Consider the following 60,948-nt stretch of genomic DNA (forward strand, 5'->3'; position numbering starts at 1 on the left):
AGGCTATTTGGCTATTTACTAATGTAAATAAGTGGTTATGTTGCATACATGAATCCTTCCAGAATTATTCAGAGATGGTTGCTGAGAAACCCCACTCCATCAATGCCAATGGACAGAGGTGCAGAAATCAGTTCTTATTTGTGATCACAAGCTTGAAATGAAAATAACACAAGCTGCAACATGCAAACAGGCCTGTCCAAATCACGGTATTACATTAGAGTGCTCTTCCCACAAACAGAGAGAAGTGACAGTCAGTTATCACCCTGCAGTGTCAACCCATGAAGCGTCCAAGGTGTGGCTCTTCCTGAACGAACATGAACAAAGGAGAGACCATATATAGTGGCAGCATCCTCCTTGCTACCAAACATCTTTCCGTTCCAAAGCACATGATTTCCCCCCCAACATCCCCAATCTGCAGGCTCATTCATCACCATATTATTCAAGTTTCATGCTGTTATAACTCTGTTAACACCAGGCCCATAGAAACTCTGATTGCCTGCTGATACTGAAAGAAAGCACACTTCTTTCCAGTAACATAAAACCAAGTTTTGTTCTGTAGTTTCTTTCAAAACAATCTGTTCCACTGCATTCAAGTTCATGACAGCTCTGTAAATTACGGGCCACTTGGCAGCACAGATCAAGAAAAAATAAATACAAAACATTATTAAAAGTCAAAACTTGTAGCTATTTTTAAGGCCTTCCTTCTATATTTTTTTATTCCTGCACTTGTGACAGATCTGTGTTTGTTGCACACTTCTGCAACCACCTTAACAGGAAAAAAAAAAAAAAAAAAAAAAAAAAGGTCAATTCCTTTATTAGAATATTTGTTTAACATTTTAATCCAGGATATTCTCCTACCACACTCAAAAATACACAGATACTTATCACTTTAAAATCTGTGACAGAGGAGCTTACATTTAGCCATTTTAGCTGAAAGCAACAAGCAAATAAGCTAAAAACAGCTGAATCCAGTAGAATGTAAATAAGAGATCCTTGCCAAATCTTTCCTGGTTACCAAATGCTCTACCAAGTTTAAAGATCCCATTGCGATACCTTTGTACTTTATTTATAAGGCTTTGAATAAGCCACTCCCTTTCCATATTTGTTTGAGTTTATGCCTGTATTCCCATGATTATTGCAGAACAAATCCAGGTGAAAGGTTGTTCTTGTCTCACACCAACACTCATCTGAGTTTTTCCCCTTTCTCGACGACATTTTCTTAAACCATCAACTGAAATCTTAGAACAAACCAGAAGAATTCAACCAAAATATTTGAAGTTCTATTGGAGTTTTGTTTTCTTGAGAAACAAGGCACCTTTCACAAAGCAATTTAACTGCACACTGGGTTTCAAAGATCTTATTCTAAGGAGCTTTTGTGAAGTTTCTAAAGGAAGAAAAGCTAAGCTTTTTCTGCTTTCCTCATTTCTCCAGTGGACTGAGAACTCTTTGAATCATACCCAACTATTTGGATATCTAGTTTCATCAGTGATATCTATGCAGTACTGGATGCACTCCCACAGTCCTGCCTGAACATATTCCAGGCTAAATTGTGCAGGACTTAGGAGGGGTTCTCTGAACGTTGTCTCTCCTCTGCACCTTCACTGGGAAAGCAGAACAGCGTTCCCAGGGCATTACACAACTTTGCCGCAGGTAAAGCATGAGATACTGAGTGGGAATGCTAATTAGAAAAAATTCGAAACTGAGTGACCTTCCCTCAGCACTAACATGCCACATAGTGCTAGCTTTGTCCTGACATGTGAGGCGCTTCTCTTCTGTATCTAGTCCAGGAATCGCTTTAGATTTCATGAATCTACATGCAATATGAGTCACATGTAAACAGTTGCCCAACCCTTAAAAAATTCCATTACACTTACTCTTCCTGCCAGTTAAAGTGAAAGTTTTAGGCCGAGCAGGTGGCTCACAATTCACTACCTATTTTCCTCTGGCTCAAGAGGCTGGGATGAAATAGAGGGTGACAGTACCTGTGCATGCAAACATCACCAACACCAACCACATTTTCACACACCCCTACCTTGCACTATTATCCTTTGGGAGGCTGTTTTTGGGCCCCTGACACACTCCAGACTCTGGCTGGCACAGGCCATTAGTCAGTCTCTCTTGTTGAATCTCTCGCTGATACCTTCCAGGTGCTACCTTGCACTCACAGCACAGGGCTGACCACACAGCTACAGAGCTGAGGAGCTTCCCTGGGCAGATTACACTCCTGCAGCACATACCAACTTTACAGCAGTGTGGCTTAAAAAAAAACCCTAATAATAGGAAATCCCTATAGTCATCGAGTCTGCTAATTCTTTTATTTTTCTTTCTTCAAGTCTGGTGATATTTCCTGTTCAGCTCAGAGCTCCACTGAAATGGAATGAAACTATTTGATAGGCATTGCTCTTTTACTACCAAAAAAAAAAAAAAAAATTTAGTTGTCAAGGAGCATCATGGAGATCTACAGATCTAGCCTTGTAGGCTCATGGACATAAATGTTAGTGTTTTGTTTGCAGAACAAAAGGGAATCATTCATTGTTTGCAAGTTTTTGGTACTGAATGGCAAAAGCTACTTATGTTCGCTCACCCTTTACTACATGAGGAGCTGGCACAAAGGGTAACCATGGGTTTCTCCCCAGAACTTGAGAGGAGGTTGGCTGATATATACCAAAGACTTGAAAGTAAAGTTGACTTCAGCAAAATTAAGATTAATTTTAAATTAAAAGATAAGTGACTCTAGAAAAATAGGCTTACAGGTTTTGAAAAATACTTCTTTGCTTTCCACTTTGTTCCTTCCTGAGATGCTTGGTGGTTTCTGCTCCTCCATAATATAAAACAAAATAAGAAGTCTTTATCTCCAACCTCACTTCAGTGACTCATACCAAAAACATACCCTTTTACTTCCCTGAACTTCTGAGGAATTTAGAAGTGCAATCCTCAAAGCCCCAAGGGAAGTTTGGCATTTCATAATAGCCCAGGAGCCCCACCTGATGTGTGAAGAATGCTTTGAAACATGCCTGTGATTAATTAATTAACATATTGGCATCTAACTAGCTTTTTAAAACTCCCCCTAATGTTTTGGTTTAGAGCTGCCTGTGCCTGTCATAGAGACCGAGGTGGATTTATACCCTGACCTTGTAAAGAATAATGCATTTTACATCTGAGTAAACATAACAATGCAACATATATACAGTAACTTGTACGAAGGATTAATTACAATGATTCGCAGTGCTCGAAGAGTAGTCAGTTTACAAAGGGAGGAAGCAATTACTTTTAAAGACGGTTCTTTTGCTTCAACATTTCTGAGCAGTTGCATCATTCTTATTCCTGACAACAAAGCCAAAATCAGGATGTTGGAAAACAGTTCTTCATATGGGAGTCACAGCTCTGCCCTTAGGTCTGCTCACCCAAGTGAAAAAAAGGCTCACTTGCCCCTCTTCCTAGGTAGGGGGATGCCTGGGAGGTGAGGCAAGGCTGGAGCCCTCCATGCCCACCGTGCCCTGGGTAGGAGGCTGCTGGCACCAGGGTGAAGTCCTGGTCACAGAGCAAGGAGCATGGAGGTGATGGACAACTAGCCCAGCAGCCAAACACTCTATGCTTCCTTGTGGTTTATGTGAGTTGGGCTGTCCCGAGATTCAGGTCCTGTGCACTGTTTGGTATCAGCTGGGGAATTGAACTGTGTTATTTAATCTGTAGAAAAATATGTTTGCTCAAAAATGATGAGTTAAATTAAATCGCTACTGAAGTGTTAACGAAATTACTTGGTTAACCAGGGTATTTTGGAATATTTCTGGTTGTTTAGGTAAGCATAAAACCCACTCAACCATAATAACAAAGTACAACCAAAATACTCAAGCAAACACAAATCCTCTTTCTCCCCTTCCAGCTACTAGAATAAATAACTTGTTTGTTGAATATGAGAGAATCTGAGGCAAGTGCTAAATCAAAGGAAGGAGTTTTGCAGTTGGAGGTTCATGGCCATCCTAACATCCCGTGGGAGTGAATTTTACTGCACAGCTGTAACCCATGCTTCTGGCCTTCCCCGTGTCAGCGAGCAGCTGTGTTATTGCAGGGGGCTGACAGGAGCAAAGTTGCTGCTGGCACAGTTGCTAGCACGTAGCCCAGGTGGGGTTTTTGGGGTTGTTCTCCATTGTCTTGGAAGGACAAAGTCAGTATGGGCCTGTCACCCCTGGTTTCTTGAGCAGGAGCCCGTGCAGAGTTCGGAGCAGTTGTCCTTTTCCTTCTTTTATAATTTGCCTTGTAGTCTTTGCTTTGGTTTGACTACAGACATCAAACCTCCTGAAAGACCAGGAAGCACTGCAAAGTTATATATTGAATTTGGAGGTGGTATGTGAATGTCCCATGGGTCAGTGAAAAGCTCAGTTGTATCTAGTTTCCTAGTATAAGACATGGAAGTAAGGAGTAAGCAGCAATTAATTTCTCTTTGGAAATAGTGCTAAGCCTAGTTCCAGCAGTTGCCTTCATCTAAGAAGGCTGCTTTTCTAACGATGAGTGAGATGCCAGATAAAGATCAAAACTGGATCAGAGTTCACAAATGAAACCATTAGATTAAAAAAAAAAAATGGTGGAAAACAACCAAGTGGGATCTGGTTTAGAAAAAATTCATAGGGAAAGTAAAAGCTCTAAACCATTTGAGAAGGAGCAGCCCTAGTAGAAAAGACCAAGTTGATGCTGAATGTCAAAATGTTTATAAGCCTAAAAATTTATAATTCAGTGCTGTTGGTACAGAATGAGGATATGCTGATCTGTCTTGTATGACTCTATATACACATCTGGATACCTCAATACCAGAGTGACAGCCACAAATTGGAACGAATTCAGCAAAGAGCAACAGTGCAGATAAAAGAACTAGAGACTAATGTATGTTGAGAGTAAAGAGGTTAACACATAGCCTGAGGGTAGAAGAAAAATATGGTAACTCTTATAAAGTATTTGAAAAGTGTGAACAGCAAGGAATTAAACTGTTTAGATTGCTACAGGAAAATGGAAGTAAGAACAGTAACTTATCCTACCCACTGTACTACTGAAGAAATATAAACATCGTGTACTGGGTAGTCTCATTTGAAGATGGAAACTAAGAACTGCATTTCTTTCAAATCTGTTGTTCCTATGTCTAAGTTTTCCACTTTTTGTACAGACTAATGCAACTTCTTCTGTAGAGTAACATCACCACAATACATTGGATTGCCATCCCAAAAGCTTTTGCACTCTCTCTAAAAACATACATATGTGGTAGCCAAGAGACAAGAGTAGAAATTGTTTACTGCTGATTGAGCATTTGTTATTTCCACTTTTTCCACATTTCCAAACCATGTATTCTAGGAGTGACTGTGCTGTGTTTGAGCAACAAGAACATTACAACCACAAACAATGCCATAGGTGCATAGGCTCATAGTGCCATAGGCTCAGGCATGTTCTTCAAAGATGAGTCCTGACCCCGCGTTTCATCAAGAGCATGCCAACAAGTGCCACTGGTGGCACTCTATGCCACTGCAGGTGGCCATGTTTTGCTCACGATGACATGCCCGTTGCTACGCTGGAAGGAACATTTGTAACCAGAGCTCCATTGCTGTGACTGGACCATAATTCACTGGCTAATCAAAAATAGCTGATGACTGCATTTGTTGTTCAAGGGAAGGAAACGGCCTTTGAAGGGCATTTCCACCCATCAGACTTCATTACATAACACTATAATATGTCTTTCTGAGCATCTGCGGATTTCACATCCTGCGCCTTTTGTGCTTTACCACAAATTTTGCTCATCCCAAAGGAGTGATGGGTGAGACAACAGGTAGAAATTCCAGAACCTGCTTTTCTCTTCCTCCCCTAAAATTTTCATAGTCGATGGTACAGTCTGAATCAACAAGACACATCTGACTCAAACTCTCTGGTATGATCACATTTTTATTAGACGTTCTTCACAACTTCCATTCTTGCTACATCATAAAAACACTACCTTTTCAACAAGAATTATCTAAGTAGAGAAACGTTATGTTCAACATTTAGGGCTCTAAAGTGGTTCTGAAAAGGCTAGAGAAACAATGAGAAGAAAAATAATAATCACAATTATATGAAATCTATAATGCTCAAACTATGCTAATCACAAGTTTTATATACTGATTACAACTTTGTACAGAACTCTAGTCATAAAGTATCATTGAAACACAAATTCACACTGTATGTTACCAATTTCCTTCTTGAAAAAGAATTAATCATGTAAAAAAAAAAAAAAAAAAAAGGATTTAAAGGATTTTGATCTTTGTCAAGTTTTGGGGTAATAAAGGCAGTGAGAAACTCCAGGCTCCATTGTTCTTGTTCCATGCAGCTTCCCTCGACAAAAGGTAACCTAATAACACTGCACTGCCTGTTAAAGTTTATATCCTGCATAAATTTGGCTTCATGACTGAATTTTGTAGTTCTTAGTTGAGAAAAATTACTTTAGAAGCCAAGAGGAATGTTGACAAACCAGGACTGCACACTGAAGTCCTGTACTTATAAGCTGCACAGTTGTTTGTTTGCATATGAAAACAGTGATATTCCAAAATCTAAATTAAGAGCACCAATTTAGAGAAAAAAATGTGTCCCAACAGAGTCAATGACTGAAGGACCTGCTTATTATTTTTAACATTTCATATTCTTCTATAAATTCAGCTGTGGTTGACAACACAGAAAAGTGGCTGCGTTTCTCAGCTGATTGGGGGTTTAAGCGATGTAAATTGGTGGTCTCTGCAGGACAGCTGGCCACAACCAGGCACTGTCACTGCAGCTGGCAGAAACTTGTGCACTTGTGCAGGAGCAGGGAGGCCAACTACAAAGCAGCTCTGTTCTCCGCCATGCCCAGGCTCAGCCTCTCCCCTGGCAGGAACCTCACAAGTGCCATCCTGAACTCAAGGCAAGACTGGTGTCAAGCCCTTTTTCCAGACACCTGAATTATCAATCCGATGTTTTCCATCATGTCATCAGCCATCAAAAAGGGAAGCAGGAGACTGAAAAGCAAGTGCTATATGGAACAAAACTCCAGGCTTTAACAGGTGGGGTATGAGCCTTCCTGCATGCATCCTCCTCCTCAGCATCCCATCCCCCTGTTGTTACAGTGGTACCCAACACTTTGCAACAGAGAGTTATCTGTCAATAATTAAAAAGCCAGATTTGCATGTTGCCAGCTCTGATAGGGCTTACCAATTGAATTGTCCTGAGTTACAAGCAGAAGTATTAACCACTTAAAGGGGTATTAACCCCATAGCAAGGAAACACAACCATGCTGTTCCTCTACACACATTAAGGTAGGTAATACACATTGTTGACTGGATCCTCTTCTGTCCAATAATCTGACCTTTGTAAAAGAGAAAGGGCTTATTAGGAATTAATGTACTGCACATAGAAATGTCTGGTTGCATTCCTCTTTCTCAGACATGTGTTTGGCGCCTGGGGTATTAACTTTCAGACTTTGTTTCTTTTTACAGCATATTCGTCTGCAGTACTGTTGCCTACAAATGGGGTGCAGTAGAAAAACAATCTGTGTTGTCTTTGCACTTTCCTAATGCTCTCAGATGAAAAGGTAGGTCATTCATAGAATCGTGAGTGATATTAATGATTTCTTATATGAGACACCATAACCTAGTAAGAGTTTATTTTCAACTTTGGTAAGAACTATAACCCATATTAGATTTCTATTTATAAATAGCAGAATTTTTTAACACCCCGGTAGCAACAGAATCAACAACATTGTCATGAAGTGTCTCTAGAATATGAGAAAATAATAAATGCTTAGACACAAAACTAAAGGCAAATCATTGTTATCTAATAAACAGACAATTGCTTCCAAAACATATTACATCCTTATCTGGTTCAGAGTTACATTATGCACTATTTTGATTAAGTGGTTTTATTTTATTTTATTTTTGTATAGATGAAAACAACACTTGTTTTGCAGACATAAGAATGAAAAATACATTCTGCAGGATGTTACTCACAAATCATTCAAACAATAGTTCTGACCAGAATACAAAAAAAAAAAAAAAAAAAAGTCTGACCAATGAATTGCACAATTTATGTTATAAAAGTTGTCTGCACTATAAAATATAAAATAGCATTTGCTAAATTTCTTCAAAACCAATGTATATATCAATTAAGATATGAACATAACATTAAGTCAAATCTAGTTTTTTTTTTAATGTAGCTGACAATAATTTTTGATTATATACCCTTCCTCATATCCCAATGCTTTTTTGGTAGTTCTGCTCTTGTATCCTTATTTTGCAAGAATAACTGTACAGCTTTTCATTCTGACATTAGCAGGTTACAGTACTCAAGGCAGACATCAGAAATTATGTAACTAGGTATGTCCCTATTCATTCTTCACTTTTTTAAAAGAATAGCTAAAAACAAGCACTAATCCCTCTATAAAATGTATATTATATTAGTGTGTATAATGCATATTATATCTGTTCAACATTAAGCAAAAGATAATAATAATAATTTCAATAGCAGGATGTAACTGCTTATACATTACTAAACAAAGGAAATTGGAAAGGACATTTATGTGACTTCACTCTAGAAAAGAGTAATTGGCAAGAGAATACTTGGGACAGAAGTCATTGCACCATCTTTTAACATGATACCAACTGTGTGTTCATGTACGCACAGCTACTCAGTGCAGGAAAGTTGAGAATATACGCTCCTGTGCATGAATATATGTGGACAATGATGTTAACATTAGTCACTTAAATGGGAATAAAGAGGAAATGGATGGGAAAAAAAAAAAAATTGTTAGCAGCATTTTCCTCATGAATTCACCAGCACTACAGCTTTTAAGATTTTGAGAACAGAATTCCTTCTTCTGTACTCATGGGCACAAAAAGGTTCATACAGACTATAATAAATGCATACTTTTGTTCAGTGAAGCATTAACTGTATTTATCTCCCTGAAATTGATGTTACTGGAAATGATTTGTATTTGAGAAAACACTTATTTTCCCTTACATGAAGAACAAACTATTTTTATTGTTGTCATTTTTGCTCATTACTTAAAGTTACTTCCAGGACTTCTACTTTAATACCCCCTGTGGGGATGGAATTTCATGATGACTTATCAAAAAAGAAAATCTTACCTTGACATCTTCATAGATCAGTATGGTGCTATAGCATATCTGTTGACATTGACCAACTGGTTGCTATGACTCAAAGAAGAGCAGCACTTGCTATTTTGCTAATTGAAAGGTATACTGATAGGGTATTGTGCAGTTAAGTTAAGGATATCTTTATTTTATTTTTAATTATGAATTCTATTCAGTTCAAACAGCTGTACAGAAAAAGGTGCTGCTATTGTACAAGTAACAGTGCATGGTTACAGAAAAGTCTTTCTGAATTTGTAAAAAAAAAAAAAAAAAAATTCTATGTACAATACATTTGGAGACTGAAATAGGCAAATTCAGAGACAAGCTCTCATGCTCTTGCTCTTTTCTTCTTTGTACTCCAGTGAGAAATGAGCCCCTTCTCTAACTGCCTTACCTAATTTTAGCCCCTATTCCTTCGCATACAAAGAAGGGGGAGCTCCCATGTGGGCTTATGCAACATGTGAATTGTCTCTGCCATCACCACCACCACTCTCACTCCTGATCCCACTGAGCACAGAACCAGCACACCACCTAAGAGACACAATAACTTTCCACATGCTGGGGAGCTTCCTCCGAGAAATCACCAACACTGCTTTACTATACTTCATTGCACACATCGAGATGGGTCCCATCCAAAAAGTTTCCTCTGAAAACCACCACATAGGATCTCAGTGAGTGAGAGGACCAGCACCCACACAGCTCCAGCCTCTGTTTTGACACCTCTGAAGACACTCGACCAGAAGTCAAGGTGACTTGCTCTGGCTGGAACAGCTCTATAACTTCACGTTACTATTAACCATTACCTCTCCCCTTCTGAAAAAAAAAAATAATTCTCTCCCCATTCCTTTTTTTGTTTTTACCCACAACAACAGGTGAACAAAGCCCCAAACCAAGAAAATCTGACATGCTTTCATTAATATCACTTCAGTACAGTATTTTGCCAACTTAGCTCATAGTTACATTGTAAATACTTCTCCAGAAACTTGTCTTGCCTCACTAGATAAGGATGAGTAGAAATTTCACAACAAACACATGGCTGAATCTTGCATTAGCTGTGGAGATAAATCTCAATGTCAGCATTCTATAATACATTTCTAAACTGAATTATCTCTATTGCAGTTCCTTTCCAATCATCAATATTTTAAACTAGGTCTCCTCGAGTAAGGATGTGAAAGCTGACTTACTTCCTCTTTAAATGAAAAGCAGACAGCCCTTGCAGTTTGCAGAAGAGATAGCTCACCCATTATTTTATAAAACTACTCCATGGAGAGCAATAAGATTTGGAGGTGCTTACAGGAAAAGAAAAGTCAGTAAAAGAAAGATTATCCTCACTAGCTCCATGAACCATCAATATCTTCCTCTGTTTTCCCTAAAAAGGGTTTGTTTTGTTCTCAGGAGGAGAGTAGAAAGGATATGAACAGTGATCACAACTCTTCCAAAAGGTTTGAATAACGAAAAAGAAAAGGGCTTTGGTGGCCAATAATGATAGTGAGATGCAGTAGAACAGATGTCACGTCTTGGCTCTATCAAAGACTTTTTAAGTGACCTTGGCTTAGCTAAGTCAAAATCTCTCTGTGTCCCAAGTCCCAAGGTAAGCAGGGATAATAGTAATACCATCTTTCTGAACCTGTAGAGGCAGCTCCTTACTGCAGCATCTATCTCCAAGTCAGCCTATGTCAGGCACCTAGGACATTATTGACCTCACATCCATGTTGAAAATGACATATGATGTAGGCACTTATGATGGTGCAATAGTTGCTCAACAATTTTCTGCACAATGTAACAACATCTAATATGGATTCGTTTGAACTGTGGACTTAGTCCCAAATAATATAGTATCAGAGTATAAATAGTCTACCCGTGTTTGTGTAGCCACCCACCTCACATGAGGAACTGGTTGTGTAAGAGATAAATACTAATGTGGCTAAGGTGGCTAAAAACTAGTTTCTCATCAGATTTTAGGCCTCTAAGTTGGATGTAAGCAAATGTTAAACACCTAAGCACAAACAGAAAGTCTTGAAATGCCATCTTTCCTACCGAATCCTGTGTGCACCTATGTCTTTGTCAGCAGAGTTGTTTGGTGTATGGTCCTGTCCGCATGCAGCTCAAGGTCACTGTCTGAGCACATCAGCAACTGCTCGGTGACCCATGTCCTCTGATACTACAGTGCCACAGTGCATGCTTCCTAGCCCTGTGTGGCACATGAACACACTCAATACATCCACAGGAGGAAGCACCGGAGGAAGTACCACAGCAGCTGCTATTTCACTTAGAGGAGGAAGAGAAAAATCCTGTTACACAATGGCTTAGCAATTACAGATAAGGACAAGCTACACCCACTTCCCAAAGTGCAGACCCACCTCTGCCATCTCGCAGAGACTGCCTGAAGAAGGAGGCTTGGGGCCACACTGCTGTAAGGGTTTTCTTGGAGCAGCCACAGCATATATGGCATAAGTGCTAATCCCATCATTTAATAAGTGCAAGAGATTGTGTGACTCTCTGGTCAAGGGGTCACATACTGGCCTGGAAGGCAGGAAACCCAAATTCTCAGTCCTTTTGGTACAGTAGCACATAAGCAGCTTTGTTTAAATTACTATCCATGGTAGAAGAGCAGGTAAAGAAAATCTCGAGTACTCACATATGCTCACACACAGGTACATATATAAATGTATCATAAGAAAAATGAATCACTGCACATTATTTTTTAGAGGAATAACAAAGGCACCTAACTCTAAGGAAAACTCCTGACTGAAAGATGGCTCCACCTACACTCCAGAGTTAGCTCCAAAGCTGGTAAAGAAACGGGTCTGAGAACATACTTTATAGTACAGAAAAACAGGAGAAGAGCAAGGACACGTGGTCAGAGGTCTGCAACAACTTCTGTGTAAGGAAATGATCACATAGTTCATGACTTTTGCAGTCCGGGAAACAGACTACTCAGGAGGGATGCGGCAGAGCACATAAAATAATAAGTGTCATGGAAAAGGTAGTGTGGCAGCAACCTTTTACTGTAACTTCCCATTCAAGTTTGAAGGACATTAAATGAAGTTCCAAATGAGAATTCAAACTGAACTAGAAGACGTAGTTCTCATGAAACTGGTGGGATTAATTGCAAGGAACATCAAAGATGCCAAAAGTAAATATGGGCTTAAGAGGCAATCAGATCACCTCCTCCTATGACCTTCCCTAGGCATCCATTTAAGATTACTGGGACTTTGGGAGTATGATTATGTTTTATTTCAGGAAAACATACAAACACAGTCTCCCACAGCATGTTCCATGGGTCAGAGAGACTGCAGGGGTCAGCGTACCAGAAGTGTCAGGGATGAGGCTGACACTCAGAATCACGACTGCTTCTAATTGGAGCTAATGCTCAGAGCCAGCTTCACATTGCTTAGGAAGGCAGTAAAATATCTGAAAATCTGACCCTGTTAGTCTGTTAAAACAATAAAATAAGGTTCCTCTTCACCTGACTTCTGTCTGGATTGCACAGGATGTGTCTATGTGGTATTCTGCATCCTACCCTTAATGCAAACGTCTTGAGAGGAGAATCACTTAACCAAACAGAAAGAGTCTGATGAAAACTTAATTAAAGTAGGTGGAAGTAAGTCCATTGTACATGCTACCTTGTGAATACACAAATCTTATGGATTTTGAATTTTTGTGAACCTAAGGGATTTTTAAACTCTCCAAAGGTTTGCAAAATGAATTTGGTCTCTTTTTAGTCTGCCATTTAAACTCATAGTTTGTTTTATTTCATATAAGGATAATTCAATTTTTAAAAACCCACAAAAAATGTTTTTCTAGCTACAGACAATCATGTGCAATGTATTAAGGACAGAATAGCCTCCAAGTCCAAGGTTTGGCATAGGCTCAGTTCTAAAGAGACATACTTAGAAAAATTAGGATTTTTTTTTTCTCTGCTGCTTTCCCAGGGTGTCTCTTTCTTTTTATCACATATGCAGCTCTCTGCTTCTTTTCTCACCCTATTTTTCACCAAATATACTTCTGTCTTTCTTTCTTTTCTGTAACTACCTTTAGATAGATAAGTAAGATGTGCTCCCAGTAATGCTGGAGTCAAAAATTTTAATGAATAATGTTTCAGCAGGTTTAAAATCTGTCAGAATGCCTTAGCCCAATTCTAATAAGAACAGGATGTCCGTGGATTATTTCCAGCACTCTCTCTTGTGAGTTTATCGCTTCTGATTCAGAAGCACTGCATTTTGAATAGTTAGGCCAAATATTCAAAAAGCACTACCTCAAATTAAAATTTGATTTTGTTTAGGTGTCTTCATGCTCCCTTTTTCATTCATTCATCATGAAGATGCTAATATGTGAAATGATGACAGAATTGATCAAAATAAGAAGTAAATTTTAAATAAAGATATAAAAAAATCATTTGTTGGGAAGGACCCAGAGATCAAAAAGAATTCCTAGAAATTATCAGAAAATGTTTTTGAATAAATTTGAGATAGCTGTAAACATTTAATGGGGACTTCTTTACAAAAAAGAGTCTAATATACACAGATAAGTATCAATACAATACTCAGCATGAATATTGAACATTCTCTTTTCAGAGACAGGGCTGAATTAATGGTTCATTCGGCCACTCCATAGCAACAGTTCTGTCTTTGCAGTCATCACCACTGGCTCTAGGAGGAAAACTAAAATGAAATACAGCTTCTGTTACTGTGGTATGTCATTATGTGTGACACACACTTCAGATCTCACCTTTCCTCCAACAAAAAATATCTTAAAGTCAAGGAGGTTTAGTTGATATTATTCACCACTGGAGCAACACCATAGTATTTATGTAAAGGATGGAGCAAAACTCATCAGTTTATAAGAAACATCCTTCCTCAGACACAGATAATTCCAAGTTCAAGGACATCTTCCAAGCAGCCCCTGCTTTTGGCTACTTGAGAGTCATAGTCAATAATGAAAAAGGAATGTTAAAAAGAAATCAGCCTACTGTATCTCATCTGTAAAATTACACTGTCTCTTGCAGAGAAGAGTTACTTTTTAAAAAAGACTTCAAAAAATAACCCCCAGAATAAACTAGGCAATCTCCTTAGTCTGGCTCCAGAAGAAGAACCATAACAGATACAAACCAGTTTGAAAAAATAAAAATAAAAGCTAATTCTTGACAGGTAAAAGGTTCAAAGAAAGAAAACTTCAGCATTTATAAAGCAAGACTACTTCTAAAGAATCCTATATAATATGCTACCAGAGGCATATGTTTTACAAGGCATATTTTAAACGTAAAAAGTAAACAGGAGGTGCATTCTCATGTCAGTAAATGCTGTTCCTGATCCTGCTTTGCACAGAGAATGAAGCTTATTGATTCTTTTTTGTGTTGCAAAATATATAGTAACTATAGTGATTCAAACTTCTGTATTTTGAAAGACTATAACCTCTTCTCCCCTAAATCAAAATCCTTTCCATCTGTCCCAGTGCGTAGATCCACTCTTATGTGAACAGCAGAAAGTCAGAAGGATTCCAGAGCTGCCCACTTCGCATTAGTTTAAATATCCAGGTAAAAAAATGGAAGTGTGCATTAATTCTGAGCATATTTTATTTTGCACATGTATGCATTTAGAAGCATTTATTGCAGCAGAGCTACTGCCAGAAGCCAAGTAAGTAGATTTTGGACCTGAATTCTTTTCGTTGCATTTTTAAAGGAAATACCCAAAAACATATCAGTCTGTTCTCAGCTTACAGTCTCTGAAAGTACAGCGATAAACTCCCTATTACTGACAGCAGTGTTAGCATAAGAATTGCCTGTTATTATGTTGCCTGGAAGTCCTTGGCACACATCAGGATTTGGGCTGTCTAGATGCTGCAAACAGAACTCGGTGAAGAAGGTCAAAATGAACTGTTATTATTAAGAGTTAGCTGTAACCAGAACCACTGCTCAATGGAAAATTTTGGAGAATCTTGGACCCACATGCAGACTAGATGCTCTGGCCACTTCTGTGATAATTGCTTAGTCTGCATTCTTGAAACCCTTAGTTGCTAACTCTGACTGGTTTTAAACTAGAACCCCTTTTCCTGTCAAAATCCCAAGGCACAGAATCAACAGAAACAATGGAGAAGAGGATGTTATTCCACTTCTTAAAATGTTATCTGAACACAGAATAAGGACAGAGGCTACACTGAAATGTAAGGAAATTGCAGTTTTACATATTGCAGGCCAGAAGCTGCCTACATCTGAAAGGTCCCTTCTTGTTCACTAGAAGCAAAGAGGAGGCTGTAAGTGCAAACCAATGGTAAATCTTATGAATGAAACAGAAAGAACTAAAACAAAAACAGTATTGAGTAGTTAGACTATGACATTTAAATAGTTAATGACCATCTTGCATTGGTGTACTTGCATAATCGTGAAATACTTTATTATTGAGAAATAAAAACAGATTATTTCCTTTACGAAGATGACAGCCAGAATATTTCTTTATGAATTTCAGAGGAGGTTCCTTTCATTTACAAAATGCCAGGACTCAGTCAGTAAACAATACAGCTTTGTTAATTAGTTACCCAACCTCACATGTGAAGTAATAATCCTTGTGATACGTGGCTCTTGCTCCATGAACTCTCTCACAAATAAATGTCTTTTGGTGATAAAGAAGCTGTATCTCCCACTCCTCTTGGCTGAATCGTGTTAGTTTTGCAGCACTTCTGTGCTACAATAAATCTACAGAAAAGATTTGAGGTAGTGGCATAGATTTCACAAAATATATTACAGAAAGCTTACATTGTAAATTCCTCTGTACCCACAGTTATAAAGGACATGTAGCAGCTTGCTGCCTTGCTATAGAAGAACCCGCAAAACATATGCAAAATAATGAAAGAAAATAAATATTTTAAGGACCTGAACTTGCAAGCTGTCAAGTCACCACCCAATGATTTCCATGGGAATGTTTGTGCTTAAAGTTAAGAACATGCTCAAGAGCTTTAATGATACAAAGCCAGAGAACTCAACTTCTTGCAGCATTTGTATTTCTTCTCATTTGAAACTCTAAAGATAGTCCTGACAACTTCCTCAGCTGTTTTAACCAGTTGATGTATTATAGATAAAAGCGAGTTAGAACTTGCTTTCCTTTTCACTTAAAACTTTTCTTTTTCTTTTTCTTTTTTTTTTTTTTTTTTTTTTTTACTGTGTAAAGAAAAACCTGCCTCTGCCTAACCTGGACTCATTGACACATTGTTCTATTTCATAATTACATTGAGTATTTTGAGCATGTGATACGCTTTATCTGAATGCATTTCACCTGCCTGATCTTTTAATCAAAGAGGAAATAGATCTATTTGCGGTAAAAACATGACATGATTACTGAATTTGCCTTACTTTCTAGAATTTACAAGAACTTTTTGTACCCAGATTTTACAACTGTACTGTGAGTCATCTTCCTAGTATAAATAGAGATGTCATCATTTTTATGACACCGTGTTTTCTTTTTCTTTCCCCAATTTCCGTTCTGGCTTTAACAGAACAGTTTAACCTTACTCTTTCACGATTGCTTCCCGTGTTAAATTCCTGCTGCTGAGAACTCTGTTGATCTCTTTACCTCTTGCATTTCTGTTTACTACATATTGCATAGTCATTATTAAAACCAGTAATATTTTCTTGGAAACGTTTTTAAGGTCACTGAAGTGTTTTGGATTGCTGCCTGCTAGTAATCTGCCTACAAAGTACATTGTGAATCAGTGCTTAGCCGGTTGAACTGATTGGTGCTTGTATTATTATTGTTCTCAAATGACTGGGATTCTGTTACGGCAGGAGCTTTACAAATATAGGAAGAAACAGTACAAAAGGACTCGCTGTTGTTCAGATGCTACAGGTTTTAAAACCCTTTAACCAAAATGACACATGACTTTCATTAAAGAACTATGTTGTAATGGTTCTAGTACTCTTGGCCAGGGTAAAAATAGCTGGCTTTTAAAAAGAGCAGTTTTTCTACAGGAGCTAAAATGCTAAGTAAATGCTTTCTTTCTTATGATTCTAAATGGAAACTTTCAGAGGTAAATGGCAATGATAATTAGATTTAATACATCATACTGCAATGTACTATGGGTTTTAAAGCCAAAGACAAAATTTGGTTGCTCTTGTTTTGTCATGGTGAAAAGCATAATATATGTGCAGAAACTATTCATCCTAAAAAAGTTGAACAATGTGTTACCTGTGCTCAATCATCTGCACAGTCTTCCAAATTATTTATGGACCATTTTAACGTATTTACCCCAGAATAAATTGAGAAATTATTTTCTCAGTGATTGCTTCACTGGCTTCAGCAGCGAAACCAGTTTAAGAAGCCTGGGCTTCTCCTCTTTCACCACACCAGCTTGCTTCCTCCCCAGCAATACCCACGGAGCAGTTTGTGGGGCTCTGCAAGAAGGTGGGCTGCTGAAAGGCTCTGGATTATGAGTGGCCCTGGAGAGGCTGATATACTGTGGTGTAGGGGTAGGAATGAGAGACGAGCAGAAGAGGCACATGGAAGGAGAGATGACTCCTTCTATAAACATTATCTTTGTAACACAGACTGACATCCTGAGAAATATCCTCTTGTGGCTCAGGAACAGCAATGGGAAGGTGTGAAGAGCTCTGCAACAAGTTCCCAACACCTTCAGTAAAGGGGAGAAGGCACTGAATCTTTAACAGCAGTCATGACTTGCAAAGGCAAATTAATCACAGGCATTAAAGAGGTTACAAACTCGTTCCTCTTTACCCCCAAAATCTACAAAGTACAGCTAAAAGTTCTTCCCTTTCTTGGGGTCACTTATTTCTTCAGATATTGTGATACTATTATTTCACTGATGCTGCTGTCACCTTACTCCCTTTTGTTAACTCAAAAGTGAACTGAACGTGAGACTAAAGAAAGGCCCAGTTAGATGATTTTTCCTGGCTGTGGCAGATCCAGTGCCAATGGTTACCCAATGGACATCCCCAAGCTGTTTATCCAGGCCTCACCACCCATCCCAATAGAGATAGCTACACCTTTCTGTCTGCTAGAATCACTGCAGGCATAGCCTCTTCTAACCCAGTTCTGTCAAAATTGATCCATGCTTTTTTTTTAATTAAAAAAAAAAAAATCTTTCACTGCAAAGTATTTAAACTAACTCAAATCATTTTGACAGAATAATGTTAATGAGTAACAAGACATTCGATTCTGCTGGAGGCTGGGGTTAGGGAGGGGGGGCAAAAATTTCCACTTGGAAGAAAGTAGCAGGCAGGTGACAGCAGCCAAGTAAGTCAGTCTCTTCACCCTGCTAGCAGCCACCATATGTAGACTCATCTCATACTGGCTATCAAAGTCTGACCCAAGCCTTCAGTTACTCCTGAGTGATGCTTTCCAGTCAGTCAACAGCATCTGTTATTCAACAGCAAGCTAGACAGGACAGCTCAAGAGTGCCCTAGCCCAGACTATCTGGATTTCGGCGTAAAAGGAGAAAAAGTAATGAACAAACAAAAATAAAACTATTAAAAAGTAAATTTTGAACTTTTGTTTGCACACTGTAAAGCACAAACATTGAAAATATACATTCATGTTTCAACTTTTCAAGTGAAAACACTGCTTGAAATTCAAAATACTGACTTTGAATGAGAGTTGCACAATTATCGGGCAAGTTAGTCTCTTAGGATGTACTTTTCCAAACTTTAATAAACCATGGAGACACCACTGCCTTATCTTATTGTCTCCAATTCCTTTTTCAATCAAATATGTTTCAGTTCTGGTCATATGTTACTAATTAGGTAACTACATGCTCTTTTTTGAATGGGTCTCGTATTGAGCAAACCTTGAACTACATCCAAATCAGTTACTTCCAAATTTGGCTGTGCCAGAGCTGGACTTTTTCGATGGCAAAATCACTTATTAGTTATTCTAATGTGTGAGTTACTATGGATGTGATTCTGTTTTCATTTTGCTGATATAACGCAGTATTACTCGGTCAGCAACTATATAAGGAAGTATAAAACAAAACGTTTATTTACATCAAGCTGCATTGCTGTTGACTTAGTAACACAGTAGCAGAAATCAGACTCTCTGAATCATTAATACCTTAAGGGAAAATTACCTGGCTGACACATCATTCTTTAATGCAATTTTTCCATGTCTTACTCCTTTCAAATGAAATGAAGGACTATTCTTTAAAACCCATGTAATATGTAACAGGTGTGGGATTCGGTAACTTTGCTTGTATTAAATAAGCAAGTACTCCTAAAAGCCCTCACAAAAGAGTAAATTTGGCCTCAGAAGTCCTGCCTTAGCACGCCTAAAACACTGGAGTTGTGTATAAGTGTGCATTATTTATTTCTGCATCTAATTTCAAGGGTGGACAGGCACAAAGTTTTAAAACACTTGGTAGTGGATCTCTGCTTTTTCATATGCTGAGCTAAATGGCACAAAGCAAAAATGCCAGTGCAACTAAACTACTTATGTTTTTTTGTAACTGGCCTTGGAGAAGACTTCAATTGTTATCAAGAAGAATAAATTCATTTTCATTACAAGTTGGGATAAGGAAAGGTTGTAAGAGTGAAAAGCACTTGTAATGTTGTTAGAAGACCATTCTTGTAAAGTATCTGTTTATTGAAAGCTACCAAAAATAATAGCTACAATAGAAACATAAGTTTAAAACACATGAGATTTTGAAAATGTTGTGAGAAACCCAAATACTGAGTGGGTCGTTTTCATGGATGAGCCCTGACAAGAATGAAAATAATGAGAGGAAAAAAAAAAAAAAAAAAACTTGCTATCATTTTCTGAGAAAAATACAATTTTCTAATGTAAGATACCATTTAAGTCAGGAAAAAAAAAAAAAAAAAAAAAGTTTTATTATTTCCAAAGTGAAAAATAACAAGTTTATCCATGACCAGCAGAATATATGCACCAATATCAATAGACCTATGTCCCATGCATGTATGTACTCAGACCACCACAATAGCTCTAGCTCCTGAATATTGTTCCTTCCCAATAATACTTTTATTTCCTGCCCATATTACTAATTTTTTTCCTTCTCCCTCAACTTGACTCACATTTTTTTGAGAAACTAGGCTAAACTCAATTTAATTTTTTGTGGAAGGGTTTAAATATGAAATTATGAAAATACTAAAACAAAGTTCTAGTATGATTATGTAGGGCTGATTTCTATATCCACAAACACTGAGAGACCATAGCAAATACAACTTCCCTGGTTGTGTGGCTGGCACAGATACTACAGCTTATTGCTTTTTCGCTTTGGACCTCATGGGGACCCTCATAAACACTGCTATGGAAGATGCTCAGCACTCCTCAGTCCTGGAGGATTTGACACAACCCCATTTCACCTCTGTCAGATCTTGGCATCTCAGTGGAATAATTCTCTGTCCTCGCTGCACCTCTCCTACAAGCTGTAGCAATAAGGAGTCATTGATCAGGACATTCCATGCCCATTACACTGTACAGTACTTATCCCAGATGTAGCATTCTGCAGTATTTTCGTTAATGATTTGCATAAGGGAATCAATAGCCCTCATATTAGCTTTACAAAGGATGCAATGCAAGGAAAAGCTGAAAGCCCTACCCTACACAGACAGCAGGGTTTGAGTTCAGAAGGATGAAATGAAGAAACAAAGAGGATGCATTACAGAAACAAGATTCTTGTGGCCATTGAACAAATTGAGCACGTTTCAATAAGGAAAAATCCACACGGCACTTGGGAATAAGTGGCTGAAAAAATACAAGATGGGGAAGGACTGACCAGGCAGAAGTTCAGCACAAGGGATCAGAGGTCACAGACTGAACATGCGTCAGTAATGCCGCTGGGTTGCAAGAAAAGCAAATATCGTCCTGGAAAAGTGTCAATAGGAAGGCTTTGTTCAGATGGAGTACCTCATTTGGTCTGAAGCATCATTTCCAGGAATGCCAGGAATCAAATGTAGAGAGTACAGAAGACAGCAGGTAGAGCTTCCCAAGTCGGGAAACATTGGAAAGGACCTGGCCCTTCTTCTACAAATGAAAAAAACGTGGGGAAACTTGGTAATGGTCTTCAGACACGTGAAAGGCTAACGCAGAGAGAACACTGCTGTGGACTAAAATTGCAGCAAGGGAGAATCAGGTCAGATATTAGAAGAAACTCCCTGTCAGGAGGGCAGTGAATGAAATTGGTTGCCTGGGGAGGCTGGAAAGAGAATTTCTGAGAAAAGGCTGGACAAATATCTGCCGAGAATGGTTCAGGCCTCCCTAGATATGCCTTAAGGACAGAAGATGGACAAGTTGACTTTTCAAGGGCTATTTTCCTCCTCTGTTTATTATGACTTCGTTAATGAAACATTCAAAAAAACCCCTCTGAATTTCTCCAGAAGCAAAATACAAATATGTCTTCATCTTTCATGAGACCTTTGTGAGACTTTCTCTACTCATGGTATGTTTAAGTTAATCTACTACTCCCCATTTAAAAATGGCTGCCTCCAATGTCAAAAATAAAAGTCAAAGACCAACATCTCCACACCAACTGTGAGAAAAGGTATAAAGAAGAAAAACAGCTTTGGGGGAATCAGTAGAAGTATTTTCCAAAATAGAGAAAACACAGTAACAAGACGGTTACTCAAAGCACTCATGAATGTGTTAATGCAGACAAATTTATATGAGGACTGTTATAAGGACTTGCTTAATGACAACGTGGGTCAACTAGTTTTAGCAAAATAACTGTTTCTCATGTAGACATAGCATTTTACAATAATGTATTCACTTCATTCTTCTACATCATTTTTTTTGTTTTCGTGGAATGTTTTTTCCCATAGGAGAATTTTAGCTACAGAGTTAGAATGGATTAATTATTGTAATTATTTTAACACCAAGCAGTACTAGGAAGGAGTCTTTAAGTTCCCACTCTTTGGGTTCCAAGGTGGAGGTGAGCTCAGTGTTCCCTCTTTTTTGTTTTTGGTTGGTTGCTTGGTTGTTTTTTAAATCTAGATAAATTCTAACTGGGGCTCAAACTAATTTATCTCTTTGCTTGGGAACACTGATCATATTTCCTGGTGTTGTCTAATTTGGCAGAATAAAAGTTAATGTTTTGTGTCATATACTTCTGTACAGACAGGAGCATTTCACTGATCTCACCATCGCTGATTTTCACTCTGATTTCATTCAAAACTGCATGTGAACAGAAATGCATTTTTTTAATTTTTTTTTTAACTTAGTGGAAGGATTGTGCAGATGATTCGGAATAAATTCTCTGATCAGCTACAGGCAGTAATATTATACCAATGAGGAATCTGCCTCAATGTCCTCTGCCTTACATAGCTTGTATCATATGGTAGTATTTGATGTTGGTCAACACCTGCATCTCATTAATATGATTGTTATCTTACAACTACAGAGTACCATACAATCAGAGTAATTTCATGCTTTACAAGAGTAAAACAATAAAGTACACAAAATCATTTGGCTAAACATCAAATGTTTGAGATGTCAAACAATGAAGATTACATGTAAAAGATGGATAGACAGAAAGAGCAACCAAACCAGAGCTACCAAAGCTGGTATTTCAGATTTTGCCTATAAAACAACCAAGGGTGAATATATGGCCAACTGGTCAGACAAGCCTCTGAGCAACTTTAGACATGTAAAGAAATTTAAAATTTCACAGTAAGCATTTATATCTGAATGTAGAATGTCTTCCTCAATAATATACCTCAAAAAGACCAGAAGAAGAAATAATCACTTCCACAAGAGAGGAACATCAAAGTTTCGTTACTTCATGTTTCATTTCCACTGGAAATGCAACATTACTAAAATAGAAAGCCGAGAATATCACTTATTACTTGGATTTATTTATTTATTTATTTATAGACCTGGAAAATGGTGAAATACTATACTAAAGAATGCATAAATCATTAGGAAACTCAATGTCAGCTTATCTTAGGACACCTTTGAGACTATTTTGCCTGTATATTTAGGCATAGTATTAAAGATATCTGGTTGTGGAAAGGAATGAAAAGGAGAAATAGAAACAACCATTTTTAAGTTTGACAGTTCTTTACCTACATCTCTACTTTATCTGGCATAAGCAGCACCTGTTCATATATCAGAAGAAAGTTAAGAAGAACATTAGCTTTCATTCTATTGCAGCTTCACTAGCTTTAAAACAGTCAACATTTGTGTTTGATTATTTAAACAGAAGGAAAAGTTTTAAATGCTCTGTATGGCACTGAGCATGTGAAACTACAGTCTAGGGCTCCAGTCATAATATCTGCATGTCTGTGAAGGAACCACTTCAATGGTCTCTAGGACTTCACATGCCCCAGTGAATGAAGATAAGCCAGCTACAAAAGTAGAGGAGATTACACCATCCCCTGTTCCTTCTCCTCTTCCTCTCATTTGCACTGCAGAACACACTATGTATCTGAACTCAGTCCAGCTGCAAGAACAGTTACGGGTCACCAGATGTTTGTGATCACAAATTTAGTGAAAGATACGACATCCAGAGCTGAGCTGATGAAAGACATGTGAGCCTTCTTTATGCGTTTCGTGTAAAATAGCTTGGGTTGTTTAAAATTGTCCTGGAGAGCTATTGACTTTGCATTGAAACAAATGAGGAAACTTCACATGATCTGCTCTGCTGGTTTGGCCGTGGGAGCAGTAACACCTCAACGAAGCACAACCTTTCTGCAACAAGTTTCTTATCACGGCACTAATGTATGTTTGGAACCTGAGACCGTGCTTGGCTCAAAAGGATTACAGCTTCAAAGACAGCGGCTAGGAAGAACTGACTGAAGAAAATCCAAGTGCCTACCCACTCAGATTTACACAACCAATTATATTATCAGTGCAGCATTCCTGCGTGCCTAGCTTTTACATGATTATCCCAAGATAGATAAAAGGCCGAATTAGTCATACAAGTCCTGATAATGTTTAAAAAAAGTCACAGACTGATTACAGAAACTGCACGCATTTTATGAGCACATAATAACATGAACATTTGTAACTTCTACTGCTGGAATATTTTTTTTAAACAACCACGTGGTCTCATACAGGGATGATCATCTACATATGGTAGTATGTATGACTGGATTTGTGTGTACATAAGCATGTAACCAGATAAGGCAATGTTCTGAAGTACCACAACCCTATGTGCTTTACAAAATACATATTCTGTATAGTCCTCCTATTAAATTATAGAAATAGAATACTGCTTTTTTAATTTGTTTGTTAATAAGGAAAATAAAACCTAGACAGAAGATGTTAGAATAACAGTAATGCAATTTTTATACTCTGTAATCAATACAGAACCTTACTGTTCTTCAATATTGAAGAATACTTCAAAGCTTCCAGATTTGTGCTAGTTAAGAAAGATTAGCTATACTTTAAAATGGAAAGGATGTTCCCTGAACACTGGGTTCAGATGCTCACCTAGAGATTAACTAAGCTATGCATTCAAAAATAGATCATCATAATCTAATATTGCCTTCCTCGTGATTTATAAGCAGCTGGAGCTTCAGACTAGAACTAAAATTAAACAAATAAATAAATAAATAAATAAATAAAGTGTAGTACTCAGTAAGAAAGTATTTTGTTTACCCATGAAAGCTTGTAGTGACTCTACACAGTGAGACTCCCACACCTTCCTTTTATTAACTACAGGATTGGGGCCAAATTCTTACTGAATGCCTTTAACTACAACCAACATAATATGTAAATACAAAATCCTCACTGTAGTAAAAGATATAAATGCTGTAATATTTTGGTTAAAATACATATATTTATTTCTTCTGCGTGTACTTAGATTCATCAGAAAACATACAGGTAGCTAGAATGAAGCTGGATCATCTTTCCAGGAGTCGTGAAGGCTAATAGACTATGAAGGTAGTATAGGAAGTGGGCTCCATCTGAGAGTGTGCTCTTTCCAAGCTGTTCAGCGAAGTTAGGCAGTACCAAGAAATGAGGTAGATACATTTTTCTTTTTAAATACTTAACAGTAGCTTGTAAACATTAAAAAAAAAAAAAATGGTTTTGCATGCACCTGAAAGAAGGATGAAACTAGATGCCAGGGTCAAAAAAGGAGAAGCGTTGCCAGCCCTGCCAGAATTGGCTGCAGCACACTGCTGCCCAGACACGGTTGTTCCATTGGTCTGAGCCCCACGTGTGGCACAAGGGAGGATGTGCCAGGAGCCTAGGGTAACCCCAGCAGAGGCAGGCAGACACCACCAACAGGGCAGTCCCACAGCACCTGGACAGGGTCAGGCTGGTTGGAGGACACAGTCCATCAGCAGCTCCAGAAATGGGTATTGCACTAGGTCCATGGTCCACCCAGGGGCTGCAGCCAGGTGTTCTTGCTGGAGAGAGCCAGGGACAAGGCTTTCCATAATGCAAGGTCAAGGTCAGGCCGGGAATTGGGATGGAGACAAAGTTGCATGTAACGTAGGTCCAAAGTCCAGCCAGGAAGGCAGCCAGCAAACCCAGATTGCAAGAGAGCTGGACACGGGTATGCCTGTAACACAGTGCCAGCAGGAATGGGATGCCCAGATCTGAGCTTACAGGGGCAGGGTGTGTGTCACAGGTGAGGCTGCTCGGGTCAGCTAAGGCTTGGTTGTGCCCTAGGGGACCTGAGAGAGCCTCACACAAGGCCCTGCCATTGCCTGTGGCACAGGGCACACATAGGAGGGGGTCTCCCATCTTTGCAGCCCCGCTCCAGCCCCACCACAGCTGCAGCCCTAGACTCGCTCCTTTCCTCAGTCTAAGCAGAAGGTATCACACACTACAGGTTTCAGCATCCACTGAAATGCAGAGGTTTCTCACAGGGCCCGATTCTCAGGTGAAGTGCTGACATCCTGACTCTGACACTAGCTCCTATCAGGTTAGCACTCCACTCCTGTTCCACACGTCCTCCCAGCAGGAGATTTTGTTACAACTGGAAGGGATCATTAGGACAAAGGGATATGCAGAGGCACAGCCATTTCTTGGTTGTCATAGACTTTCAGGGATATCAGGAATAAATGTAAAAAGAGTTGCCAAAGTAGCTCTGTGCTAGTCATAGGTACCCTTACACTCAAGTCTTGCAGTCTGGGGAATGACAGCATAGGATCATTTTGTGCCACTGACCTGAAACAACACAATAGGCAAGGGCTCAGCCTAGGTAATTCTGTGGTGAAGGGTCCACAACACATTCTTGATGATAATCTAGTGAATAAAGTAATGAACAGGCATTGCTGAAGACTTTTCTGCCTCTCTGTGACTCCTTCTAACGTGTCCTCCTCTGCCTCTAGTCTCTCTTTCTTGTAAAGCTTTGCTACAAGTTGATTTCAAAACTCTATAAAATTAAAAACAAGCAAGAAGTCTTTTTTTCTGTCATAAAGGTTTTACAAGGTGCCAATCTGATCTCTGGAGTATGGGTCATGGGCATTAGGTAGACGGGGGTAAGCAAAGCTAAAAGCAATTGAACACAAGATGTCTTGCCTGCACTTAGGGAAACTCCAGGATAGGTTCGTGTGATTTTGTCCAGATCAGTTAATTCTCTCTATTGTGATACTGTGTTAAATATCTTAAGAGAAAGGAAAACAAATTTTTAAAGCATGTGTATGTTTTCTAAGTCAATTTTCGCAACAATGAAGATCTCTGAGTCTCTATTCAACAATGAATGGTATTTGTTACATAAAATACAAAAAATGTTAAGTAATATTTGTAATGCATATGAAAAACAAATAAATAATGTATCTGTCTATAGTAATATATAGTAATGATATAGTAATTATTGCCTAAACTCTGCTTCATCCTGCAGCCAAACTCTTGCTGATATGATCTTAGCATTTCTCATGTGAGAGTCCGTTTTGGACTTTTTACTAGAAGATTATACAAATATGGATTATGACCTTGAGGAGTTCAGTAAACTAACATGATGTTAAAAATGACTTAGTAATCAGAACAGAAAGGAACAAATTGTGTTTAATAATAACATTCACCAGCCATAATTAACTCCAAAGATGACTAAAAAGCATGCTTCTCTTTTTAAAAATATTACTAATTTCAACACTAATTAGTGGATCTACTTAACAATATTTCTCAAGATCATAAATGATCTTAAATTTCTGGTGAAGGGATTCCAGGCTGCATTACTTCCTGTAGCCTCCTTGCTCGTTAGCAGCAGCCACAATCACCTTCTTATTAAGTTTCTTTGCATGTGCTTATCTATGCATGCAAAAGCATCTTATGTGGAATAAAAGGGAGAACATGTGATGTAGACCTTCTGCATTTCTTTGGGGGTGGTTGCGAGGTAAGTGGATTGTTCCACGTGTGTGCTGATCCAGAAAATGTTTATCCCATATCATAGGGGTACAATGAATCTCAAAAAGACACGCATTTACATGACAAATTACAGTAAAATCTTTAATGGTCAAAGCCAAATTTCAGTCTCAGTTAAAAGACTATAGCTATGCATTGTACAAAGAATGCAAATGGCTAAACAAAATGTGAAGTGCCATGATGTTTATGGGTTAATTGTGTTCCTAGCAGCTACATAAACCAACTACTTCAAGGATTTTAAAATAAGCAATAGCTGTAGATACTTCTGTAAATTTGCACTGGATTCTGCTTGTCACGATCCACACATACTTACACATTCAAGGCAGAGAAAATTTAAAACATCATATAGGAAGGAGAAACAAATGCAATGGACATATTTTATGGTTCCATAGTAAAACTTACCTACGTTTATGAAAAGGCAGTCAATGTTTACAGCTTCTTGCAGCTTATTTTGGCCTCACAAACTATTCAATATAGATTATATATTGGTATCATAAACTGCAGATTATCTAGATTTAGATTTAACCACTGTAGTTATGAAGATATTTGTTCAGAAAACATAGCCAACAGAGTAACATCTATCCCCCAGGTTTAGGACTCCTTAAATATTCAAGCAAAATTCCCCCTGGATTACTGCACTGCAAACCTCCTAGCTCAGCACACTGGAATGAACACTGTCATATTCTTTCCTTTAAATAACAACGAGTCATTACTGCCAGTAAATGATTTAATGTGGATAGATTTTGATTTACTTTGCATAGCTGCCTAAACGCCTTTCTTCTCCCACTTATAGCATTTTCAGTGAATTCAGCTGTAATGCTGTGTCATACTTTCACTTCCCAAGCAAGGGGCGTAACACTCCTCGCCTGATACACAGCAGGGAGGGTCTAACAACTCTAAGGAGAAACAGAGGTTGTCAGTCATTCAGCAAAAGTGTGACTCAGCAGCTGCCAAATAAGCAGTAAAAGTGCCCTGCACATGGGAGATAAACAGAAGGGGCAACATCTTTACAAGAAAAGAAATTCCCCAGTATGTATATAAACAAAAATGTCCTTCCCACTGTACTGAGTGCACATGGTAGGTTTTCCACCAATTTATTTTTGATCTTTTTGTTGTATATAACGGAGAGAGATTTATCTAACCATTCCAACTTTTTGCAAGGAATTGATCCACATGGATTTCTGACTAAACTGAAGATGTCCATTTTGCTCATTGAAAAACCGTCCACGCACAGGTAGTAGAACGATTTTTCTTACCACACTCCAAATGTTTACAAATGTTGCTCATAAATATTAAAAATTAAAAACCATCTTTCCAGAATAAAAAATAAACTGCTACAAGTTTTCTACACGTGGACACCAGCCAACTTAGATCTATAGCAAAAACAGTCTAAAAAGCCAGTGGAAAAGTCCTTCCCCAGGAAGTTAAAATATGCTTATGCATATTACATCAGACTGAACACAAATGTGTTCATGCACCAAAAAATAAAATAAAATAAAATCAGCTTCCTGCCATTCCGGAGGGGAGTCCAGGTCTCAATTTCTAAATGTTATTCTTTAAGAAATGAGAAGAAACCTATAGCACTATTCATTTTCTCTAGTACAGAAGTCCAGCAAAAGTAAAGATATGAAAGTTTCTATCAGACTGTCTAGGACGGGCTCCTTGGCTTCAGGAAAGACCACTGTGCAAAGTATAATAAAGGTATACACAAAACCCAGTTCTAGGGATCTCAAGTATATTGATCAAGAAGATGTTTTGGAAAAAAATAACAAATTGAAGTAGTTTTTGTAAATGCCTAAGTAAGCTCTGCCATCGCTTATGATAAATGCCAGATTATACGTGGGTTTAACAATTTCATGCAGATGAGTATTGGAAACTATTAAATACAAATGTAGATACAATCTCAATAACCTAGAACCTAAACTGCATGGGTCTCCTTTTATGCTTCTTCCTATGTTTTGTCTCAGAGGAATCCTCTATTGGCCACTGTCAGGGACAAAGTATCAGATTTTTGGGGCCTTTTGTGGTACTGTGAAAAGCCATTCTTGTTCTTTACATAGATGTAGATGAAAAGTGGAATTTTAAGGTCAGTAGGTAGTGGTTGTTGCCCACAAAGTAGGATCCAATCCTCAAAATATTTAGGAATGCCAGCAATTTTCCAAAAAAGAAGATAATACATACAATTTCATACAAGTATTTACAGAACGGAGATCCAATTAAAATATGTTTGCATTGCTATCAGTTTGCAGTATATTTTTTGGCAAGCAATTAGAAGTGGGGAGCTAACCTTGGTGGTTCACTGAGGCTTTGTTTTCCATCAAAGTATACAGCTTATTGATCTCCTGCCTTAGCTTGCCTTTTTTGCTCCATTAGTGCATCCACCCTTACTCTAACTGGTGAAGCACAGAAGCATCTCAGTAACTACACAAGTACCACGTACCACAGATTTTTTTCCCTTTTGAATACGGTTCTTTCACAGAGCCTTGCCTAGAGAGCTCTGTCAATTTTATTAAACTTACGCTATTTTCAAGGGACCCACAAAAATGCCAGTGAGTTTTCCAAGATCTGAAGCATTATTTAGTTGGCAATATGCTCAAAGATCTGCTGACATAGTAAGTGGTACTGATGTACAGACTGCTGTAATTATGGTGAAAACATCTCTGGGAATCCAAATGCATATCTTAAGTTGTACCCTCTGCCACCAGCAAATAGTAAAAGGACAAAAATAGTAGCTTTTATTCCCATAAAAATCTTAAAATATATATATATATGTGGGATGGCTTATAGAAAATGCTAGTTTCAGTTAATTAACGAATCCCATTCCCAAAACTTTTCTAGACTCATACTGAAAAAATGAAAAGATATACTTAAAAACTCATGTTAATTTCACACAGGAAAAAAATAATCAGTGTTTGCTGAGTGGAACAGATGAGTCAGGATTGATGGAGAAACGCTATTTTTAAGCCCCCTAAAAATGTTATGGAGTTAAAAGCATAAAATAAAACTTATTTTTATAGCAGTTGGCAATGTCCATTTAAGGCTGACAGTTTCATGTGGATGAGTAGTACTACATATCATATGCAGCACCCACTGTTTTGAGTTTTCCGCAGTGTAGCAGCATACTCAGATGGTTTTAAAACTCATATTCAGAATGTTTCCCTATTTTTGGTTTAAATCCAAGTTATAATTATAGTAAATGTACTATTTTTTAAAAGAATGCTGTTGCTTATGCTCTTAACATAGTGATTTTGTTGTTTTCATATTGCAAAACTGAAACTAGACTAGGATAAACACAGAGGGAAAAAATTAGGGCTTAAACCAAGTTTAATATGTAACTCCGACTCACCATCACAAAGCCCAAGAGGCAGGATATGCAATCCTACATTCCTTACACACTCGTAATTCCTCTTGGCTTCAGTAGAAGTTTTGTTTGAGAAAGCATATAATCAAAACCTATAATTTCATTAATTGCATGCCACAGGCAGTCAATGTGAGGTAAGAATGAACCAAACTGGTTGGAAGGGAGCTGGAATCCTCAGCCCCATCTACATCTTTCTGGACCACTGGGTCTACACGGAAGAGCTGTGAATCTTGTCTTCTCCACACTCACCCACACTTCCACCTTTCTCATGATCAACCGTGTCTGCCATGCAGAGGAGGCCAGGGTGCAGATGCTCAGTCAGGGTACGATACAGCCCTCAGGTCTCTGACACTACCCTGCATTACCACGCTTCTGCAAACTCTCAGCAGGACCTAGGGTTTCACCAGATGCAGAATACAGTATAAAAAATTTTCTAGTATTCACACACAAGACACGGGCAAACTGAATGTTATGCAGCTTTCTGTGCAGATTGCTTTGCATACCATATTACATATTTCATTATATGTCCTTTGGGCAGTTTAGGAAGTATCATCCAAAAACCATGTGGACAGACTTGGCTTTTACAGTGTTACTGTACACGCAACTTTTCGATGCATACCATAAACATAAATTACTCTGCTGGTCATGTGCTACAGGTAGTTTGAAGTACTCTACCAGGTTTGTTTATATATGTAAGAAGAAACAGTATGAAACAAGAACCTCCCATGTTATAAAGGCCTTCTATTTGCTAAAACATAACAAAGAAAAAACACTCACAGTTACCACCTACTCCTTTTTCTAAACACACACACACACAAAAAAAAATCAAATCCAATTTTAAAAGAAATCGTTCACAGGCTGAGAGCTGGTAGGCCATATCAGAGTGAGAGGTGACCCTACAGTGTAGATAAAGCTGCAAACAGAAGTTTGGAAGTGTACAGTGTATAGCTCTCCAGCTACAAAAACCCTATTGCTTTCCTGCTTAAAACCCAGAAACACTAGTTCACTTCTATATGCATGTGAAGATAACGCAGTTTCTACAAGACCTAACTAAAGACTAAATCATACTTTATTTTACAACATCCATATAATAATATACCTTATTTTTGTTTGTCTGGTTTTGCTTTGTTTTGTTTTGAAAGTGTAAATACTCCTCCCTAAATGATTATATGGTCTTTCAGCAAGAGGAACCTAACTAGCATAGGAAGAACAGGACAAATCACCCACAGCTTTATATGCAAGAAAATGCAGAAACATATTTTTAAGTATTTAGAAAAAAAAAAATCTTCAGCAGTCTTTAGTCTCCAAAATTGTGCAAGTTCCTTCTTAACCATCCTAAGTGTTCGAACTTTGTAAGGAAGCTTGGAATGAGTAGATACGCTCAACAGAACAAAATAAAAGGGAAAAAAATGAAGGTAAAATGATAAGGAGAGACAGAGGAATAAAGGATAAGGAGGCGGAAAGGGAAGGAAAAAAGAACATAATGCTAAAGAAAAGGAGAAAGAAAAGCAATGTCCCAATGAAAACAAACGAATTGTTGAAACTATGGTGGGAGGAACTGATGAATATTAACTTTTATTATTCTGATTACAAAATATATTTCAAAATTGGATGAAACACATTGTATGTATGTTTTGCCAAGGACATTCTTGGCAATTACAGTCAGGAAAATTATAATTCAATCAGTGAGGCATTACTTAAAACCGCTTGAAAAAGTAGACCATTTGGACCATCAAACGGGCTAAATGGGTAAAGATTTTACAGGCTCAATATTCCAGCACGGTGCGGATAGCACTCCGCATGGTGCACGCTGAGCCCTCCATAATGGAGCCATTAGATACAGAAATTGCCATTTTTCTTCCTAAATGTATTTTGCCAGTTTTTATTCTCATAAATGAGCGCAGGAACCTCATCGTGGTTTTCTAGATATGAGGACATTTCTGGAAAAAAAAAAAAAAATCAAGCACTTGTACAGCGAGGCTGACTTTTTCTGTCACATCTAACATCAGTTTGTGATTATTTTTTTTCTGTAACTTCAGTTTGTAACTTTTCTGTGATGGGAATTGCACTGATCACGGCAAGTGGCCTACACCTGTGATGGGGTCTGCACGTACTTTGTGAGCAGCGACCTGTGCGCAGCAAAACACCCTTCAGAAGGGTGCTGCTGCCAGTGTCTGCTCTGGGTGCATCCCAAAACATGAGGGGTTCGCCTCCTCGTTGGTTGCGACGGGAGCAAAACCCACAGCGGCGGGGTCGGCGCCAACTCCCTTACAAACACCGCTGGCGGCTGGCTGGAGAGGGTGGGCGACCCGGCTGCGGGGCACACCGTGAGGGGTTTCGGGGCCGAAAAATGACCTCAAAACCCCTCGGGTGGCCGCCAGAACCCCTCGGGTCCCCTCACAGGGCCCCTCAGCGCCCCCCCGCTGCCGGGCCACCGGCGGGAAGGCGCCGCAGCGCCCCCGCCCCCGCCCCCGCCCCTCCTCAGCGGCTGAGGGGAGGGCGGTTGGGGAGGGGGGGGGCGCTGAGGGGGGAGTGACGTCACCCGGCGGATGGGGGCGGGGCCGGCACTGCGGGGATGGAAAATTTTCGGCCCCGCCCCCCGCGGGCCGCGCGCTCTGGAACGTTCCGCGGCGCTAACGGTCGCGGCCGGGCCTCGCGCCTCACACACCCCCCCCCTCACCTCACCCCCCCCCCCGTCCCGGTCCGCGCCGCCTCACGCAGCCCCTGGGGGCCGGGAGCCCGGAGGGGCCTCGCTCCTCAGCCAGGGAGCGCCCCCCCCCCCTCGGCGTGCCCGGGGCGCTCCGTGACGGGAACCTCAGCGCTCCCCTCCCCGTACCGCAAGCACCGGCCCCACGGCGAGCAGCGGCCGCGCTTCGCCGCCCGCACGCAGCCGGCCCCTGGGGGCCGGGCCGGGAAGGGAAGGGCCGGGCGGGGTAGGGCCGGGCAGGGCCGGGCCGGGCCGGGCGGGGGGCGGCGCGGTGCGGTGCCGGCGGCCGGCCCCTCCGCGATGACGCGGCCGCATTCCTGCCTGAAGAGCGGCGGCGCCCCGCGGGGGCCGTCAGACCGGCAGCGCCGCCGCCGCACTCGCACCGCTCCGCTCCGCCCCGCCCCACGGGAAACGCTATTCCTCGCGCCGCCGGCACCTGGGGCGAGCCGTCGCCCTCCTCCCCGCCTGTATTTATTTATTTAGGGGTTTCGCCGGCCGCTCGGCCCGCCGCCGCTGCTCTCGGTAGCGAAGGATTTGGGTTTTTTTTTTTTTTTCGCTCGCCCGTGCGAGGAGCGCCTGGTTGCCCCGAGGAAACCTCGCCCCGGCTCCGACAGCAGAGGTAAGGCGCGGTCCGGATGGGGGGGGGGGGTGGCTGTGGCAGGGCTCAGCCTTTGTGCCGCATCGCGGGCAGGGTGAGGGACGGGAAAATACAAAATAAATAAATAAATAAAGCGAGCCCCGCAGCCTGGCGTTATCCCTCTGAAGACAGAAGGGAGGAGGGCGGGGGGGAGGGGGGGGGCACTGTGACAATCTCCCGGCGGTGTTGCATCAGTCCCCGCTCCGGTACACGGGGTTGGATGGGGGGGGGGGGGGGGGGGTGAGGCGGGCGCTCCCCCAGCCCCATCCGAGGGGCCGGGGCCGGGGCCGTGCCCGCGCCGCCGCCACCTTTGTGCGCGCGCCCCCGCGCCGCGCCGCGCGCCCCCCGCCCCGCGCGCTGGTACTTTTCCACTCGGCGCGCGCCGCCCACGTGACGGGCCGCGGCTCCCGCTGCGGCACTGACGTCGCCCCCCCTCATCCTCCTTCCCCCCCCCACCCCCCCCCCCCTCCCCTCCCGCAGGCGCGGCCGCCCCGCCGCCAAGGACAAAAGAGCGGCCGCCACCGCCGCGCACAGCCCCGCCGCGCCATGAGCAGCGCCGAGATGGGCAAGTTCAACATCTCGCCCGACGAGGACAGCAGCAGCTACAGCTCCAACAGCAACGACTTCAGCTATCCCTACCCCACCAAGCCGGCCGCTATGAAGAGGTCAGGGGGCTCCGCCGGGCACGGGGCGAGGCGTGCGGGGACGGAACGGGGCCGCAGCCGCCGCAGAGGTGTGCGGGCGGTGCGCCGTGCCCTCGGGAGGCTCTCCCCTGCGGGCGGGTGGCGCGATTTCCGCGCTTTCTAATGGAAACGGTACTCGGGAAGCGGCTGCGCGAGTTTGTCCGCGATGGTCGCTGACGGTGTGATGTTTTCTACAGCCACTACGCAGATATGGATCCGGAAAATCAGAATTTCTTGCTCGATTCCAACGCTGGAAAGAAGAAATACGAAACTCAGTATGTAAGTACCTAGTAATGACCTTTCAAAACCAGAAAAAATGCTTTCTTGCCAAATAGATGTTTGTTTTAATTCTGAAATGAATAACGACTTTCTATTAATTATGACCTATCTCCCTTTTCTCAGCATCCGGGTACTACTTCCTTTGGAATGTCAGTATTTAATCTGAGCAATGCTATTGTGGGTAGTGGCATCCTTGGTCTTTCTTATGCCATGGCTAACACTGGAATTGCTCTTTTTGTGTAAGTATCTTTTGGTTCATCAAAAAAAAAAAAAAGCAACTTTCTGATGTGTAACTGATAATGAATAAATGTTTGAAGTAAAAATTTGACCTTTACAAAATAACCTAGTCATTGCCGTAAGTGCAGGATTGCATTTTAGTATTTACGGATTGTTTTCATTGAAACAGTTGTGATACATTTGGAGGGACTTGTAAAAACTGAACAACTACATTCCAAGTTGTCTAATGTACAAAATGATTTACAGGGACTTTTCCGCTGCTTTCTTAGCTGTAGATTCTTCATGAATAACTGATAGACTTCCCTTGAAAAGTACTTAATTCAAAGGAAAACTAATAGAAAAATTCCTGTGGTTATTACTGGAAGTCATAATTGCACAGAAAGTATGAGATTTGGCTATAAGGAGTTAAATGAAAAAACTAGGAGGAAGATAATTATTTTTGTCCTCTGTAAATCTGGCCTTCTCTACTCTTAAAAAATTGTGTCCCAGTACCAGTGATCGGGGATGGGGTGTCCTTTTCCTCCACTGACATAGTTATGCCTGTAAGGAATAATGTATGTAACGTAACGCAGAAATCCTTTTTCTTGCTGTGCTTTTACACAATTCAGGGAACTGATTTGAACTACACCTATAAAAATCTCTGTCTCCCTGCATGTGGAATAATCAGCATGTCTTTATTGCTATGTCTGTATTGGCAGAACCTTTCAGGTATAAGAAAAGACTGTAGTAGCATAATTGGAAATTGCATGAGGAAACAGTTATCTACAGTGCTTCTAAAATGTCCTGGGAAAGGAGATGTTTCATGTATTGAAGGCAGCTTGGCTCACACAACATGCAATTTAAGTGACTGCGTGCAAATGGGAATCCTAATACTCGCTTAGATGATACTAAGCAGAAGGAACAATTTGCCATAAATTAAGAATAGGGAGATACTTCACCTGTTCACATGTCAGTTTCATGCCCTATGAAGATACTTTGTAGCAGGCATAAGATAACCAGAATAATACATGTTAAAACATCTCTGAGGAGAAAAAAAAAAAAAAGAAATGAAGGGAGAAGGAAATAAAAAGTTGGATACCTAAACAGATCTGCACATGATGGGGGGCTTCTTTTTCTGAAGAAGAATGAATGCTTAAAGCTATCAAATTAACAATTGGTGCTGAGGTCATTTATTTACCTTTCATTTCCAGATAGTACATTGAAATCTATTTGCAGTAGTGCTGATTCAAAGATAAACTAGCCTGTTACACTTCAAGATCTGATGTAGTTAGTAGAGTTCTGATGCAGGAAAGCAGAATTGTCAATCACTAATGATACTGAGGGCTTATGATGACAATGAGGGCATTACAGACATCTTTTAATAACTAGGTTACAGATTCAGATCCAGATGCAGTTGATTATGACAGTAAATTCTTAGAAGACTGCGTGGAATCACTTGTCAGCGCTGTACTAAATAAACGAGTGATACGATCCTGAAGCCAGAAACTGAGTGAGCTTCTAGATGAGTTTGCTGACTGATCTTGTCAACACTCTAAGCAGCTATTCAAGGTTAGGACTAAAGGATCCAGAACCTGTATTGTTTTAATTAAACGTAATTAAATGTAACCTTTTATGCATCTCACTGTACTGTTTCTAATTGATGCCTAAATTAAATCCTGGTTAGATCTGTGCCTGTCAGAAACACAGAGGTTTATTTGTGTGTGCATGCGTTGGTGTAGAATTGGCATGCTACCACAAGTTTCCTGGATCCCTTGAACAGATCTGTGAAGCTTTTTTCTTAAATGTTCTTGTTTCCATGTCTTTATACTATATTTACTAATTCCAGCAATGCTAAAAATGACACAAAAGGAAATTGGCAGATAATACTGAGAGCTCTAAAAGGAGCTTCACGTATTTTAGCAAATGTGCTGCTTCTTAAGTTTACTATAAAGTAGCTTGCTCCTATTGGTGTAAGAAAGGCCACGGGGTGTTGAATACATTGTAGTTTTCCACAGTGTTCATCAGCTGTAAAGAAGTCTCCCCTAGTGTGCCACTCCAGGAAGTGCATTTGCTGTGATTCACTTCAGAGATCTGGATTTTAGGTGTTTCAAAGCTGTGTTTCTACAAGTAGTATATGTCAAATCTGTGGAGAAGACAAACCACTATCAATTCACACAGGAAAAATAACTTTTGAGCCAATAAAGTATTTAATGTAAGCTCATATTTCCATTTAAAGACCAAGTGCACAGCTCTCAACATACATTCATTTATTCATTTTCAGTACATCCTTCCTTTTGCAGTTTAATCTTTATATTAAAAAAAAAAATGTTTACAGGTTTAAGCTGAAAGGCTGATTTGTTCATGACTAAGGTAGTCTTTAGCTGCAGTTTTAGCTGATGATATACTCAGGACATACTGTTTGTTGAACAAGGAAGACAGGAGAAATACAGTTTCCAATAATGATACAAAACCATTGCCATTGGTAGTTTGTTAAATAATTTATATCAAATGTATCCAACTGTATGACCTGATACTTGTCCTTGCTTATGCTACCTTATACTGAATAGATTAATTCTACGCTAGAATTACTCTAAAATGTGTTCCTCTGAAATATATTTTCATATAAAATCCTTTTTAAACAAGGCATTAATTGGGTTTTCAAAATGCTTTTAGCTGGCCTTAGAATCTACAGTTTATTCCCAGATAATATTTTCAGACGATTTTTCTTTTGTTGTTTGATCTGCCTTTATTTAATAAGGATATGATAAGTCATTTATGGCTATTACAAAGTTGCATGTTTTTTTCCTCCCCCAGGATACTTCTGCTATTTGTCTCAATAGTTTCTTTGTATTCAGTGCATCTCCTTTTGAAGACTGCCAATGAAGGAGGTATGTCAAAGTACTGTTTTGCAAGCATGGTATTTGTTTCATGCTGTATTTTGGGGAAATGCCATACCAATGGGTTGTTTTGCTTTCTTTTAGGATCTTTATTATATGAACAATTGGGAATGAAGGCATTTGGTATGGCTGGAAAACTTGCTGCTTCTGGATCAATCACAATGCAGAACATTGGAGGTGAGGACAAGATTTTAAAATGTCTATATCGTGAATAATAATTGTTCCCTACTTATTGTGGAGACTTTTTTTCACACAACATGTGTTCATTAACTGCTTGTGTTCAAGTGAGGTTATGAAACATGTTATGTGATTCTTGCATCTTGTGACATATTCTATATTTGTAATGATCTATGATGTTATTCACCTACAGCTATGTCAAGCTACCTCTTCATAGTGAAATATGAGTTACCATTGGTCATCAAGACATTTATGAACATCGAAGAGAACACAGGGTAGGTGTTAGAACTCCTCATCAGAGAAACTATTAGGAGAAACAAATCTGGAGACTGTATATATTTTTATATGAAGACCACGTTCGGTACACCATAGCGTAGCTTCTTACTCAGACAGATGCAGTAAGTTTGCCCTTCCCCTGAGTGCTCCACTTCATTTAGATCCAGCCTGTCCTTGGAAAAGGGTAGAAAAACACAGGTATTGCATCTTATTACAGAAAGCTGTTCTCTAAAGAACATCAGGTAAGTGTTAACATATGTATGCATAACATATGTATGGCAGTACATACTCCTGATAAGGAAAGGTAAATGCTATTATGTGTTGTTTTTTAAATTATATTCCAACTAGTTTGCAGTGATTGTTCTGTTTTTCTCATGTTAACGCTGTGGGAAGTGATTGAATGTGTAAGTTAGGTGAAGTAATGTAATAAATGTCAAAAGGGGCAGCTTTCAAAAAAGGTATGGGGACTAAACACTGAACTAAAAGAGTTTTTATATGCCCAAGACCAGAATCATGAACTCATGACGAACTGAATCATGCCAGTTAGTCCTGGAGACAATTTAACTCCACTGTGGCTTTCCTGTTAGGCTCTTAATGAGGATGCCTTGGGGAGAGCTCATGTTACCTAACTGTACTGGTCTGAAAGTTAGATTTTGAGCTCATCATTGCTCTGGTCTTTGCATAATCTTTGAAGAGAGCAGGTTCTTTGCAGTGGTCAGTTTAGTGCACCTGACTTAGACACCTGTTTTGGGCATCTCCAATGAGTGATTTATCACATCACTTTGTATTGAGAGGGTATGTAAAAACAGCTATCTAAAACAAGACGCCTAACTTAGATGGATAGAGTTAAGTGCTATAAATCTCACTCTTCAGAGTTGTACTTCTGTGCCTTGTCCTGAAGTGTCCCAGTCTTGAGAGGGCTGAGCAGCTCAAGACTCCAACTTACACCTAAGCCTGAGTTCAGAAGGTAGGCATTTTTCTGCCTGTGTTCCCCAAGGGGTTCAAGCCATTTGGTGTTCATACAGCTTGCTGATGGATATTATCATGATGACAGTGCTAGTTTTTTTGTTTTTGTTTTTTTTTTAACGTATTCAGATGAAGAATACAATACCTGACTTACTTAATAGTGTAGATCTTACAAGTTCATTCCTGGGACAGTTCATTTCCCTCGTTTGGTTGAATCCAAGTCCTTATGTTCCACTTCTTAAGGAAGTCGGCAGTACTTATTAAGGGGGCTTGGAGACATATTTTTAATTGACCTGTCTTCAGAGAAGAATTCAAAATCAATTGTAATTCAAGAGGGAAGTTTCAGCACTGTGAGTTGCATTGCATAAATAAAATTGCTGCTCTGCAACTGAGGCAGCAGTGTCTGAGAGATTTGTATCTACAGTGTTTTCTTGTTGGCTGATACTAGGTAGCTGTACACTGATTTAAAGTAAATTTTTTTCTCAGTGCTGTAGCAACTGTGGACCCCATTTAACTGACTCTCTCCATGCATTGCTTAGGAGAGGCTGGGTGGCTACCATTGGCATGGATTCCACTCTGGCAGCCTGGTGCCTAAAATGTAAGCACTTACCTGTTTAAATGTCCCAAAATAATGCTTACTGTAGAAGAAAATGTTCTGGAATTCTGCAACAATATTACAAAGACTATCTCAATTTTTACAGTTAGTTCTGCAATTTTTAAAATACTCAGCTGTATTTTGAAGCTGTGCAGACCCATTCTTCAGTCCTCAGTACTGAAAAACTGTTAAGTCCTTGGTTTGAAAGTCCCAATGCTCTTTGTTGTACATACGCTATAACAGTATGCACATTCTTATGACTTGCAAATGCCATGAGTCTGCTCTGATTTCTTTCAAATTTACCTGTTACATTTAAAATAAGAGAGGAGAAATAAGAGCTTACCACGTTAATGTCCTACACATCTGAACTTTGTAAAATACATTTTTTACATTCAGCTATCCCAGGTAAAGCTGGGGAAAGAATCAAATCATTTTTTTACTTGCTACATATATCCAGAGCAAGTCTGTTAAAGTTATTCCATATTTCAGCTAGCATATGGGCTTATAATAGACTTATAACACAGCTGTTGAGTTTGAATGCACAAATTTCCAATTGGGTAATTAAATTTTGTTTAAATAATACACAATTTTGAAATATATTCTGTATACATTATCTAACAGTATTTAAAGTATTAATGTTTGGAAATAAATGCTTAGTGTTACTTGAATTTCTTAAAGAATATGGGATATTTCTGTAGGATCATATAAAGGAAGCAATTGCTCTGCCACGATAAACTATTCAAGATCAGTTTTCCTGTTAGTTCAGTGAAACTGCATTATATTTACAGAGATTGTTTTCCCATATTTCAAAGGAAGATGGTCACCTTCTAGCTCTCTAAAATGTTTGATCAAAAATAGCTTTTGATTTTTTATGGAATAAAGGGCAAAACCAACGTAAAGGAAAAAAATTCCAAGTTTCGTTCCATAGTTTCCCTACTGGAAGGGACTAAACATGCTTCCAGTAGAATCCCACTGCTTTTTTGGTATTTTCCAGTCAGTGGGCTTGAGCTACTGCCTTAACTCCAGCCCTCATCTGTTTTTCTGTAATTCCCGCAGGGTACCCAACAGAATTTTATTGCCATTAAAGTGAATTATTACCTTGCTGGGGCCCTGCTATATTCTAATACATCTGGAGAGTTGGGAATCAACATTTAAGCAAATTACTGTTCTTCATGGTTTATCCCACTTGACTTTCCTTCTGGTCAGTCATTTACTTTTGTCTTCTGACTTCCAGATGCATATTAATTTTGGAAAAGGACACTAAAGGAAAGGCACAACATAGGTTTGGGGTGAGATAGGGAGGTACTGTAGTGCTCTAGGTCCGTATAGTAAGTTGAATGCTAATCCCTTGTGATATCAGATAGTGCATTTATGTAAATAGCAGCCACATGTTGTAGGAAGAGATAAGTGTGAAGACTAACCAGCAAATGTCGTAATTTTTCAATGCTTCAGTTACTTACAAATACTCTTTTTCCTACAGAGAATGGTATCTTAATGGCGACTATTTAGTGCTGCTGGTGTCTGTCATCCTCATTCTTCCTCTGTCGTTACTGAAAAATTTAGGTAAGCAGTAGAGTACAATTGAATTAAAAATGCATTGAAAACACTGAGGAAATGGCTAATGGGATGTTTGAGTCTTGGAGTGCTGTGTGAATTGACAGTGTCTCTAAGCTTGTCTCATCTGACTACTCAGTCTTTAGGTAATTGCTCTCAACCTGCTTTTTAAAAACAAAAAGGTCAAGATGAGTGCCTCTAAGGCAACAGATGTGTCTGTGGAATACAAAAGGACAATAGATAGGAAAGCTTTAGAATAAGGATCAGCAGTACTTTGTATTTTAATCACAAAGTTTGACCTATCTTGGTCAGCTGTGAAGTAGTATAGTAGTGTTACTACCCATCCTGTAACAGTCTCAAAAGAATAGGAATGCTAGCCCTGGGCAGTTCAATGTTCTTACCAGTGTAGACAGAAGTCACCTTTTTCATTCTAGTTCCCAAGCAGTGGTAGAATATTTGTACCAGATGCCTTATGTGAAATGTCTGTAATTCAGTGATATATGTGTATAACTTAGATAACACACTATTTGTGCAAATAATCCTGTACTGGAACCTTAATAACTTTAGAAAGCAATTCACATTAAGACTTCCAGTTATTAATTCCTACAAGTTAAATGAATCAATACAAACAGAATGGAAGGCAAACTTGTTGGTGGGGGTATTCCACTAGAATTAATCCTGCAGTCACATTTAGTATATAATAATGAAAAATCACATTTTTTACTTTAAAAAAAGAGAGAGATAAAGTTCACCAGCACAAACTCACTTCGAGAACTTCCAGAGAAGAGATTAATTGCAAAGTTGATATATAATTTATTTTTTTTAACTCAATGCAAGGAAAATGGCAATCCAAGGAAATAACTTTCAGAAAATACTGTCTTAATTTTATTATGGCATGAATATTGTGTCTTAGACTTTGTTTTTTATCTTTCTTGATTACAGGATATTTGGGCTATACCAGTGGTTTTTCCTTACTTTGCATGGTCTTCTTCCTGATTGTTGTAAGTATAATTTTGTAGACTTCCAACTGCATTTTGAAGTGGAATTAAACAGAGTTTCTGAAAAGTTTCACATACTGCATTAGCCAAAGTAACAATAAATGCATTACTTTATTTCTAGGTAATTTGGAAGATGTTTCAGATTCCTTGCCCTATGGGCAGTGACATAGTGAACATGACATTAATAAATGCGACACTGGCAACACCTTTGGTACATGAAAACATAAGTGATGATGCCTGCAAGCCGAAATACTTCATCTTCAACTCACAGGTAACTGACTGAAAATCAGATTCTGTGTTGACAATCACTGAAAGAAACTATATACACAAGGGAAGAAGGACCTAATTTATTCAAGCCTTGACTCTGACAAATAAACTCAATTACAGTGATGAATCTTGACACGTGGGAAAGAAGTATGTATAATAGCCAATATAAAGATCAGGCTATGATGAGTTGCAGAAATAATTCTAAATACAAATCTATTCAGTTGAGTGAGATTTGAGAGTGTTTGGTATCTCAGGGTCTGAGTTTAAGAAAACAACCATAAAATTGCTGTTTCACTTTTGCCAAAGTTTCAGTTACAAAGAATAGCTAGTCTTTATGAAAAAAAAAATGAAAGAGTGAACCTAAGTCAAAACTGGAAATTTGTGGATTTTTTTAACTGTATTTCTAATGTCTGCTTATTTAATAAAAAAAAATACATATTTATGTTTTCCAGACTGTCTATGCTGTCCCAATCCTAACATTCTCTTTCGTCTGCCATCCTGCAATTCTTCCCATCTATGAAGAACTGAAAGGGTAAATGCTAGATATGAGCCTATTATTTTACTGCATAAACAAAGTAGTGTAAACTGTCATCCTCTCATTGCTAACAGTATTTCTTTTTCTCCTTCTTACAGCCGAAGCCGTAAAAGGATGATGAATGTGTCCTACGTATCTTTTTTTGCCATGTTCCTCATGTATTTATTGGCTGCTCTCTTTGGATACCTAACATTTTATGGTAAATATCGCCATCTCTGCTTTCTTTTAAATAACTTATGCACTGCAAAACCACAGTATTATTTTTAAGGTAGAGCAAGTTAGTTTTAACTTTGGGTTCCAAATACGCTGTATTTTTTTAATATTTCTGTAAGTCTGCACCCAAAAGTAGATCGGTAGTAGAACTACGCCTAAGGCACAGGATTAAAATTGGATTAAAACAGATTCATTGCCTCCAAGTTATCCCTGCATAAAATTGGAGACGTACTGGAGAAGTGTGTTAACTACATCTAATTAAAATTCTGTTTTCTTTTTAGGAAATGTTGAATCGGAACTGCTTCATACGTACTCTGCTTATCTGGGTCCTGATGTTCTTCTTCTTATTGTGCGTCTCGCTGTACTTATGGCTGTAACCCTTACCGTACCTGTAGTTATTTTCCCAGTAAGTGATTCTTTTAGTCTTACTACAGTTTTTTCATCTGTCCTGCTGCGGTCATTTGTTGATTTGGCAACTTCAATTTATTAATTTCTAGAATTTTTCTCTAACATGGGAAAAAAAAAAAAGAAAGTTTATTCTAATAAGCTTATTGAAATGTCTCTATGTTGTTAAATGAAATAACTAAATAGCCAACATTTACAAAGCAGTAGATACAAAGACACAGCTATATTGTTTTCCTGATCTAATTGTTGGTGGTGGTACAGATTGCTACTTTCTAAAAGAACTTGTTATCATCTTATGATGTCATGTTATGTTATCAGCTTACAGAAATCAGTATGTTTTTGTAAGTACATTTTTAATAGTAATTCTGGCCACTTAAGTGTATATTGTTGAGCAGCATCCTTATATTTAAAGGAAAAAAAAGGATTTTTGTTACTAAAAAAAGAGGTGTTTCCTTGGGATTTTTTTCAGTCTATTACTGTCTGTTGTTAAAATCTAGGTAACTGAAAGCAGACTTAAAATAGATTTTACTTTCAGTTCTTTTAACTTTAATTAAAATCCGAAGTTTTCAGGAAAACGCTAAAATACTCAAAAGTTAAATCCAGGTTATTCTCCCTGACTTTGACAATGAAAACTAACCTATCTTTTTTTATTACATTTTTTCTTCTCATTAAAAGATCCGCAGTTCCATTACCCAGCTACTATGGGCAGGGAAAGAGTTCAGCTGGTGGCGTCACTGTTCTATTACAATTGTTCTTCTGGCATTTACCAACGTGCTTGTTATCTTCGTCCCTACTATTCGAGACATCTTTGGATTCATTGGTAAGCATTTTCATATCAGTTCAGGCAGTTCCTTAAGTCTTGGAAAATGCAGTTACAATCTAATTAAATTATACTTACCTCTTCACTTACATTTACCTGTTCACAAAATTTTATTTTTGTGCTTTGTAAACACAGGTGCATCTGCAGCTGCCATGCTGATCTTTATTCTGCCTTCTGCCTTCTATATCAAACTAGTGAAGAAGGAACCAATGAAGTCAGTGCAAAAGATTGGGGTATGTATAGACAAATACAGAATGGTTACACTTGCTTCTACTAATGCAGAGCAAGAACTTTAGTTTCCTTCTTCATGACTTTGAAATCCTAGTAAAGGAAGTCAATGAATTGGCATTGAATGTCATTTTAATTAACATGTAGAAGTTATATAGGTACTCAGAACTGAAGAGAGAGCCATCGCAAGGCTCAATTCATTTCAGTGGCTTTTTTTTCTTTTAATCTCATCTCAGTGATAGTGCTAAATTTAGTTCATTCTGCTGCTGATGAGAACCAGCTTTCAACAGTTGCTATCCAAAAAAGCCTTGTGGTTCTCCCTTAAATTTTCTTTCAAGACTTACTTATCTAATTTACCTCATGACAGTTTACTGCCACCTATGATTTGGGTCTTCCTGACTGACTGATGTTGGTGCTTTTACTGATCTCAGACTTACTGGCTTAACAGTCAAGTCAGTGCAGAGTGGCACAGCCTGACTGCTATCAGCAGAGCTACATTAATTTCCCTGTGTTGAGGGTGAGGTCTGCTCTACTGGAGAAAAAAAAAAGGTGTTATTTGAAAAAAGACCCAGTTACAAGACAGATATCCATCTCCTTATTGTTTACTGTGATAGTTGATCCTTCCCCCATGAGCAGCAGCATTTGTGCCTTATATGAGCATGACTTATAGATACACTAGCAAAAACTGATAACGCTTCTTTATATTTTCTCTTTTCAGGCTGCGTTATTCTTTCTAAGTGGTATAGTTGTGATGACTGGGTGTATGACGCTGATTATTCTAGATTGGACCCATAGTGATGTGTCTGATGGCCATTAACTGTCCTGGTCTAATACTCGCTACTCCACTTCAAATGCCAGTGTTCACTCAGATACCTACTGAGAATGAAAATGAGCTATTCAGCTTCCTTTAAAATGCAGATTCTTTGTTGATGGTTCTTCAGATTGTAGAATACCTGAACTCTGCCTTTAAGAAACTATTCTGCATGATGGAAATGGATATTGACATCAAATCACGAGTGTCTGGCTGAAGGAAGTGACAACTTTATTCCATTCCAGAGAATGGACAGAACTCTCTGTAGACTTTTATCAAGCCATGTTTGGCTTTCGTCATTGTTACTTGGATATTTTGTTATTTTACTTGAATGTGCCTAATGGAACCATTTGATGTGAGAAGTGACTCTTAATTTACAGCAGAGTGTTTAAATAACCAATGAGAGAGAGAAAGAGAAACACTATTATTTTTTGTACCAAAAATTCTTATGGACCTCAAAAGCACTATTTTGACTTTAAGAAACTTTTTTTTTCTAAAAAGCATGAGAGAATATCATAGAAGAACTCATAAAAGTATTTAATCGGTGTCCTAAATTAAATCTAGTTTGCCTTTCTATACAGGCATAACTAGAAGAAAATTTATTTTAAAAATATTTCTAATGACCAAAACAGAAGATGAACCAATTTAAGTCAAAATCCTTCAATTTTAAATGCTTCCCATAAAATTCAATAGATTTGCAGTATAGTGAAAAGAATCCTCACAGTCCCATTTCACTATACTTAAACTACAATTATCTTCATTTCCAAAAATGGTGTGGAAACCCAAATTTTCAAGCTTTAAAAAATAATGACCTTTTAGAACAGGTATGTTTGAGGAAAACATACTTAATGTAGAACTCAAAAAGATGGTGTTGACATTTCCCTTCTTGAGGTACTTAATAGTGCAATTGGGTAAGACAGGGTTTGGGGTTTTTTGCTTTTTTATTGTTTGTTTTTTGTTTGTTTTCTGTTGTAGATATAAACTAAATGGCACTGAAGCGTATCATGCCATTGATATAAAACTCCCTCCTGGAGTTCTGTTTATTAATAAGGTCCACTGTCAGTTGTAGCAATGTTTGTTGTTGGTTTTTTTTTTCTGTCCAATCTTGAAACACTCAGTAGGAAAAGAAAAAGGTCCTAATGTAGTTTACTAGTTGTATAATATTCCAAAACTGTACAGTATTTCTCAAATTACTTATCCATTATTGGATTTTGAATTACTTGACTATTCTGTTTCTGAGTCAAATCCACAAAATAACTGCACCAGTGTTTCATGCTTGGTACAAACTCTCTTCACAAACACAACTGGGATTTCTCTTCCAATTTATACTGTATAGTAGTACTAAAGATAACCTCATAGACTGGATAGTCATCTCATCCTTGTTTGCTTCAGAAATAGGTAAGTTTCTTACGAGCCGTAGCTAGCTAGCTGATGAAACAGGTGCTGTATGATTGTGATAGCTGTTTTGTTTCTAGTGCATGTTTAATCTCTCATTCTTATCCCAGGTTGAAGAGAAATAACACTTGTGTAACAGCGTACTTGGCTTATAAGAGGTTCTCAAACACAACAATATTGGGTACAAAAGCCTAGATAGAGATTATTAATGAAATAATCATGGCAATGTGGTCAGCTGTCTTCATTTAACTTAATGTTTTAGAAATCCAACTTAGTGTTCTGCTCGGTATTTATGTCAGAGGGAACAAGTAGGGGCCTGTATTCCATTGATTAGACAGTGCCCAAGACTTTTTGCTCTTGTAGAATCAATCAGGAACAAATCTAAATCATGGTCATTGTTTGACAGATAACATCAAGCTCTGCCCAGCCATTTAAAATCTTTGAAAAAAACTGCAGGTATTTTGTATCGATACTTCTGCATGGCTATAAGTACTGGTCGCTAAGTCTGTAATGTAAAAGTGTAACGAGAAGTTAGATTCCTTTTGTGTTGTTTGTATCATTAGTTCAGTGGTACTCAACTGACAATTAACAATCCTGGAGTCAGCACTGACTAAAGCTCCTTAGGTACTTCTCTGCCTCAGGTACTTGACATCCATGGCTAACTATCCCATGATACCTGATCACTGTATAGGAGTGCTGAGCGTGCGCCTCAGTACTTTGGCAGCTTTCTTCTTTCTCTCCACAAATACAGAATGGTGGAAGAGATTTAAAATGTTGTCTACCTTTGAGCAATTTGTAGCACATAAGGGATGAAGCATTTCCCTTGCCAGTATTTAAAAAGAAAAAAAAAAAAAGTGAAAAATAACCTCCTTTCTTTCAGTAGCCATAGGAGAGGAGGTGGAAATAAGAAGTCACTCCATAGACAGAGGAGAAAAAATTTTGTGGTGACACCTCATAATGTTGCATGATACATGTCACTTAATTCTCCTAGTGTAGCAATTTCTAGATTTTGCATTGTGGTGTCCTTTGACTGGCTCTCTACCTGCAACAGTTGAGTTCCACTTGGCTGGGTTGATTTCGAATGTATGGTTTTCTTGAAACTTGTCTGTTTAAAGTCACGTACATAACAAACCACCTGAAAGAGCAGCTTCAGTATTAAACCACTGTTTTGTCACCTCAGTTAGACATTACCGTCTTCCATGATATTTCAGTCATAAATGTAACATTATTTATAAAACATTAATCCATTAAGCCTAAGCCTATTTTTCAATATTTATGATAGTCTATGTACATAACTTGTATGTGTGTATATACTGTAAGTATAATGTATATAATGTAGGTTTGGGATTCGGGATTTATGTATATATTCCTCTCTCATTACTAAATATTACATCATTTCAATGAGTTGTTCATGTTGTACATCTGTGTAACAACTGTCAAAAGAAAGGTCCTTTTACAACATGGAATACCTACAAAAATGGAGGTAACGTGTTAACACCTGAGGTGTGTAGGAAACACTACGGTTGTATTTATTACAAATGTATATGTTGCAGTAAACACAGGCGTCACTTGGGTCCATAAAAAGCGTAGTTCAGGTTCGTGTATGCTTTTCCTGTAAAATCTACCATGGATGTTACAATCTCCTGAATGCAGCAATTTAACAACTTTTACGATCTAACAGCTCTGTTAGGCCATCGGCTTCAGGCATCCTACGGTACATCCGTGTACATATGTGAATATCCACTGTATTGTTAGAGGCCAACAGTCTAAGGGCACTTGTTGGCAAAGAGCGCAACACAGTTTCAATGAAACATTGTATGTTTGTTTTAACTGAATTAAATAAATAAACAGATAATCTTAAACAGTGTTGTGGTGGTTCTTGAGGGGTGGAGGCATGGGGAGGTTTTTCTGTAAATCTGGTATTAAAGTGCACCTATAATTTCATGCATGTTTAATAGATTTACGATCACTTTTTAGGAAGGAAGCAGGGGGAATTACATCCAATGAAGTCTACAACTTATAAAACTGCCAAAGTAACCAGAACAAGTCTGAACATCAGAGAAAATGAGAGATGAAATTCAGCAAGAAAGCTCTGTTATGTCAGTCTTTGCAGCACAGGCACAAATACCTGCAGACAAGACTTGTTCTATTACGTCTTGTATAAGCATAATAAATGAGCCTTGCCAAAATCTCGTTCCATTTTCCTGCAGATTAATCTCTAGGAGAGTGACTGAAATTTTGTAAAAAAAAAAAAAAAAAAAAAAAAAAAAAAAATCAAAAGGGGGGCTTCTGTGTGTTTTGAATTATATCTTATGGCTAAGATACATATGTAACATACCAATTTTTTCATTGTCCAGAAATTTGTATCAATTTGTATGAATCTTCATCTTTCCTAAGTATTAAGAATGAGATTTGAAAGAATAATGAAGGTGTAACTGTTGTATTTGCTACAAAATTCTATATGAAATGACTACTAAAGACATACGGTTAGGTACCCTGAAATTAGGGAATTACTCAATTAAGGTTGCTTTAATTACAGGGTCATATAGTTGTTTGTGTTTGTTTGTTTGTTTGTTTGTTTGCTGGAACCCCCACAGAGTAGCTAACTGTTCATTATTTTCTATCACATCCAGTATGTTCACAGCATTTACGTGTTTCTCAATGACCAAAGCCCATTCTGGTGAGTGATGGACATGCTCATTTCTTCCCAGTTCTCATTTTAATGACATCTCCGTGAAATGTGAATGATTATTCATTTTCTCAATGTTGCAGGCCTGTAAGAAGGTGTTACTGTTCAGTCCACACGTGGGGACAGCGCTGTGAAGCAGACATGCATTTGAGGGCACAGTTTAATGTCCTGCACTCACTTATTTCAGCATTTATTTATATGCATCTGAAGCCATAACCCTAATGGATGTAAGACGGAGGTTTGGAGTGATCATCATCCTTGAAACAAGAGCCCTAAGCACCATGTTAGCCACCTGCAAGCAGTAGCCATGTCTGGAAATGTCAATTCTCCTAACTTGCCTACCACCACACAGGCTTCATAGCAGTCTAGGAACCATCTCCTTATAATACCACTCAACTTTGAACAATTAACCCACCCTTCTGCAGTCAGGCATCTCCATCAACTTAGATAATATGGGAACTGGGGGAGTGGAGGAGCTGCAGAAGTAAGTTATTGTTGATATGCTCATAGATATAGGCTCACCCTGTATGATAAATGAGAGGGTGTAACTAAAAAAAAAAAAAAAAAAAAAAGACCTTGCACAGTGTAACAGTGTATGTAAAATCGTGTTCTCCAAACCCCTTTACCCATCACGAGGCCTCTACAGAGATAAGCTGTCACTTAGGGAGGTTTTATTCACAATGCTCAGACTTGGGGATTTCTGGAGTCCTCTGCAGGTGAGAGGCAGCACCTTCACATTCTCCTGGCTCCCCTCTCCTTTTGGTCTTCTTTCCCCTCCATCCTTGCCCAGCAGCTCTGTCCCGAGGCCGTGCCTACTCTCCTCGCCTCCAAATGTTCGTGCAGTGCCTAGATCCTGTCAGATGGTGCCCAAGGGCTCCCATTACTTAGCTTGTGTTCCTGTTGTAGAGCAGCCTTGCTCCCTTCTAATAAGCATGCCTGGGCTTCTCTTCTAGAGAAAACAAGCAGAGAGGCGGTGTACATCCAGGTTTTGGTGCTGGAAGGAGCCCAGATGCCATGAGGGACCCCCAGTCCTGTCCTCCCAGGCGTTTGGACATGCCCTCACACCTCCAGTGCAGAAGTGTCCAGTGCCTGTTTCCCCAGCCTCACATCACGGTTTCAGTTCCTCAGATGTGACAGCCTAAACCCCACCTCCTCTCAAGTCCATTCCCTTCCCCATCCCATTCTTGCTTCTGTCCTCACACACCTGGTTTGGGCTGCCATAAGGCGGCTCGTGTCAGCTCCGTCGCTCTCGCTCTTTGCCCAGTCCCAGCCTGCTCCCTGGTCCCACCACCCCCAGTTCTTCCATGAGCTGCCTCCTCTCATCATCCACTGCCTGCCCAACCACCTGCCACAGCCCAGCTTCCACCTTTCCTAGGCACGGCGAGAAGTCCTGTCCATTGTCCCAGTCTCTTGTACTGGAAAGTGCCAGGATGAATATCTGAAATTAGATAAAACTTAACAGAAATACGTTCTAGTAAGAGAACTGTCAGGTAATCTCTGTACTAGGTGGCATCATCAACTGAGCTCGACAATGTTATTTAAATTATAAGTGATATTTTTTATTTTACATATATTAATTTTTTAAAGGTTTTCCAGTTGCAAAACATAAATTGATAGATAATATATGTTGGATAGGTACCAACAATACCATAAACATTCATTATGGGTCTCGGAAAGGAAGTGTAGGTTCTGTAACTCTCCTCTTGGTGACCCTCACATTTTCTTCATGTCCTCTGCAAAGAGCTCAGACTGCAGCCAAACAAAGGGGAGCAGAGCAAAGTGATGTGCAGTGTGTATCCCCAAATGCTTTGGAGTCATTGGGCTTCTCATCCACTTGGACCCACCTGGAAAGCCAACAAGAGGTCAAATGGGAAAGAGAAGCCCACGAGTCCCTCTTGTAGCAAACCAGACAAAAACTCACACCTACACTATTTTTCTCCATCCCAGAAAGGTCCGTGATTTGCCCAGTTCCTCCTGCACATTGCATGTTTTGAAGCCTGTGCTCACTCTGCTAGCTGGCCTTCCACCTCTGGTTCTTCTGCAAGAGCATTCATTTCGTGTACACCATACTGCACCTCCATGGCTCCATCAGACCTTAAACAGCCAATTCCAACCCCAAATCCACTATAAGGCAGAAAGGCAGCAGCCTCTCCTTTTCCCAGAAGCCAGCCCCAAATTCTGCAGTAAGCTCTTCTGAACAAGCAAGGAAAGCCCAGTCCGTGTCACCAGCTGGATGACACCAGCATATGAACTGTGTTTCCAAACCAAGTCTGTCGTTTAACATAAAACAAATGTTATTCCTCACTGCCACAGATTTCCAGCCATTATGGCAGGTCAAACACAGCACTTCCCTATTCCTGCACTTAACAGAGCTGGTTTCCATCTTGTGGTTAAATTTCTCAACCCATTTAAACAATCCCTATCTTGGATCAACATGCTGCTTATCTCCGGGTCCCAGTGGAGAAGTCTTATGACGGTTATTATGTCTGAGTGTGGCTAACTGCTAGCACATCCATCCATCCTCCCCTGCAAATTTCAGCTTGGCAGGCAGCAGCGGTCTTCTTCTCTTCTGCATTTTCCAGCAGTGGCTTGACCAGAGCTAAACCTCTGGAGTATTTTCTTTCTCACTTGTGTATGGCTAAGTGTGGGAAAGAATCACTTCCCCTCTTTGTCATCCAGAAAGTCTGAAGTAGGGTAAAACCCTTCTGAAAACTGTCCCTTTTAGCAAAAGGCATCGACAACTCCTTTGGTAACTAATTCACCTTCCAATTTTTATAAATACAGAGGAAATATACAGAATTTGAAATGCTTTTATGGGTGATTTTGTTTCTGTCCATTCTGCTGTTCCCTGACCAAGCAGCATTGCCGTGTGCCACCAGACCTTTCCCTTGCCCATGACACGGGTGCTGTCCCCATCCGTGGGCCATGAGTTATTGCCCACGGCCAAACAGCACACAGATAAAGCTAGAGGCGCCCTTCTGCAAGATCATTCCTGGTTTCATTTCTTTTTCTCTTCAGGCTAATACGCTGTGGCTTTCACTTCTCCCCTCCACCACAGCCATCCAAAAACTTTCTGTTTTCATACTCATATGAGGTTTTGCAGACTTCTCCGGACTTCTTTTTCCAAAAAGAAAAGCCTTTACTTTCCATTTGCTACGTAGTTTCCCGTGTAAAGATCCCAGAGGCTGCAAAGAATTCATTTCCAAGAGGAAGTAAATATGCCCTTTTCACCCAGCCTAGCAAACATTGCCAGACAGCTTTACAATGGGATTTTATAAAACTACACAAGAGGGGGAATTTTTGCATGACTCAGTGATAAATATTGCAGTGTCAGCCAGTGTGACAACCAACAAGAGAGGTGTCCGAGAGAAAAATGGGGATGTTTGCCATCAAAGGGGGAGCAGCCAGGCGATGGGACAGGGTGGTCCCAGCCTCAGGACCCCCACACCAGAGCTGTGCCCCTAGGTGGGAGCTGCCACCACCAGCAGCCATATCCCAAGGTGATCCCACTGAGATTTGTTGGCCTCTCTGTCTTCTCTTAGAGGGAGCAGGGGCAATGTGGAAGTAGTCCTGAAGAAGGTACGTATAACAGAATGTGGGAAGCACTCAACACCAGCCAGCCCAGCCCGCAAAGCCGCTTAATTAATAAATTTTCATTTTAAGAATCATTTAAAATTATTTTGAAATCATGTGAAAAAAGGGCAGGAGAAAATGGTAGATGCTGACAGCCTCCAAGAGAAGCCTGAGTCATTACTTAACTCCCGTTCCTTAGTGCCCACAGGACTATCTTCTATCCCACCGGCACATTAACATAAGCAATAAAATAAATCACCATAAGCCAGAGCCCTTTCCTGCTGACGGAGCAAATACTGGCATCTAAGTGTTTGGTGAAATGAAGGAGACAGCCTGTCTGAAGAGCATGGAGGCCCAGATCTCACGTGCACATGGTTCCTCCTCCTTCCTCCAGATGTACATTGAACATGCAGCCAGGTGCGTGTCGCTCCCCAGAAAACCCTTCTCTGCCATCCTGGAAAGTTTTTGCAGTGATGAGCTTTGATGCTACAGATGTAAGAGGTAAAACTGACTTGCTTTGCAGGAAAATGCTCAGCCTGCCCCCGGCCCCAAGGGACCTACTCAACACCAAACCATGCCAAGACTGCCCTGCACTCTTCCATGCAGTCGATTAAAATACTCTGAATCACCGGGACCAAGTAAGAATTTCAACATCACAAACAAGGCTCCAACCTTGAGTCAGTAACTTCACCTTCTGAAAATAAACTAGTGGGAAATGATAGATTTGATGCGATTTTCCAGGATGCAGGCAGGAAGGGACACAGGCGAATACTTCCTTCCAGCCAAGAGATTGATGAGAGGTATTCACATCTGAAGGGAGGAATTTGCTTGACTCATAGGAAATATTCTTGTTCTTGGGGACTGAAAAACAGCTTTTGTGGAACAAAATGGATGGTTTGAGCCACCACTGCGTCTCGAGGAAGAATAGCTTTGTCTACTGAAGAAACTAACAAGGGGAAGAAGTATTTTAATGGTGTGAGAGGGTGGTTTTTGGGTTTTGTGTGGTTTTTCTTTCCTTTTTTCTTATAGCTGGCTTTACAAAAGCAGAGGACTGGTGAAATGTGTTTTTTTGTTGTTCGTTTGTTTTTTTGTTTGTTTTTTTGTTTTTTTAAGAATACAGCAACAGTAATTGAACAATGTTTAGATTTTGAATGATTAATTTGGGTTATGATACTTCTTGTAAAGCTGTTCATTTATATAGAAGAGACAGAAATGGATAAATCTTTTGCTCAGGAGACATTTTAGTCTCAGCATTAGCAATCTCATGCAACACCAGTACTAGCAGTCACACCTCAACCCCAGCTCACTCTTTTTAAGCCTAACGTGAAGCTAACAAGGGTTAGCTGAGGCAACAACAGTGGCAGAGACACAAATCCCCTCCAGCAGCCCATGAAGGCATTCACTCCTCTTTAATTGACCTTTCTAGGCAGAAGGGTGGCTGGAGCATTAATTAAAATGATCTCCAAGTCTGAATGTAGAGCCACGACAGTTGGAGGGCTGCCTTTTTGCAGGAACATGAATATCTGTACACCACACATGACGACTGAGCCTCCGAGGATGGTGTGGGGAGCAGTGCCCCAGCCCAGGTGGCTGCCAGGACCTGAGCCTAAAATAAGTTATTTCTGTACTCAAGTACATGGAATTAATTCAAAAGCCAAAAGCAAGAAAACAGAACTCAAATTCTGCACAGCAATGAGCCAGTGACCCAGGTGCTTGCAGGGGGAGAAGCCCTGCGGCACAGGAAGAGTTACCCCACTTCCAGGCCTACTGCTTATTCCTAATCCTATTAGAAATTGTGTCTGGATCATTACCAAAACTATTCTTGTGATATTTTCCAATTCAAGACCAGAATGCCTGTGTGTGCCTTACAGCATTGTGCCTGGCGCACGGGGCACAGCTTCCACAGGGCCAATAAGGCCTGCTGTGGAAAAACTTGCAGTGTTTCTGGGACACATTTACCAGGTATTTGGTCTTGGAACTCACCTTTTTTTTTTTTTTTTTCAGTTTTGTGATCTCTTAGAGACATTCAGACACATTACCCAACCAAGGAACTTCTCAGAGCTGCCCCGTGGCAGTAAATGGTTTGCTGCACAGATATGGTTTGATAGATATAGCTTTACAGATATAGGTACCACAGATATAGGTTTGATGAACAACTGGTTTGATGCTCAGATAACAGACCTGAAGGCACCTGAAGACAGGTACGGGCGGTCACTCGTGGATGGACATAGGGACCCCATCAACGTGCCTGTGCTGAAGCTGTGGGGTTGCCTGTGGGGCTCTCAGTCAGATTTGGGGGTTTCCACACTGCCTGGGGAAGCAGCCAGGGCAGCACTTCCCCCAGCTCAGCATGCAGGGCAATGAAACCAAGAGCATCCACTGGAGGTGATGCAGCACAGAGCTGCATTTGTGTCTCCTTCCCATGGGCTGATCGCAGCCTAGTCTCATAGAGAATTAGGACAACTCTTGTCTGATGTTATTAAGCAGAATGATTATGGAAAAAGCAGCCACTCGCTTTGAATCCACTTTCATTCTCCTTCTTGTTGCCAGCATTTTTTGTTCTGCTGTGATATAAGGTCTTTTAACATTATTTTGTGTCTGCTAAGTTTCCTGTGTGGGAAGCACCATCCTGACACACTGTATTAATCCTTAAAGAAGATCAAATGAAAAAAAATAAAGATAAAAAATCAAAATTTCAGAGTTACTGAATCCTCTTGAGGATGATTTTCTTGTTTTCCATTTCCTGTCAGAATTTGATTTTGCAAATGAAGCTGACATATGCGAACCCTGCTCACATCCTGCTCTTCGCTTTATACTTAGATTTACAAGCATGATTTAGATTTAGTTTGGGATTATCAGGACCTCAGCTGCTGTTTTTGTCAACTCCAGGTTCTGAAAAAAGTCTCTGGTGGGAAAGCAAAGTCATGACCAACACCACCCTAGATCAATACAGGTATTATTTGTCACAACACATTTCTATAAAGATAAAGCACTTCCTGCTTTCTAAAAGGTGTGCACCTATCTCCCAGAATAGTGAAAGGGAAAAGGGACAAACCCATGTATGCCAAACAAAATACATACCAAAACTTGTGTGGAAAACAGAACTCAACTAAAGAACTTTCGGTGTTGGTGTCAAAGAACTCACATTGAAATCTTTTTGCACATTTTAAGCAGGACTGTGAAAAAAACAGCAGAGAAGCAGGACGTACATTCCCAGAACCTGGACTGCCCTGCAAGAATTGTGATTTAATTTTGCTCCTTTCCTCAAATAACTTTGCCACAAGAGTATATTTTCTCCTTCACATGCTGTAAAGTGAAAAAATAGATTATGTTATCACATAGCAAAGTAAGTTGTATTTGATGTGCATTTAAAGTGTGTCAAGAGAGGTTGCACTATTGTAGCCAAAAAAAGCATAAGGGACATGAGGCAAGATTTATAGGTAGAGATGATATCCTTTATTAGATTAAAAGGTCTAATTAGAAAAAAAAAAAAAAGAAAAAAAAAAAAAGAGTTTGCAGGAGCCCTTGGGAGCTCAAAAGTTTGAATATCACCTGGTTGGTGATATTCATCAAACTCGTAAACGATGCTTATCTCAGCCTGCACACCTTGGCTTGCACGCTATCTGCACGCGCTGTCCCCTGTGTTTTTGCCACGCAGTGTAATGTGTTAGCACAAAATATGCCACAGGACAAGAAACCAGAGGGCAAGTTTTACAACAGCAGCGTGACAAGGATGTAAATAATTCAGGCATTAGCATAATGACATCTGCAACAGGCAAGGTATTAAATACTCTCGTGTCACTGGCATAGGGGAAAGCAAACACTTTTGCCCTAAGAATGATGGCACTTCACCCTTCCCATGATACGATGTTATCCTTGGCAGACCCCGGCCCTTAATAAAAGAAGGGGAAAAAGGTGTGTGAGGAGAAACTAAGTGTTGGTAGGGGGTCAAAACCATGAATTTTAATTCAGAAATTCAGAAATTTCCAAACATGAGATTAAAATGACAAAGACACAAATAAATAAATAAATAAATCTACTTCTAGAATACAGCGTTGCTGCCTGCAGAAGGCCAGAACGCAGAGGTCTTTGGTTGTGCTGCCTCTCCGCATTGCACAGCTCACAGCCCCGGCGTGGCAGCATGCTCCAGCAATCGATTCCCTGGTTCGGAAACATGGCTTAATGAGCCATAAGCAGCGGTGTTGGCCATGAGTGGCACGTGTTTGTTTAACTTACCTGAGAAATTAAATGTAAAGCATCAGCTGCCATTTAAAATTACCTGGACGTCAGAGAAAAGCAAACAGCTTTGTGCATGTAACATTAGATGCAGGCACTGAACCCTCCTCCTGCGTGAAAAACGAAAAGCAAACATGGAGCGAGGGAGATCCTTGGGTCTGCATTGCCAGCAACAGCCAGCCCTGAAATAAATGGAAAGCAAATGTTTGCTCTGCTTAAAAAATGCTCAGATTGTAATAACTGCATAATGCTCTAAGCTTTGAGAGCTTTCTTTTTATAGTTTGTGGACGCTGCCTCTCTGCTCGCTGAATATTTACCAGGAGAAGGGTGAGGTTCCCATCAGTTTGATATGGCTCGCCCTGTGGTTAAACCCAGCACATTTTCAAACAAAGCTGTGAACGTGAAGTGAGCTCTGATGTGCCATATTTTTAGTTCCTCAGTTCCCCGTAGCACATGCTGCTGTGTTTATTTAGCTTTTTCTCACTGCAGGCAGTGGGCATGCCCAAAAGCCCGGTCACTCTTTTAAGGTCCTGATTTTGATTTCTTAAAACCTTAAGATCTTGTTGAAAATTCACGTGAAAAGATTGTTACTCCCCTTTGCTGTTGGCAGCTGGATTTTTTTGTCGTTGTTGTTCAGTTTTCTGGCTCCCTGGTGCCCAATCAACAGTTGCATTGAGCAGGGGGAAACGCATGATCCCTTCCAGCTTCCCCAAATGCGTTATGCTTTGTTCAGAGTAATGTAATTTAAAACACATTTACAAAATACATTTATTCCTTCCTTTTACTACTGCATTAGGGACTATGTTAATAGCGAAAACATATTGGATCTAGCAGCTTAGTGTAGCCCAGTCCATAACAATATTTACAATACGGCCTCAGTACATGAGCACACAGAATTTGCAGGACCAGGCTATGATTTGCAGCCACGGCAAGGCTTTGGGAGCACAGCCTTTCCTAGTGGCCGTCTGAGACTAAGAAACCCCTAATAAAAACATGGTCAAGTTCATACATTGAATACACGTTCTAAACCCATTTGCTTTTTTTTTTTTTATATATTTAAGAGGTAAAATAGATGTCTGCTAGCATAATACATATTGCATATAATCTATCTGTAAATTTGTGGTATAAAATTGTTATATATATTAATTTTATGTATACCACATATTGTACCATATCTTCTGCCTTCTGGTTACCATGAGCTCTATGCACCAGACCTGCTGGTAAAGCACGTGTTACACTCATGCTGTAAGAACTTTTTCTGCTATCCCGTATATCCAGAATTTTTTTTAAGCCATCTACAGTCTTCTACATGGGTCTTAGAAATGTTACTGCACTTTTCTTCTGATGCAGCTCTGTCAAAACGTAACTTGCTTTCTTCACCTCCTGACTAAGTAATGTGAAACAGATGGAAAAATAGGAGGGATGTGCAGATGAGATAAAGCAGTGGGAACCAAAACTACCGAATCCCTTTTCTGGTGTGAACGGCCTCTACCGATGTCTGTGTATGTCCCACTGATAATTATTATCTCGTCTGCTGTGAGCATGTACACAGTTAGCTGCATGCATTGCTAAGTGAGCAGCACCTTCTGCTAAGCCCCGTTTACCAGAAGAGGAGGAAGGACCAGGTTGTTCGCTTGGTTATATGTCCAACTTCTGGTCACTCCAAGCATCCCAGCCTGGGCCTGGCATAGGAGAGGGCTGCAAGCCCACAGCTCTGCAACACAGGTTTAGGTGGGTAGATATACAGCCACTGGGAGGCAATAAAACAAGCACTGGTGGGAGCAGGTTCAGCTTTCCACCTCCAAAGATGCCAGAAGCTGGCATGAAGGCAGACCTACCACTGCAGAGGGACATACTGATGGCTGAGAAAGACGTATGGAGTCTTTTTAAATGTCTTCTCTCTCTTAGTACTGTGCTCCTGTCATTAATATTACCATGTAAGTCTTCCTAGTTGATGTGCAAGAGAGGGCAACAACTCTCAAAGAGATAACTTGCAAGTGTTGTATCCAACAGGAAAATGTGAGCATTTGTGTTTTGTACCCAAAATCTGTAGCACTGGGTCTGGCATGGAAGACTCCTGGTTTCCATCCAAAAGAAACCCAACAAAAGCCCTTTTGCTGGTAATCCCCTCAAGCACATTCAAGGGAAGGACAGCTAGCCATGCAAGCTGTGGCGCAAGTCTTGCTCCACAGCTTGACAGGGAATCCTGAGTAAATCTCTCAGTATTCTCTCAGTTTTCCTCCAAGTGTTCAGTCTGCAGCGGGACTACTAATACTTGCCGCTTGTAGCAAAATATTAGGAGATTCTGAGATGAAAAAGAGTGTGTAAGTTCAAAGTGCTTCTCACAATCAATAATTCTACAATATGATAGACTCCTCACTTTAATCAAGTGCACTTTAAAAAAAAAAAATGATTTGCTTTAAAGATAAGTTCCCAAAGACTATCCTTGAAATCAGACGGTTCAGATAGGGAGTACTTAACGAGATTGCAGGAATGCATGCCATTTCTAGTCCTGTAATTAGGCAACAGAGCAGATCTAATCACTTCATTGCTGTAATGACAGCTGCTACACGAAGCCTAAAAACAGAGAATGCAGGAGGATACCCCACAGGTACCTCAGAAAGTTTTTAGCTGTGCCTCCGAGCAGAGACCTGCACACTTCAGCATTTTTGCACGACGTTTTCCCTTCTCCTCACTGCAGCTTGAGCTCAGTGGCACGCCAGGGGGTGCAGCAGGGGTGGGCAGCTACGTGCAGCAGGGGAGGCGCAGGGGAAGCACACAGTGATGCTGCACACTTCCCCATCTGAGGCAGATCAGGAAGTTTTGGTGTATTCGTAACAAGAATTTCCACCTAGCTTCACTTGATCCTTTTAATGCATTTCCCGCAGAACTTGACTCCTCCACAAACACATTATTAAAAGCTTGCACATTTAATAATCGCCGAGTGCACGTGGACTGCTGTGGCCTCAAGTGCTGTCACCATCTCTAGGGAAGGAATCTCCGGCATACATGATATCCAGAGCC

At 39.8% G+C, this 60,948-nt stretch overlaps 1 protein-coding gene and 1 long non-coding RNA gene across 3 annotated transcripts; one reads left to right on the top strand and one right to left on the bottom strand.

Moving 5' to 3' along the window:
- Positions 1 to 32,316: 32,316 nt before the first annotated feature.
- On the bottom strand, positions 32,317 to 33,735 carry LOC137849597 (uncharacterized). Its single transcript, XR_011091983.1, has 2 exons — positions 33,604 to 33,735; positions 32,317 to 32,707 (listed from the first exon to the last, which is right to left on the bottom strand). It is a non-coding gene; the product is annotated as an uncharacterized lncRNA (long non-coding RNA).
- A 92-nt stretch (positions 33,736 to 33,827) lies between these two features.
- On the top strand, positions 33,828 to 49,288 carry SLC38A2 (solute carrier family 38 member 2). 2 transcript variants are annotated; one of them, XM_068669353.1, is made up of 16 exons: positions 33,833 to 34,093; positions 34,592 to 34,776; positions 34,992 to 35,073; positions 35,197 to 35,312; positions 38,104 to 38,177; positions 38,271 to 38,363; positions 38,557 to 38,638; positions 41,681 to 41,763; positions 42,697 to 42,755; positions 42,874 to 43,023; positions 43,472 to 43,551; positions 43,653 to 43,753; positions 44,049 to 44,173; positions 44,848 to 44,992; positions 45,128 to 45,225; positions 45,939 to 49,288. In XM_068669353.1, exons 2-16 carry the CDS (start codon positions 34,658 to 34,660, stop codon positions 46,035 to 46,037), a joined length of 1,506 nt encoding a protein of 501 aa, XP_068525454.1. In that variant the 5' UTR covers positions 33,833 to 34,093; positions 34,592 to 34,657; the 3' UTR covers positions 46,038 to 49,288. The 2 variants fall into 2 exon arrangements, with proteins under 2 accessions (XP_068525453.1, XP_068525454.1); XM_068669352.1 differs by having other exon boundaries at positions 33,828 to 34,093; positions 44,848 to 45,225.
- The last annotated feature ends 11,660 nt before the right edge of the window (positions 49,289 to 60,948 follow it).

The sequence above is a fragment of the Anas acuta genome, chromosome 1, assembly GCF_963932015.1.
Source record: "Anas acuta chromosome 1, bAnaAcu1.1, whole genome shotgun sequence".
Lineage (NCBI taxonomy): Eukaryota > Metazoa > Chordata > Aves > Anseriformes > Anatidae > Anas > Anas acuta.

Excerpts from the sequence above, each read along its gene's own strand:
- SLC38A2 (XM_068669352.1), top strand. The coding sequence starts at position 34,658 with ATGAGCAGCGCCGAGATGGGCAAGTTCAACATCTCGCCCGACGAGGAC. Across the intron at positions 38,364-38,556 it reads CACAATGCAGAACATTGGAG|CTATGTCAAGCTACCTCTTC; the intron begins GTGAGGACAAGA and ends ATTCACCTACAG. Across the intron at positions 43,754-44,048 it reads TGGATACCTAACATTTTATG|GAAATGTTGAATCGGAACTG; the intron begins GTAAATATCGCC and ends TTTTCTTTTTAG.